The sequence below is a fragment of the Zea mays genome, chromosome 3 (genome assembly GCF_902167145.1).
Source record: "Zea mays cultivar B73 chromosome 3, Zm-B73-REFERENCE-NAM-5.0, whole genome shotgun sequence".
In the NCBI taxonomy this organism is placed as follows: Eukaryota; Viridiplantae; Streptophyta; class Magnoliopsida; order Poales; family Poaceae; genus Zea; species Zea mays.
The window spans coordinates 217330375-217401246 of record NC_050098.1 but is presented as its reverse complement, the minus strand read 5'-3'; the positions used below and the strand labels follow the sequence as shown (position 1 = coordinate 217401246).

At 44.4% G+C, this 70872-nt stretch overlaps 5 protein-coding genes and 1 long non-coding RNA gene across 8 annotated transcripts; 1 reads left to right on the top strand and 5 right to left on the bottom strand.

The window, feature by feature from the left end:
* Nucleotides 1-8736: 8736 nt before the first annotated feature.
* Nucleotides 8737-10027, bottom strand: LOC100277000 (uncharacterized). Its single transcript, NM_001150675.2, has one exon. The coding sequence runs from the start codon at nucleotides 9840-9842 to the stop codon at nucleotides 9081-9083; it is 762 nt and encodes a 253-aa protein (NP_001144147.2). The 5' UTR covers nucleotides 9843-10027; the 3' UTR covers nucleotides 8737-9080.
* A 5601-nt stretch (nucleotides 10028-15628) lies between these two features.
* Nucleotides 15629-20250, bottom strand: LOC100279123 (uncharacterized). 2 transcript variants are annotated; one of them, XM_035965804.1, is made up of 3 exons: nucleotides 19620-20250; nucleotides 16931-19541; nucleotides 15629-16822 (listed from the first exon to the last, which is right to left on the bottom strand). In XM_035965804.1, exons 2-3 carry the CDS (start codon nucleotides 17116-17118, stop codon nucleotides 16174-16176), a joined length of 837 nt encoding a protein of 278 aa, XP_035821697.1. In that variant the 5' UTR covers nucleotides 17119-19541; nucleotides 19620-20250; the 3' UTR covers nucleotides 15629-16173. The 2 variants fall into 2 exon arrangements, with proteins under 2 accessions (XP_035821697.1, NP_001145636.2); NM_001152164.2 differs by lacking the exon at nucleotides 19620-20250 and having other exon boundaries at nucleotides 15679-16822; nucleotides 16931-17191.
* A 24244-nt stretch (nucleotides 20251-44494) lies between these two features.
* On the bottom strand, nucleotides 44495-47485 carry LOC103651397 (uncharacterized). Of its 2 annotated transcripts, XR_002268220.3 has the most exons (3): nucleotides 47268-47485; nucleotides 44902-46321; nucleotides 44495-44749 (listed from the first exon to the last, which is right to left on the bottom strand). It is a non-coding gene; the product is annotated as an uncharacterized lncRNA (long non-coding RNA). The 2 variants fall into 2 exon arrangements; XR_002268219.3 differs by lacking the exon at nucleotides 47268-47485 and having other exon boundaries at nucleotides 44902-47261.
* Nucleotides 47486-48104: 619 nt separating this feature from the next.
* On the top strand, nucleotides 48105-49081 carry LOC100277261 (50S ribosomal protein L12, chloroplastic). The gene has a single exon (XM_008677031.4). It carries the CDS (start codon nucleotides 48258-48260, stop codon nucleotides 48807-48809), a length of 552 nt encoding a protein of 183 aa, XP_008675253.1. The 5' UTR covers nucleotides 48105-48257; the 3' UTR covers nucleotides 48810-49081.
* Nucleotides 49082-51064: 1983 nt separating this feature from the next.
* Nucleotides 51065-54907, bottom strand: LOC100280542 (nifU-like N-terminal domain-containing protein). The gene is made up of 3 exons (NM_001153461.2): nucleotides 54456-54907; nucleotides 52240-52294; nucleotides 51065-51523 (listed from the first exon to the last, which is right to left on the bottom strand). Exons 1-3 carry the CDS (start codon nucleotides 54781-54783, stop codon nucleotides 51364-51366), a joined length of 543 nt encoding a protein of 180 aa, NP_001146933.2. The 5' UTR covers nucleotides 54784-54907; the 3' UTR covers nucleotides 51065-51363.
* A 528-nt stretch (nucleotides 54908-55435) lies between these two features.
* Nucleotides 55436-57911, bottom strand: LOC100304279 (uncharacterized). The gene is made up of 9 exons (NM_001165722.1): nucleotides 57568-57911; nucleotides 57355-57477; nucleotides 57143-57244; nucleotides 56802-56840; nucleotides 56616-56714; nucleotides 56367-56414; nucleotides 56052-56147; nucleotides 55841-55963; nucleotides 55436-55740 (listed from the first exon to the last, which is right to left on the bottom strand). The coding sequence occupies exons 1-9, from the start codon at nucleotides 57829-57831 to the stop codon at nucleotides 55624-55626; spliced, it is 1011 nt and encodes a 336-aa protein (NP_001159194.1). The 5' UTR covers nucleotides 57832-57911; the 3' UTR covers nucleotides 55436-55623.
* Nucleotides 57912-70872: the final 12961 nt, after the last annotated feature.

The window sequence follows — 70872 nt, the reverse complement described above, 5'->3', positions numbered from 1 at the left end:
TTGATGGGTATCAAAGATTCTTTGCTCGAATAAATGTATCTTTTATACATTTCATAAGAGAATGAGTTTCTCTTTTATATGCTACTCCAACGTCATCTAAAATTGGTAAATATGTATCACATCCTTTTGGATTGCAAATGTCTGAAGTAGCATAGCTTATAAATTCTCCTGTCTAGAACTTAATTGATTAAATAGTGCACATGTTTCTTATGTTGCATGATTATGTTCAATTGATACTCCTTTTATGCCAATGGTACTTTAAGTTGCAAATAAGTACTCTCAACAGATATCAATTGAATTCATATATATATATATATGTGCACTAAAACTTGAGGAGAACTTAGTGTAATATGCTATTAGTGATCTATTTATCTATCAAATTGTATCAATTGGTGTTTTTCAATTGATATTTTTCATACATGATCACTAGTTGTATTATCCATACTTGTGCAATTTTCATGTTGCCTCTTGTTGTGATAAGAAAATGCTAGGTGACATCTAGACTCCAGGTATCAAGATTTATCTTTCAGTTAGTATGACAATCTTCATTTGATATCTTGGACCTATGTCACAACTATACCAACAAGAGCTTGCAAATTAATTGTAAACCCAACACAAGTTTGTAACTCCCCTTGAAAAGGTAAAAATGCAAAGGTACATCATTTCATGTCACTTCTCCATTACCTTTGTGCCATCTAAGGACCCTTTTCATAATAGTGTGTTCCCATCTTGCTTAATCATAATTTCTACCCTTTATATTCTTTGTATCCTTTTTGGAGATTTATGACAAAGGGGGAGAAATTGTGCATTAAAGCTTACCTTTAGTCTTATGTAACTAAGTGTTAAAAGACTTTTAAAAAGGGGAGAAATAATTAACAAAAAGGGAAGTCATAAGAAAAACATAAGATGAAGAAAGTTGATAAGTGCATACCATGTCATGAGCATCACGTTTATTTTATGACACACTGCATCCTATGAATAGTATGATATAAGTTGTCTCCATACTTTGCCCTAAATATGTGCTTTTGGCATTTGAGTACAAAAGTGTTATTTTCTGAAATGCACATATTTAGGGGGAGGAAACTATATCATAGGATTTAAAATCTTATTTATCAAATCTTATGTAAGCTTTAAATGTGTTGTCATCAATCACCAAAAAGGGGGAGATTGAAAGTGCATTCATCCCTTTTGTGAGTTTTGGTGATTTGGATAACAACACATTTAAAGGTCTAACGAGTTTGCTAAGTGTTGAACAGGAAATTCAGTATGATGAACATACTTGAATAGTGTATAATGATCAGTGAACAAAGGTTCAACACGAGGTTATATAACCAATGAGACAATGCAAATGGATATAATATGATCTCTATATTGGTTTGAATATATGGACAAGACCTGAGAAATCACTACATACATATGACCAGAATAGAGGATGAAGTGATTAAGAGGATAGGTCAAGCCAAAGAGAATAAGATATGAGGAATCGTGAATTGGCTTGACCATATTACTGTCAGTCCATATATGCTTCTATGAGAATCAAACTAGAGCTTGATTGATCTTGACAGTTATATCTAGAAGACATTCAAGCAAGGTTCACAATATTAAAGAAATGATTCTCTCAATGGATGCTCAAAATGATGTGACTCAAGAATGGCTTGATAGGGTGAAGATAGCAAGGAAAGGGCTTCGAGGAACTAAGCGAAGGTGAAGGCCAAGCGACGGCTTGTAGACCGAGGTACCATGGCTAAGGTGAAGAAGAGAGTACTTGCACTAAGTCGATGAACTAATCAGCTATGAAGAGTTATAACATGTTGATGCATCAGTAAGGTGACTTGAAGCCATGATTTGAACTCATATAAGGTGATATGGTACAAGTCACAGGGTTTGATTTGAGTTTGCTTCAAAAGGTGAGACAAAGATGTTTGTGATCCTTATGAAGCAATGCCATGGAGAAATCACACATGAGACACCAATGACTCAAGGAGTTTACTTCATTATATTTTATTTAACTTGAGTATAGGAATCGTCGTACTATAAAGGGGGATCCAAAAAGAAGGTTGGTGTTTGCCAAAAGCTCAAACCTCTCTATTCAAAAGCTATTTTTGAAAAGCAAAAATCTCTTTTACATTCTATGGTTGACCGTGGTTAGGGTTGAGAAACCTAGAGTGTTCTTGCTGAAAAGCAGCTGAACTTCTTCAACTGCAGCTGAGCTTTCCAGCTGAACTTGACTTCAGCTGAGTTGAGCTTCTTCAGCTGCAGCTGAGCTTTTCAGCTGAGCTGAACTTCAGCTGAGTTGAGCTTTCTCAACTTCAGCTGAACTCAACTTCAGCTGTGAACCTCTTTGACCATACACCAGCTGAACTTGCCTCCGGGCAGTTGAGCTGGGGTTTTCTCTCCTAAACTCTCTGGTCAAGACCAGTTGAACTGGTCCTGAGGGGCAGTTCAGCTGGTCTCTGACCCCTCTGACCTCTAATCTGCAGTCTGCCAGTCAGACTGGCAAACAGGTCGGCAGGAGCTGTCAGGGGCGGTTCAACCGCCCCCCCTGGGCGGTTCAACCGGTTTTGGTCAACTTTGACCAGTCTGCGGTCAGTCTGCGCGTCAGTCTGCCAGTCAGACTGGCAGACAGGCTGCCAGGGGAGGTTCAACCGCCCTCAAACAGAAAAATCTGCCCAACGGCTAGTTTTGAGCTCCACCTATATATACTACCTCCTACCTCTCTCCCCAAAGCAGGGAGCACGATTTGAACTCCATTTCTAACCCAAGAAACACCTCCCTCTCTCTCACACACATCTCTTGCCTCTCCCATTTCAAATCTTTGGAGAGAAATCTTTGAGTGAGCTTGAGAGCTGCGGTTTTGTGCTTCATCTCTAAATCTCTCTTGCTCTTCTTCTTCATTCGAGCTTTGGTACTACATCGAGTTCTTTGTGGATTCATAACTCTTGGAGCTTCTAGCTCCTAGACGACTAGGTGTCTCTTGTGAGTCTCCAAATCTTGTGGAAGACCACAAGAAAGTTTGTATTACTCGCTCGTTTGAGCAAAGATTATTGTGTGGGCTTGACCTTTGTGGTCGGCAAAGGGAGGATTAGGGTTGAAAGAGACCCGGCTCTTTGTGGGCGCCTCAACGAGGAAGTAGGGCACCTTTTGTGGTGTGACCGAACCTCGGGATAAATCTTGTGTCTCTTGTGTTCTTGCTCATTGTGTTTGTTTGTGTTGTTCGTTCTCTCACCATTCCGTGGAAGATTGTTTATATCTTTTTGGTGTGTGGATTTTGAGAAGTGCCCTTCTCTGATCTACTACTTTGAACCCTGTGGATCATTTAGAATATCTCATTTCCAAAGTTAACTGGGTGAATTTCGAGATCAATTCAGTTTTACCCAGTTTGCTTCTAGTTTTTGTTGAAAAAGTTTTAACTTGCCTATTCACCCCCCCTCTAGGCAACTTTCAGAGCAGCAGCGGTTTTCTCCGCCAGAACCTCCTGCAGGATATTGTTAGACAGATGAAGGTGAATATGTGCGAGCGCCTTACGATCCTTGCGCCTCTCCTCATCAGTCCATGTCCTGGCGTCCTTGTTGCCAAATCCATCTAGGGCATCATTCAGGTCGCGATCAGACTGCGAGAGAATCGCCCGCATCTTCACCTGCCACAGCGAGAAACGCGTGTCGAGATCCAGCAGCGGAAGATCATACTTCATTGTCGTCGACATCCGTGCGCCGGCAGGAAACCCTAGCACACCGATCACCAAACAACCTGGCTCTGATACCACTTGTTATAAATGAATACAACACAAATGGGATCAATCACAGAGAAGACACAGATTTAACGTGGAAAATCCCTCTAAAGCGAAGGGGAAAAAACCATAGGCGCCGGCCAGCAACTTCTCACTATTTTCGGGTGGTTACAAATCGCAGGAGATTTACAATTGAGATAATTATCTCCTGCGGCTTACAAAGATATTTATAGAGCAGGAAACCCTAAAATTGAGATAATTATCTCCGGCGACGGGCCTCCGCTTCACTCGCCAACTTGGTCATCTTCTTCAGAATTTGGATCACAAACTCACAAACTCAACACCCTCCAATCCCCATAGAAAATAAGTAAGGCCTAGTTTGGGTACACTATTTTTTCATAGGAATTAAAGGGGTTGAGAGAAAAATAATTAAACTAATTTCTCCTTCACTCTCCTCCATTCGTCATTAGAAATCATGGATGCAAACTAGCCATAAAGGGAAGAAGAGAAGGTGAATTGCACAGCAAGGAACTAGTAGATGTTGGCAAAGATGCAGGAGAGATGGTTCTGTCTTGCAAAAGTGGTGTCGACAAGAACCCGGTACATGCGTTTGGATAGAGAGGGGCCGACGGAGACAGAGTCCGATCCCTGCTACCCATGGAACTAGACCCACACGGCGGCCTCTATCCCTGACTCATCACTAGCATTTTATTTTGGTTGCCTGTGCAAGTTGTGAGAGTTTGGTTCGGTCCAATTCAATAATGAGCCTGGGAAAGGCAAATTCATTGGACAGGGAATCTGAATGTAGACAAACTAATAGTTCTCCCAGCCATGCAACAATGAGCCTGGGAAAGTAAAATCGGATGGTAATATTAACTTGGTGAGAAGATCAATATCATTTTCTTTATCCATGTGCAGCCTTGTTATGCAAATCAGTACTAAGACCAATTTACTGCTACAATCGAGCGCATTCTAGCTTGTCAGTTTCATTTATCTCTTCTTTGTGCCATCTCATATGAGTATTTTGTCCTTACAGAAAGTGTAGGCTCCTGCATGGTACTCTTAGACCAAGATGAGTTGAAAGGTTAGACGTGCATCTACAAAAATGCGTCAATATATGGAGCAGTCATTTTAGCATCAGTGCTTTATTCAGATCCACATTACTTGTGATGTTGTTGTTATTCAAACAATTCTTTTAATTGCGGCCTTTAGAACTTTGTGATCTTGGCTTTGTCAATCATGTTTCGTAAATCAGTTTGTTTCTTGGTTGGTTTGTCCTTCCTTGGAGCCAAACGAAGCCTAAATGATAAAAATGGCCGAAAGGCGGAGAGAGAGAAAAAACACACAGCAGACAGAAGGAACTGAATCACGATCATCCAGGACCACCTGTCGGTTGAACCGTGCGCCATCTATCTGTTTTGGAAGGGGATAGAACAGGAGCAAAGCATGATGGCTTCGAAGGCTCGAGGCACGCGCGCGATGGCTACGGATGGAGTACGAACTGTAAGCGGAAGCTTAGAGCACCTTTGGATTTTGGAACCGCGATCAGTTTCAGCTCTCTGCAGTACAAATGGATGAGATTTCCTGCGCCAATTTCAGTCTCTCACACGGTGAACGTCCCCAGTACTATTTGACATCGAAATCCAGCATTCGGTTCGGCGGCCGGCCGGGACCGAAAGCTGGCCCGACACCTTCCGCCGTCACGATCCGCCGAACCAAGTGGTGGCACGGCCGCGGCCGCGTTTGCCCGCGCGCGCACGGCATGGCACCGCCAGCGCGGAGCCCACTCCGCCTATCGTCTGTCGACGCCCCGCGCACTGGTGACCACTGGCGCTCGCTCCAACCACCTAAAACCACCCGTGTCCTGTGCTGTGCTGTGCTGTGCCACCGTGCGCGCCGCACAGCGCGCGCGTCGGCGTCGCGCGCGGTGCCAGGCGGTGGCGAGGAACACCGAGTGGGACGCGCGCGCCCCCTTTGTCCCCCTCCCCGAGCGACCGATGGAGATCACTCGGCACCCGTTGCTAGCAGGCGACGCGCACATGAGCCCACCGCACTAGACGCGCGCCGGCGTGCGCTGGCTACTGTCCCCACTGGAGGCGGCACTTGTGCGATCTAGCTAGAACGCAAACATGATAATGTGCATTGCAGACGCTAGTAGCTAGGTTATACTTTCTCTGTTGTAAACTATTGTGAGTGTAACTTTATCAAAGAGTCAAAGCATCTCAAGTTTAACTAAATTTAGGTGTCATTAGATTCTTTATTAATTATATTTTGTACTATAACCGTTTGATGGTTTTTTCATATTTTGATTAAATTTTAGATGCTTTAACTTTAAAAAAGGTTAGAATATCTTATAATTTGAAACTAAGGGAACCGCTTAGTTGATGACTATCTAGCAAGTTCTATTAATGTTGACATGTAAAATTGAAAGAGACGAGAAGCTTGACACCCAGCCTGGAGTAAGCCAGGCTGACACATTAACCTAGCAAGATCGGCAAGCTGCCCTTTAGATCCGACCACGCCAATTTTATAGTATAAACTGTAAAGTCGGTCAGACCGCTTTTCTAGATCTAACCTTCTATCAGAACGACTATAGTATAGATGTCTAAATGGTACTGATCGACCGTTTGGCCCGAGGCCGGTCACAATTTTGATTCGGTAGGAACCCGATCTAACCCTGTTTTGATCCGTGCTCGGGCCGGGCCAGCACGACGGTCGGGCTGTGTTTGGGCTGCCATGCCGACACGCCATGTTTGGCACGGCCTCGACCCGCGCGTGTAGCGCATAACCCCCGCCCCACTCGCCCACTCTCTAGAACCCTCTATGGCTCCTGGTCTACTCTCCACCTCTGTCCCTAAATCCGAAATCCTCTCCCCCCTATTGTCGGCTCGTCAATCCGGCGACAGCGAGTCGTCGGTGAGTCGTCGGCGCCGACAGGTAAGCTCCATTTGGACATCTATACTCGACGATGGTCGGTAAGCTTCGAGCCTTCGATGACGCTCTAACCCTAACCCTAAATCTCAAATTCTCCCTGATGCTTTGTACCCCTCCTCGGCTGCTACCTCCTACGATCTGTTGTTCCTTATCCTCGTCGTCATTGGCGACTCCGATGCTCCGGTTGCGTTTGGTAAGTCCCTGTATGTTTGTTCTTCAGATCTAACGATGTTTCTTCAGTTCTGAATTTTGGTGAATCTAAGTCGGTGTCGCCATCCTAACCCTAAATCCCTAATCCTCAATTCCTCCCTGATTCTTGGCTCCCCTCCTCGGCATGATCTGGTCTGGTGGTCCTCATTCTCATCGGTCAACGGGATGCAAGGCGACTCCGGTGCTCTAGCAGCGTTTGGTAAGTCCCTAGATCGTTTTTACTTAGCATGGTTTAGTTTCTTCGGTTCTAGACTTCTAGTGATGTTCGTCGTGTTTGGTTTTTGTTTGGAGGTATCGATCTAAATCTCAGTGCCGCGCAGCCGTTGAGGAACCAGTGTCGCCATGGATCTTGATCCGGACACTGAAGAGGAGTATCGACTTTAGGCACACAACTTGGAGCAGGATGCACTGGCCTTTATCTGCATTTGCTACATTGATGCTCCTGGTACTAGAACAGGGATAGGCTCCACTAGCCTCCCTACTGCAGATAGAAGCAGTACCGATACTGGTTGTAGCACTGATGCCAACGCCTCAAGGAAGATATCAAAAGTGTGGAATGACTTCGAAAAGGTGAGTAATATTGTCATTGATAAGAGGGTAAGGTATGGTGCCCTTTGCAAATACTACAAGCAGACCGATATGGCCTAGCCCGCTCGATTACCTCACGAGTCATGGCTGGGCCGACAGTCCGTCATGGCGGGTACACCTGACTCGACCGAGAGGCAACCCATGGCGGGCCTGTCACGTCCATATTGGGTCGTGCCAAGTGTGTGCCAGTCAAGCGGACGACCCATTTGGACATCTATAGGTTATAGTGGGTGGTTTCTTCGCTACGTTCATTTTCCGTCTGATTGGTTTAGTTTGGGGATGGAGAGCACACTATCGAGGAGACAGGCCTCACCCCACATCCCTGCGCATGCAAATAACCTCAAAATGGATTGTTTTGTACTGCTCATGCAGCTCGGGCCTCCCCCATTCAGGCAAAGTCAAAGAACAATTATGTAGTTTGTGTTCAAGGTCATTTAACCATTACACGTGTGCTAGGTTTTACTAATGTGCGATTTTTAGATATGTTCCGACGTTTACGAAAATAGAAGCTTGCCCCTTGCCACTTGCCAGTATGGTGAGTCCTAGATGTCAACGGTACCCAGCTAGTATCGCCTGATGATAATGAAAAGAACGCCGCAAACAATTCCTCGGAACGAAGAGAATGAAGAGGCCTTTATTCGTTTAACGAAACAGCAGCTCGCTGTTACGTGTGTGTGGCTGGCTGGCTGCCGTGGCGCTCCGACGGATCGCGCCGAGCGCACCGTATCCACAGTGGGACCGGCCGGTAGAAGGGGCGTGACAGGGAGAGGAAGCCGAACGCGAGAGCCCCTTGGATCATCTGCCGCTGTCCCTCTCGACATCCGACGACGATGACACGTTGGGCGACAACAGACAGGACCTGATTCGGTACCAGTACCACACGGCGTGCGTATCCCCTGCGCTGTAAACTACACGGTAGTGGAGCCAAAAGTTACCCTAAACAATCACTCTCAACCGTACAACAATATTAGACCTAGGACCTTGCTTATTTCGTGACCAAAATTTGTCATGTCAAAGATTCAGCGTATAAATAAAGTTTGGACAGATAACTTCGCCGTAGATTTGGTAAACCGAATACGAGAAGATGCTACCAAATCAAATCACAGCCAAAAATCATTTGCGTAATGAACCTTCGCATCGGCATATTTTAGAAGCGAACCAAGCCGACCCCTGACCTGACCCTCGTGGAGATCGCACACATCATCCGTATCTCAGCGTGACGTATTCAGTGATTGCTTCGTCGGGGGGGGGGGGGGGGGGGGGGGAATTAGCACTGCATGGCGTATGTATATTAAGGAAACCTCAGGTTATTTTTCTCAAGTGAAGTCAAGTATGTGAAGTTGTGAACAAATGAGTAGCAGACTAGCAGCAGTACACACGCTACGTTACCTCTTTTCCCCTTGCTGAGGTTCTGCTATTTTTTTAATTAAAACTAAAACCCTATTTTATCCAAGCCGATAACTTAGAGAGAAAATACGCAGATCTACTGCTTCCGCCGTACTGTAAAAAAACAGTGCACAGTACTATAGGCAGTATTATCCACAGAAAAACGAGCAAGATATCATCTTTTTTTACTTTTTGGCCCACTGACGGAGGTCGGAAGGCATGGACAGATCGCGTTTTAGAACGGGTGGTAGCTCCGGCGCAGCCCACTGACGTTGGCGAACAGCCCGACGAGCTCTTGCTTGTACGGTAGGTACGAACGCCTCCGGCTGCCGCCGCCGCCGCCGCCGCCTCTACCGTAATATCTCATCTGATGCGCCACGCTGCCTGCCTCGCCGTCGCCGCCTCCTTCATCCACTTCCTTGTTACTCCTACTAGGACGAGGCGGATCCGGAACGGCGGTGAGGAACACGAACTTCTCCTTGCCGTCGCTGTGGCTGCGGCCGACGAGGCGGTCGCTGATGCGGCGCCAGCGGAGGACGGAGCCCGTGGAGCCGCTCTTCCGGCACCGGCGCGGGGACGCGGGCGCCGGCGACTGCCCGCCGGGCGCCCACAGGCAGTAGCTCTCCGCCGGCACGCCCTGCAGGTCCTCGTCCCCGGCGCCGCCGCCGCCGCCGGAGGCGTCGTCCTCGTCCTCGTCCTGCCACGCCTGCGCACTCGACGATCGCCCGTCCGGCTCCCGCGCGCGGAACTCCCGCTCCTCCAGCAGGAGCCGGCCCAGCGGCACCCGCAAGGTGGCCGTCTCCGGCTCCTCCTCCTCCTCCTCCCGCAGCGGGGACGGGGGCCGGCCGAAGATCGGGTACACGGGCACGATGCACGCGCCGGCGGCGACCGGAGGAACGGGGAAGCTGAACTCGTCGCCGTCCTCGTCCTCGGCCTCCACGGCTGGAGACAGGGGCTCCGGAAGGTTCTCGGCGGGTCCCTCGCCGATGTCCTCCATGGCTCTCGCTCCCGCGGCTTCCAAGATTTTTTGCAGACTCGGCTGGATTGGCTGCGGTTTTCTAATTTCTTTTTCGGTTGTCAGGGGAGTGGTGGCGCCAACAGAGAAGGAGGCCGGTCCGGCCGTGTCACGCTCACGGTGTGGGATGAGCCGAACCAAGGCGTGAGGCGCGACGGATACGGCACGGGGAGCTTCCGTGACGCTGGCCGGTGGGCCGCGTCACGAAACCGGGACCACGACTCAGTGGGAAACAGCGAGGGTAGTTGGGGAGCGGTGGGCTGAGCCGCCCAGCCCGCGGAGGTGCTGTCTCGTTTGGGGCGCACCGGTGAGGTGAGCCGTTCCGAGGGTGTGGCGCGCCGTGCTGGGGCAGTGGGGCTGGTGAGCCGTTCCGAGGCCAGGCCAAGCCAAGCCAGAAGAATGAGGCGGGTAGCGGCGGTGGCGGTTCTAGAAGTCCGAGAACGCGAACGGGATGGGGTCAGCACGCGAGACGGACGGGTTCGCCTTTCGCGGAAGAGAACAGAAGCGAACCGCGATCAGCTTCGAGGGTCCGCCTGTTCTTCTGGTGGTTCATAGAACGCGGACGTGGCTTACCGCTTACCGAACCGCGGCGGAGGAACAGGGCTCGTTGGATTGGATCGCCAGCACTGCGCACCGCACACCGGACACGGGCAGGCTACGGATTTGGTGGGCTTTGGTCGCTAGGAAACTCAAGACACACGAATAATACCAATCATATCTTCAACACACTATATTTTTTATTTTTTTCTATACAACAAAGAAATAATTTATTATAATAAACAATTGGAGAGGGGATGTCTTACTATTATTTCTTATATCTCTTTTCGTGGTTGGATCCTTCGGAAAGAGAATAAAAATATATCTTCGACGGAAATATTTAGGGTCTCGATCTGCGATTTATGAGAATGGCCAGCTATATCAACAAACACGCTATGTTATTCTTGATACTCTAAATCCATAGTTAAGTAGATCTGTTCAATTTAGATACACTAGTAACGGGTGCGCGCCCCGCGCGCGTTGTAGAAAAATGTAATGTAAGTGATAATAATGTTATATCATTTGTAAAATGTAGATACACATTCTGAAATATAAGTGACAATTAAGAAAGTTGGTCATGTATATCACAGAAGGTTGAACAGTAGTTATTAAACAGAGTTAGGTAATTTATGACGGTGGTTATTTTTGCCTGTTTCAACATCTAAAACAAAGTTGTTATGTTTACACAAATTGTCTTCAAAAGGTTGAACATGCATACTAACATATAAAATAAACACTTTAGAACTTCAAAGGCTGCTGATGGTAGAAGGTAGCATTCAGTCTTGGGAGGGTTTCTTAGGAGTTTCTTTTTGGATGCGCACGGGTCCTTGCTTGATCCTGTTCATGAATTATAAAAAAGTGAGTTGTTTTATTTACTTTACTAATGGACTGATTAGCTAGACAACTCGTTTTAGGAATTTGGTATTTAAGCACGGGGGTTATTTAGATGGTTAGATGCTATGGAAAAGTTGTACATAAAAAGAATATGACATATGCACATTAACAGAAACTTGAATCCTTAGTAAGGAACAAAGAGACGTGCAAAAAAAAAAATAATAACATCATCAGAAGAACAAAATGTCTGCTTAAATAATAATAAGCACAACAACAGTGCGATCTCTTAACTACATGTAAGAATGTTTCTTGTTAAGCATTGAACATAGCACAGAATGGATATGAATACATCACACGATTTATATAAGAAAGTAAAAAGATCGTGTGTGTGGTGGGGGATATCAGGTTGAGTGCTGATGAATGGGGAGTGGAAGATCTTATTTTTGTTCATGCTTTCATGATTTGTGTACCTTTCGGGTACGTAGGATAACAGATATTTTTTTTCTTGTAGCTATTCTGAGTATATTGCTCCCAGGCGAAAGAGAATATGCAACATCCCCCACTTTTAAAACGGTTTGCTGTCAGGTTGGTTTGTGCATCACATTTGAAATCCGTTTCTATGATTTGATACAGAACTATTGGTGTGTATATGTAACTATTTATTGAATTGTTTGGTTTGGTTCTGAGCTATACTCAGATGCTTATAAGAACTTTTATATTACATACAACTTTTGTTTTAAAAAAGAAAGGAGTAGAATCTGTTGAGCAGTGCAGTTTGTGTATGTGATTTCAACTACTTATCTATCTTATGTTTTAGAAAGTGTTATGTAAAAGAAATGCTCGAACAATATGTTAGTGAAGCAGTCATAATATTTAAACGCATTTAATATGTTACGTATCTTATTAAGTAGATTCTCTGCGTCTAATTTAGTTATATATCAATGGGGGATAAGCCAAGACCTAAAGTTGTGCGATACATTGTTTGTTGATGTGATGATATTTATTCATTACTGCGTTCTAGGTGGCAAAGCAGCTGATGGATTTGGGAGATTAGATGTATTGAACAAACGTACCTGATGTGCTCGGAGTTAAAATCCCTGGGAATTAGAGATGTTTTCGCTCCACACGGAGGGCTGACCTGTAGAATCAATTAGAAATTGGGCTAATAAACGACCGGTAAACTATGTAAATAAATATGCGAAGGGAAAAATATAGTGTGTTAACAGACGACCAGCAAATCGTGTACAATTAAGAAGATGTAGATCGGATTCCCTATATTCGTTCTTTCAAGTGAGATTTTTTTTTGGGAAAAAAAAGAATGTGCATCCATAGAATTATGTACGTAGGGACAACATGCGAAGTTTCAACTGTATAATTATAAGGTAAAACATGAACTTAGTTGATAGTTCTTCTATGTATAATAGATACATTTAAGGTTGAGATACCTTTTTACCAATAATTGATCATGTAGATACGGATATCAAAGTCCACATACTCACACATCCCAACCCCGAAAAGCTAATCACACCAGAGACGGAGTGGGAGAATATACCTTTTCTTTATAGTGAAAGTGGCAAGCAGCCAAGTTGTAGTACTTTTTGGCTAACCGAGTGTTTTGAATTCCTGAACGCATATCGCACAGTTAAAACACCTTAGGCGCGAAGGACAAACTTACTTGAGCAAACAGGCTTTCAGCAGTAGTAGAGAGGGACTTAAAAACATTGGTTATGGGTGTAAACCAAAGGGAATTAAAAAAATGCATGGTTGCACGCGACGCTCGACTGGAACAGTGGCTTTGCGATGCTGCAGCCTGCAGGCCGTGTGCCAGGTGGCAGGGTGGGGCGCTGCCTGCGAGATGTTGCCGCCGTGCCAGGAGAGGAAGGGCGGCGCTGCTGCCTCCTGGCGTTGGCCCGACGTTGAGGTGGGATGTGGCTCCTGGCGGTGTCCAGCTCAGCGAGAAGAGGGATTTGAGGGAACAGGGGGATAAAGCTAGTGGTGCCTGGCGGCTTGCACATCGACGGAAACTGAGAGCAAGAGGTTTCTGGCCGCGTTCTATGGAACTCACAGAGAGAGAAGAGACTATTGGACAACCGGCGAACAGAAAGAATGGTACCTGCTTGGCCGTGGGCAAACGGGTGGGGTTCAGCGTGTCCGCCGTCGCGGACCGTGGAAGCCGTCGCCCCGGGAGAGAGAGAGAGAGAGGACGGGAGGAAGATGCGTATATCCTCTTCTACCCCTTTCCGGGGCCATCTGGAAACATCATGTCCTGTATGGCCACCTCTGCTCTCCGCTATGAGGCTGCGTGTGTTTATTGGATGCCGATCGAACGGCTGTGAAAATAAACGGAGACGTGGATAGCGCGAGCGGCCACCTTTGCTCCCGGCTCTATATTATAAGAATGTTATAGGTTGATTTTATGGACAGCTGCTATAGATGGATTGAGCTGAATGAACTTGTAGCATGTGTTATTCCGATCTGTTAGGCTATACCACTCTATTAAAAATTAATGTGAGCACATAGTGCTACCACGACTTCATCCTCTATGCTGACACTCTAGGCCCGTCCCCACACGTCCTGACTAGTTCTTCCGCTCCACGCGCTGTGTCGTGCCCTGTTAGCCCCATCCACGTCAGCACCTAACTCCCTCGCGCAGCTACCACACCGCGCAAAAAATACTGCAGAGAGCCCACTCGAACCCACGCCCTCTACTCTAGTAATTTAGGGCTAATCACCAGATCACACATATTTATTTAAAATAAATAATAATTATATTTGAATAAATATATAAACAATAATTATATTTAAATAAGTACCTCAATACTTATTTATATAATATATATACTTATTAATATAATATATAACAACTATAGTAAGATAGTAAGATACGGACAACTAGTTAGTTAGTTTATAAGTAAAGAACAACACGCACTCTCGCGCCTCGCTCAGCATGCCCGGTATTGGGTCACCGTCCGCGCACCAGTCCTGGGCTGCATCCCTGATGAGATGTCACGGCCAGCCCACTGGGTCATGTGTAGTTAGTTGCGCGTTGGACTTGGAATGCAGGGACAATCGGTCGCGCTCTTTGGACACCTTGGCCCCCCACAGATCGGCCATCGTTTGCAGGGGGTGTTGGCCCGTGCCATCAGACTGGTGGTAGCCTCTAGTAGGTGCCAGATTCTCTAGACTGGGGGGAGAATGCCACGCCCACGCTAGCAGCCTGGAGCAGTACTGTAGAATGGCGTACGAGGAGTCTAGGGTGCGGCCACACCAAATGGCAAGGGAGGGACCAACCTCCGGCAAGAGCAGACGCTGTCTCTTGACCCCCTCCCCCTATCTGATCTGCCTATGATGTATTGCGCAGCAACAAACAAAACGAGCTCGCCGAGACGAAACTAGTATTCCCTTCGTTTCGTTTTAGTTATCGTTGAATAATATAAAATTAAACTATCTAGCGACAACTAAAAAAACGAAGAGAGTACGTAGCAGCTACAGTCGAGATGTCCTCTCTGGGTCATGGACTGTGGTCCGTGATTTCTTTCTGAACGGCGCAGGTTCGGGGCGCGCAGCCTCCAGTCCATCACAGCGCTCATTTCGTTCTGACGAATCCAAAGCTTGCGTTCCGCTATTCGATAGCCAGCTCATCCCAACCGTTCAGCACCAAGCACTACCCGGTACGGGCCAACTCACACCGAATTTGGCCCATAGCCCATGGCCCAAGACATGTCTAGCTATATAGCATCTGTAACATAGTATAGTCTTCGACGAAAAAAAAAATGTGCGCAAGGTCTCATGAGTCATGACGAGGGAGCATAAGCCCATAATTTCATCCCGCGCGCCCTCCCTCACGTTTTTTTTTTCTCGTGAATTTTCGTGTTCTGCCATGTGACGCTCTCATTAGAAATGTTGCGTATGAGCGTAACTTTCAACCGAGAAATATTTTCCCTCTTTTTTATTAAACTTTAAAGTAATATATTTAGAGCTAGGTCATAACTCACCATTTAACGTGCCATAATCTGCTATGGGCATGGGCACGATACTGATTACTGAGGCAACTGATCCTATCACCGTCCATGGCCAATGATGGTGACCTTCCAATAGAACGGACGCTCGCCTTCCCTTAGCAATAGCATGCACAGAAGTAAAACAGCTCGTGTGGTGCGCGTCTGCCATTGACCGAGCAGAGTGAGGATGACGAAGGCGCGCAGATACATGAACGACGAAACTTGTTTGTGTCCTGTTCTGCACCTGCACGACGAGGAAGAGTGCATGACGTAAGCATTCGTGGTCGACGAGGTACCGGTCAAACCCGTTCCCCAACGGGGAAGAAGTAACAAGAGTGGTGGGTGCCTACCATGCTCCAGTTTCAGCACATAAATACACAAGGACGAAGGCAATAATTTCGTATGAAGAGCATTTCCGGGAAGTGATCCGATTCGATTCGAGCCACGGATGCACATTATTTCCGGGAAATAAAAAGAAAGGCGAGTATATACAGAGAGTCAGAGATCGCCCAAAAAAATTACAGCAGCATGGAAGAACTCGGCCGCTCGAATATGTACAGCTTGTAAAAATACAGGGCCGGGGTTCCAGAACCAAGAGGAGGAAAAACAAATGGAAGCTACGACTACGACACGGCCACTTGGAAGGGCAACTGCAGAAGGCCCTCCGGGTTTGCCGCTGTGCACTGGAAGTCTGATGAATCGTTCTGGCTGGGCTGGGGCTGCGCGACACGACGACCTGCCGCCAAGGCGGCGAATCAAGCAGCAATCCCCACGCCCGGGTCCAATCATAGCTTAGCGCTTCTTCCCCCAAGCAGATTCTCCTCGGAGCTCCGATGCACGGACCATGCACTCTCATTTCACCGTGCAAAGTCAGAGGACAACTTCCGGCATTGCCACGGAGCTGTCCGGCAGAAGGACGAACGGTCGCGCGGCTTCCCCTGTCACGACTCGCACCGCAGGTCCACGTCCTTTCTCCCGCCGCCGCCGCCGTCGCCGTCGGGGCTGCGTCCGGGCCAGACGGGCGGGGGAGGGGTGACGGAGACGGAGACGGAGACGGACAGGCGGCCGAACCCCCAGTGCCCCACCCGGTACATCTCCTCCATCCACACCTTCTCCGCGTCGAGCCTGCCTGAGCCTGACGACGACGAGTTGCTCGCCCTCGCCCGCGCGGCCGCCTCCAAGGCCCACGCGCCCCTCGACGCGGCGCCGGCGTCGGAGCTGCGGCACTTGGCCTTGTCGGCGGGGCCGTGCATGTCGCGCACCCGCTTCCTGTGCCGCAGCTCGCCGCGCAGCCGCCGCAGGCAGCGGCGCGCCAGGGCGAGCGGGGCCTTGACGAGCGCCAGCCCCAGCAGGCTGACCACCGCGCACGGGCAGCAGCCGAGCGCGATGGCGTCCGCCAGCGTCACCGCCACGCAGGACCGGCACGTCTGCGCCGTGCAGTCCGCCTGGTCCACCACCGGGACGGGCGCGGCGGGCCCATCGTGGCGGTGGAACCGCCCGCGCCGGCTCGCCTCCATCGCGCCGCCGCCGCCGCCGCGACGAACCCCGGCGCGCCCGCCGGTCAAGTCCTCATTCCGATGCCGATGCGGCCTGTCCATCGCGGGGAGGAGGAGGAGGAGGAGGAGCGAACCGTGAGCTGAATGGCAACTGAAGAAAGAGGCCAGACGGCCATGGCGTCACCGCATCACACACACAAACCACGAATTCGCCGCTGGTTTTCGAGGGGGCGAGCGAGCAGCGGGAGGCCGGAGGAGGGCTGGCGAGTAAAGGGGGGCGGGGCAGTAATAATGTGGAGTGGTGGACTGCGCTGCGCCTGCGCTGCCGCTGAGGCCTGACGGGAATGTGTCGTTTTCCGGCACAGTGGCGGGCCGGGAACGCCGCCACATGTTGCAAACGGAGGCGCGGACACGGACACATGCGGGGCAATGTGCAAAACCCCATGGAAATGGAAGGTTTTGGCGGATGGCGAGCGAGGCACCGAGTAGTGGGTTGGCTTGGCTGGCTGGAGTAGACGACCAGACCAGACCGCCAAGACCAAGACGGAACCGCTGCCGCCATTATAGGCCGCTCGCTACTGCCACGCAAGCGCCACGTCCAAGAACAGAACGCTCGATCTCAAAAGCAAGCCACAGCAGGCTCAGCAGCTGCAAAAGGTCGGGGCCAGTGAGACCGTCCGTCCACACGTGAAAAAAAAACACATAAATAGATTCTGAAAAGAAACCACAGCAGTAATCTCGCGACTCGACTGGCACCAAATCAACGGTTTACCGTTACGGAACTCCAGGACTGCAAGGCGCAGCTCCCTGCTCTCTCCTCCGCTGCTTGGCGTCCTGCTGCGGGAGTTGTCATCTATAGATGTCCAAACAGTGCGGGCCGCCCGTTTGGCCTGTGGCACGACACGAATTTAGCCCGGTCCAAACACGGCCCGGCACGGTCGGTTACGGGCCCGGGCCGGCACGGCCCGTTTAGCGGGCCGGGTATGGGCACATACGGCGGCCCGCGTGCTTTGGCCCGGCCCGGCACGATAAATGGGTCGGCACGACGGCGGCCCGCATATTTATGTAAATACTAAATATGTAAATACATTTAATTCTCTCATAGTATGTAAATACTAAATACGCGGCCAAACATATATAAAATGCATACATAAATATAAAATGCATACATAAATATTTTGTTGTCTTAATATATATAAATAATATGTTATTATATATGATTAATTATGTTAAATATATGTATTTATATACCGTTCTACTGTTGGTTCGGGCCAGTGTCCGGCCCGGTCCGTTGAGGCCCACCGGGCCAACGGGCCGGCCCGGCACGATTTTTCCCTGTGCGTGCCGGGTTTGGGCATGTCTCTAGGCACGTGGGCCAGCCCGACCCGGCCCGAAGCATCAACGGGCCGTGCCTGGCCCGGCCCTATTCGTACCGGGCCGAAACGGGTTCGGGCCGGGTCCGTGCCGGGTGGCCCGTTTGGACATCTATATTGTCATCCTGGTCCAGGGGGGCACACTGTGCGAACACGTTGGACGGGTACAGACGGGAACTGTAGGGCGCATCAGCACCCGACCATGCATGCTGGCCAGGCAGCGGCAGCGGCAGCAGCCATGGATCTCTTCGTCGTCCGCCGGCCGATACCCTGCTGCCGCCTGACCCAGGGGTGGGCCCGGCGTGGAGCAGTAAATTGCCGGGGTTTGGGTACGTATATCGTTTAAAAGATTGCTTGCATAGATGCGGCTCATGCATGCCCTCATTCAAAGGCCTCTGGGGCCCGAATGCCCTGCACTGTGCACAGCATGCCCTCGGTGCTGGCTGGCTGGATTTCTCGCCTCTCTTACTGTAGTCTCTCCAGCGATAGGTACAGTACGTTGCAGGCTTGCAGCAGATGGATGATGTGCCAAGGACAGTTGCAAATAATGCACCTATGTGTATGCTTCGGTTTTAGTTTTTCATATTCTTGAAATATTTATGTGCTTTTTACTATTGGACGATGAGTCATCGGTCGGTCGATCTTGGGCGCACGCAGGTTGAAATAGCTGGGGGGCCACGGATGTCATGTCGGGGGTAGGGGGAATCTGGTAGTATCTGGACCGCCGTGGAACCCTAAATCCCAATAGTGGGGTTTTATTTTTATTTATTTATTTGTTATCGCTCCGGCCCGATTTGCAGAGTTTTTCGATCCTACCTTTGATCCCTCGTCGTATTCAAAACTAAGGTCAAAGTTTCGAACAATAGAGAAAAGGTGAGGTTCAAAACTTCAGATAAAATAGTACGTAGGAGTGCATCAGAAGCGGGAAACCTTTATCACGATTTGCACTGATTTTCTACCACAACGCAGCTGCAGGTCTCGAACAAATAGGGGGACAGGCGTTCCTGTTTTTTTTTTTAAAGTACGTCCGCCATCAGTTCGTAACTAATGCGGCGCACGTCGAGACAGCGAATTAAATAACGGGTGTACTAGTACTGCTCAAGCGCCAACCTGAACCTGCCGTGCCGTCTCCGTCCCCAAATCATTGCAGCAGGTTTAGATGACCACAACAACCTCGGGGGGAAGACACGATGATGGCGACTGCGGGCTATAGATGGCGACCAAAGCCGCACGCTCCCTCGATGTGCAAGTGCGCGCGTCCGGCGGTTAAGCAAAGCAGGCCCCATTATTCGTATTTGTAATAACGAAGCTAGCGTACGTAGAGGTCCACTGCCCTGCCCCCGCAACGGAGCACTAGTACTACGTGATGAGCTGTTCGATGGCTGAAGAAAAAGGGAGAGGTTGCAGCTGCACACATCTTGTCGGTTCGTTGCGCTCGACCTGAACGAACAGAGAGTGAATCAGCAATGCGGCTAAAGACCTTCTTGCTTGAGGAATCCTCGGCGGCAGGGACGGCACCTGCCAGCGTTGCGGCGCGGGTCTCGCTGCAGACTGCAGGCAGCGGCTAGATCTCCTAGTAGGGACGCCACGCTTGCCGAGGCCGTCTCCTTCCACTGGTGTACACAGAAATCGGTGGCGCGTCTAGCGTGCGTAGCGTAGTGTTTGGAGAGGGCCGCCTTCCTTTCTGAAAAAAGTGAAACTGCAGCTGCAGCTGCGAGCTCCTACTTACAGTCAGTCCTGTGAGTGCTGTATGTACTACTGCCAGGCCAGCACACAATACTCGTGCTGTATTTCTGCTCTCTATCGTTCACTACTAGTACTACCTGTGACTGAGTAGTACGTGACATTTTTTGTCGTCTAGCAACGCGCCAACTGCGGCCTAGCCGAACCTGATTTCACGTCGTCCATCATCAATGCAAAAAAAAAAGCAACAGTTTTGCAGTTTCATCATCAGCGACCGCCGAGCGGAGGATGCCTGCTGGCTGCTGGCTGCTGTGCTGCCGGGCCAGCTTTGGCGTTTTGCGGAGCGAGCGAAAGTAAGCGCGGGCGCGGGAAAAAGGTCTACGGCCCCCATGCGAAGCAAGTTTCTTTTCTCTGCTCAAAAGCACAAGCATGCATATCTGAAAGGTGGGGGTGACGAGACGAGAGAGCTTACTCGGAGTCACAGGCGAAGGTCTTGTGCCCGAGACACGGAGCGCGGCGTCGTCGTCCGAGGCCGGGCTTCGGCAACGCGAGCGGCACGGCCGGCCGGTCCGCCGGTATGCGTCTGCGCGCTCTGCTGTGCTGGCAGGCGAGGCGAGCGAGCACGGCTCTGTTTGCTCGGGACTTTTTTTATACGCGGCGGACCTGTGCAAGGTTTGCATCGGAAGATGCGGGGGAGCAGACCTGTCACGCCACATCTGTGTCTAGAGTATACACGGTCGGTGGATTATTTTAAGTTTATGATGTTGGGATATAGCGATGTTATAATGTGTATAGCTAACTAGGGATAATGTTTCCTTGTCCTGATTTGCCGTGGAGGCAACCGCATATACGAGGCTTTTGCTGGTGGTGATGCCTTCAAAACGGTTGGTCCGTGGACTGGTTTCACGGGCTGTGCCGGTTTGTGTAACCGAGCCGAACCATATACAGATGCAGAGCTATAAATTAGGCATAAACCATGGGTGTATGTTTAGATCTGACTGAATTATATAATCTAATTTATTTTAAACTAACACTTAATTCAAAATAAGTTAGATTATATAATCTGAACAGATTATAATCATAAACAAAACGAATCCGAAGTCTGAGATGACGACGATGTTAGATCTTGACTTTCCTTTGTGGATACTTCAAACTCCATATCACCCCGCAATTTGTTCTGAACGCATAAAATTTGTTGAAAATACTTCTGGAGCATCTCCAAAAGAGATCCTAAACAAAGTTGTTTTTAAAATATAGGGCTCATAACCATAAAACGTCCTCCAACAATTGTCATATTTCATAAAGGCAAAAAAAATCCAAATTACTCCCCTCACCTATGGACAATGCTCACATAACCCTCTAAAGTAATTTTTTAATTTCATTTTACCACTTCTTTGAGTTGGTTCACTTTACCCCTTAACAAACTGTCTTTTTCATTTCTATATGTACAAACTGGGTTCTCAGTTCAAGTTTTGTTGGTTTGTAGATACTAGCATAATTTAATATAGATAAGGTATGTTTTTTAGAATTATTTTAATAGGTTACATATTATATAAGATAATAACTTTAATGATACCAAACTAAATATGGAATAATGATACAAAAATTCTTAACATATCTTTCTAACATAATTTATAATGTTCTCAATTACCTTAGAAAATATAAATTGAAATTTTAACTTGTGCATGGAGAAACGAAAAACGACAAATCTTGTTAAGGGGTAAAATGAACCAATTCAAAGCAATAAAGGGGTAAAATGAACCAAAATTACTTTAGGAGGTTATGTGAACATTTGTCCGTATGTGAAGGGAGTAATTGATACTTTTTTCTTTTATAAAAAATCATCAACCATTATAGTCTATGTATCTCGGATCCTAAATATAGTAACCCATATATTGAAGTTATATCCTTGTTTTCTCTTAGTATACAATTATTTACTATTTCCTAATATCATAATTTATTTTTCTAATAGCATTATTTAAACCCTAACTATTCGAGTAAATTTTTCATTTGAGAGTCTAAATACTTTAAATATGATACTTTTTAAATTTTTAGTGCTATATTATAGAGATCTTTGTTGGAGATGCTCTGACCTAGATAATGATCTAGAAATTTTGCGGAGCCAGAAGTTGCGGAGAACTGAATCCTACTTGTGTTATCAGGAACAGTGGGAACCTGTTTGACTTCTGACTCCTCCCTTGTCAGGACAGAAGTAAATAAGTTGTTTGACATTTTTTAATACATAAAAGTTTATACGCTTTAATTTTCATTTGACTTCTCAGGACAGATAAAAGTTTCTGAATCCTACTTATGTTATATCTTGACTTTCCTTTGTGAATACTTTAGGCTTCATATCACCCGCAATTTGTTCCGAACGCATAAATTTGTTGCAAATACTTTTGGAGCATCTCCAAGAGAGACCCTAAACAAAGTTGTTTTTTAATATAAGGCTCATAACCATAAAACGTCCTCCAACAATGGTCATATTTCATAAAGGCAAAAAAATCTAAATTACTCCCTTCACCTATGGACAATGTCAGCATAACCCTCTAAAGTAATTTTTTTAATTTCATTTAACCCCTCCACTCCTTTGAGTTGGTTCACTTTACCCCTTAACAAACTATCTTTTTCATTTCTATATGTACAAACTGGGTTCTCAGTGCAAGTTTTGTTGGTTAGTACATAATAGCATAATTTAATATAGGTAAGATATGTTTTAGAATTATTTTTGATAGGTTATGTGTTGGATAAGATAATAACTTTAATGATACCAAACTAAATATGGAATAATGATAAAAAATACTTAACATATCTTTCTAACATATGTTATAATGTTCTCAATCGTCTCAAAAATATGAACTGGATTTTAACTTGTACATGGAGAATGTAACACCCCTGGTGTTACTATAACTAAAACTTGAGCATGGCATCATAAGCATTGGCATTGCATATGTTTGATACACCTAGAGTGCATTCACTAGGCAAAAATTTCAAGCAAGTTGTATTGTTTTAATGTTTTTGCAAATGGAACCCTGGTTAAGGAACTTAACCCTAAATAGAGGTTAAAGGGGTAAAACTTAATCTAAGATGAGAAAACCTAAAGACTGTAGGGTAAAAGTCATAAAATGACCCCAAAAATAAAGTTGAATCACATTTATACCCCTGGGATACCAGAAACCCTAATTGGAATCCTGGAAACCCTAAAACTAAACCCTAGGGGCTTATGTGCAAAAGTGGTGAACCTTTGGACTAAAGTGTAAAAACTACTATGTTTAAACATATAAAGTCATTTGGTTCACAAATATGTGAATTTGCAAGTTAAACCCTAAGTTTTGGGCTTATTTGCAAAAATCACCTTTTAAGCACTATAGAGCCTAAGTCTGAAATTCAGTTGAGTTGGTTCAACTTTGGAGCCCTGTATCTTTTAAAATATAAGGATTTTACCCAAAGTGACCACAACAAGTTTGTAGACCAATTAATGGAGAACAACTTTGCTTAAGGTTGTAAGCTCACTTGTTGAGAAAAATCCAGAGATATTTAAGCCTGAAGTCAGGCTGTCAGACTGGTTTGGTCTGAATTTTCAGACTAACAGTGAATTACCACCAACTTCAAGCCCAATTTCAAATCAGATGCAGTGGCTTTTTGTGGCAACATCTTATGGCAATATTGTAGATGGCATATTGCTCTACAACTTTGCTGCAGAGCTTGGTATGAGTTATCATCAAAAATCAAGAGAAAACTTGGCTTCAAATGTGGCTGTCAGGTGCATTGGACTGAATTTTCCCCATGGTACAGTACACGGATGAGGATGCCAGCTCGGACAGCTCAACGCCGGTGGTCCGCGTGACCGGAGTTGGGTTGGTCGATGGGATTCGTGTCGCGGGGGAATGGATTTTGCTGACCTTGGAAAGATCTCCTTGCCGATGGGTATGAACTACTGTAGCCCGCTGTCTTCACCTTTTACGCCGGCGACGTGGCTTCGTGGCCATCGCCGGAGTTGCCGTTCTGCGCCGCGATGGTGCCACGTTTCCACTGCGTTAAACACGTCGTTACTTGCCGCCCTAGCTCGACGATGACCGCCGTAGCTTCTCAACCGGTAAATGCCACTGTCTGCCGCGCCGATGACTCACCATGTCATTCCGGCCGCCGCGCGTCCTCCTCAAATTCGTGGCCACCGCTTTGCCCTTCTACAAATTGAGGGCCAGGCCGGTTGCGCCATGTAATCCGCAAGCTATCGCACCCACTCTCATCTCTTTTCGTTCACCGTAGCGCTGCAATTTAGGTTTTCCCCCAAATTGAAACTCCACGCCGCCGTTATAGCCCTCCCGTGGCCAGCTCGTTCTGGTAAGTCCCTATTCAATCCATGCGTTGTTTTCGTGCCTCTGCGTGCTTGTGAAGCTCACGGTGGCGTCCGTTTGCTCAGTTCGGCCATGGTTGTGTGGGAACGTGAGCTCGACGCCCCGGTTTCCGCCCTGGGCGTGGGCAGAACACTTTCTTGGAGCGCCATTCGAAATTGAGGATCGTTCTTAGGTCACCTTAGGTCCGTAAAGCCTTTCCGATAGTTAGCTTGAACAATCATCGCCGATCATGGCCGGTACGAATCACGGCAGGGATGAACGGGGACCGCGCCGTGGCTAGGGGTACTCGTGGAGAAGAAATAGAAACCGGAGGGCCTTTCTGCGAAGTGTCAGCGACTCCTGAAAATAGTGCTTATGCTCATTTCAGATTAGCCAGAACACCGAGGACCTTTCTGCAAAGTCACCAGAGCGCGCGGGCGCGCATGGGCGCGCGACCCAGTTTCCTGTAGTGTTGGGCTGTCACGGGCCAGAAACAGCCCATCACTGTTTTCAACTTTTCCTTTTTCTTTTTCAACAGAACTTTGAAAAACTGTAGAAAATGGTAGGAAAATCCTAAAAATAAGAGACCAATTTTCCTAGGCTCCTTATTTTCCCTAGTATTTAATAAAAATAGTTTCATGATTTTTTTGTTTAAACAGGGAATTTTAGAACATTTAAAACAGCTTAAAGTATTAGTTCTGGATTTTTAGAAAACATATGGTAAGTCCAAAAATTCCCAAACTTTTTATGGGAACTTAAAACAATATTTAGAATCCTTGGGTAGAGTTTAAATTGATTTGGACCTTGTTTGAGCACCAAACCCAAAACCACCCCCTACCTTATGAACTCCTTTACCGACTCCGGAAACCCTAGGTTCTCGGAGTTCCGTGAAGGAAAGTTGTACTCAAGACATAGATAATAAGTTATATTATCTTTGCATCCTCATGAGCATCCCATAGCATTCATTCTTATATATATACCTATATGGTTATATTTAGAGAACGAAGAAGAGAGTGAAGTGACTGAAGAGAAGACACCACCACCTTTGGAACCTCAGGCAAAGACTTGGCTCTACTTCAGCATCTGCGAGTCCGAGCCTGACTCACCTGTAAACGAAGGCAAGCCCCGGTGCATGCAACCCCTTTCCTTGTGTTTTTAAATACTTTTCGCACACTTTAAGTCTAGTGAAATGTGCATTAAGTTCATAGGAATTGCTTGAAACCCTTTGATGCATTGCTTTCCTTGATATCCATACCTTTATAGATACTTCTGTGAAGTATCAAAATTATGATTTACAAAAATGCTTAGCCTTGCTTAGATCTTGTGGATAGAGGTTGTCCATAGCCTAGCCCGGGAAAGGATGGCTTCTACCTGCAAGAATATTTTCATTTAGAGCAATAGTGGGATCTTACTGCAAAGTTCCCCGTGATGCTCTTTCATCCTAAGGAACAGACACAATCCTAAGGATAGAAATACTTAAATTGAGACTTGGGTTGGGAACAGGTGATGTTCTACCCAGGTTGGTTAAGGATTAATGCGTATGTAGGCGTGCTGACTGAGGACCCTTTAACTGGTCACATGCCTCGTCATGGGTAAGCCTTGCCTCGGGCAGACTAAGGCCAGAATAAGATAACACGAAATGGGCGTGGAGCGGTGGCGAGAGTAGCGTGTACCCTCCGTGGCAAGAGGCTGGACGGTGGTGTATCTGTGCTCTCGGTTTGCGTGAACCTGATCTGGTCTTAAGAACCCCGGTGGCGGGTTGACATATGCAAGGGTTAAGTGCTACATATGTCGTGTGATTGGAGATCCTCAGCTGAGTATAATCGATTCGGATCGCCGTACCTTCGCGGTTATGAAGACTTGGTCACTTTTCTACAACGTAAGTCAGGATGTGAACACGATGGATAAAAATGATGTTGTCTTGATGTGATGTGAAATTAGACTTGATGCAAATAGAGTCTATTAATACTTAATATGGCGTTAAAAGATTGAAAGTAAGGACTCACTTTAGTAAGCTACTTCTGCAAAAGTATAAATTGATTTTTGCTAAAGCCTCTCCTTGACTCCTATTTATCCAGCATACCCTTGAGAGTCTTTTCCTTAGTCGGGTAAGACTTGCTGAGTATCCCATACTCAGGGTTTATCCCTTTGTTGTTTTTAGGTGAGGAAGCGACAAACTTTTGTTGCTTTTGCTCCAAGGTGGTACCAAATGAGGAAAAACAAGACTAAAGTGCGGGAGGACTCGGTCCTCCACTTAAGTTCTTTTGCTTATAGCTTATCGGGAGGAGTTTGTGCCTCCCTTGGTTTGTATAATATTACTACTCTGCACTCACTTTTAGTCTGGTCTGTAATAAAATAACTCAAGCTTGCTTTGAAATAAATGTAAGTTTATGTAATTTGCTTCCGCATTTCTTTATCTCCGATGTTCTGTAATGTCTGCAAGACGGGTGAGACGTTCCTGGTAAGGTAAGGAAAGATACCGAACTTGTCAAGTGACTTAGGAACATCTACAGGGTTGTCTGAAGTCCGTTGGACAAGGACAACTGTAGGTGGGCCTAATTACTTGGGAGGTTCCGTCACAGCTGGTATCGGAGCGTAGCCCTTCTTTGCAGATATTATGAGGCATCTTCAAAAAGGATTTTCAAAAGTCTTACCTAAAAACTCTTTTCCCTTCTTACCTAAGTATTCTGAAGAGTCTATCTTAAAGACCAGATAGGAAGAGTGCAATGTATAGAAGGTTGATTCGACTAAGGTTGATTCTGTACTTATACATGCATCATGCTAAGCACTATATTAACAAAATTTCCCCCTTAGAGAAATGTTGTCGCGCATCAGAAAGACCGCGCGCAAATCTACTAGACCTGTTGGCGTACCCTGCCATTAACTTACCTCAAGACATGAAGAAAGTAGCAGTGGTAGCAACGATCCTATCGGGATCTGGAAGCACAAGTCAAACTGCTTCAATCAGAACTCCGTTACAGGAATGATCTATGGGTCGTGGATGCAGCCATTCGCTACTTGCAAGACCAACTCGCGAAACGAGATTTAGCACTCGATTGGATGGTTAACTCTCGTTTACTCGCCTGGGCTAAGGAAAGCCAAAGCTCGAGCCCATGTGGAGGAGCTTAGCTTAGCCATGGATAACTTGCAGGACTATTATAATACACTACATGAAGAAGTGCATGTGTTGTATTCACAACTGCACCCGAACGTCCCTGCGAATTCTGTCGGGATGGAAGCTGGACCTTCTCATATAGCGGGAGAAGCACTTGATGGTGAACTGGACCTTTTCAGGCCCCTCCCTCTATGTAGTTGGTTGACGAATGGTCTTCTACGCCCGACAGTAAAGCTACCAAAAGTGAAAAGAAATGGCTTACCAGGTGCCCTTAACATTGGCCAGATATGACTTTCCTACTAATATGGTTGTCCTGAAAAGCCAAGACATAGATGTCATCTTGGGCATGAACTGGTTAGCCCGCATAAAGTAATTCTCAATCCTGATCTGAGAACCATCAGGTTGAGTTATGGCCAATAGAGAGTTGGTAACTTGATTGCCTAAACCCAAGAATTAGGCTTTAGGGAACCATGACCCGGCCCAAAGTCGAATTTTCTGTTATCACTTCATGACCACACCCGTACAAATAAATGCCTAGATAATTTCCTTGTCGGACCTAAAGTGTACCTAGACTTCAAACAAGGATCTCAAGTCATGTCTCCCTTTAGAACCATTCTCTTGTTCAGTTAATACAGGTTGCAGTCTCTAGTATATTTGGCCTCTCCTTACGGATCGTCGTGTTGCTCTATTAACCCAACCTAGGAAAGATATGTCCGACCATTTCTTTGAATTTGATGCCTTTGGTTTCTTCATATCTATCGAAGGCATACCAACTTAAGCCTTGACCTTGTGATCTCTGCGATGGGCATAGAAATATGCTTGAGCTAAATTAGCAGTCTCCCATCATACTTCTTTCATCAAGTTTAGATTATGGCCATGCCTTGGGCCATGATCTATTTGGCTCTCTACTTGTAACCATCTTTACTAGTGGAGTATTTCGTTGTGTATAATCACCCTTGCTCAATCTATTGGTGACATGGTTAAGAACTTATGGTACCGCGGCAAAGCTGAGAGCCTCCTATGAATGTGCACCCAGGATTTTGCTGCTTGGCGCATGTCGGTACCAAGGTCTCTGGTCATGATCCATTGTGAAACTACACTGATGTGTTGTCTTCCATTGACCTTTCCTTGAAACACTTTCTATGTTGTCGTGAAGAGATCAAGCAACATTTGTCATCTCCGTGGATCAAAAGGGCATACCACTTTCCTATGTGGTTTTATTTCTTTTGATTTTGGTAGTGACTCTTCATACAAGTTCCCTTTACATCCTTTGTGTAAAGGTGAAACCTTGGAGCTTTTTAGTGTAAGAAAACAACTGATTAGCTCCTAAAATGGAGATTTGTTTTCTCTGCTGCTGAAATACAGGAGTTTGTTCATTCACTCTCTTATTTAATCTATGTATTCCCTAACCAAGTGGATAATTCATCTCGCGTGAGAAAAATGAATAAACAACCTGACCAAATAGATTTTTAACCAAGTACAGGATTTCTTGTTAGCAAATGTGAACTCTCAACCCCTTGGCTTACCAATGGTACTGAGAGGATTTGCTTAATGTCAAAAGTAGTTCAACAAGTTGGTTGTGACTAACTTGTAACTGCCCGTTGAACGAATGCTGAGTTTAGAGATCGTTTTATCGAGTTGTCTAAACTCACTTTGGTTCAACCCACTCTAAAGAAAGTGCTTACAAAAATCAAATTAAGTCGACCAGTAACCCCCCTAGTCATCGCTCTAGTCGTGCCTCGATTGTCTCACGCGTGTTTTTCCTGTGTGAGTGATCATGCCGATCCATGACTAGTGCTGGATAAAATGGACTCGTTGCAAAGTCCGCATTTTTAGATCCTTCCGCTGGTGACTTTTCTTGAATCTATATCACCTTTCGTGGACTTGGATTCCTTGGTTAACACGAGTTGACCGCGATGTTATTCGACATTCACACCATCTCGTGTGCTATGAACTTACTGTAACCACTTGTTGGTAAACCTCTTTTGTGTTTTACCCAAGATGGTGCATCTGATTCTATTTGGGTAAAGTTGCATAATTGCCACCCAACAGACTCAGATAGTACAGTATCATCAGAAGAAGCAAGTTGCACACATGGAACCTTATGTGTTCTTCTGGTGGGCAAGGATGCAAATTGAAATTGCACACTATGTGGCTTGATGTGACACTTGTAAACGTGTCAAGGCCATACACATGAAGACTGCTGGTCCATTACAATCTTTACCTATCCTAACTTGGAAATGGGAAGATATTAGTATGGACTTTATCGTGGGATTACCCAGGACTACAAAAGGGTATGACTCTATCTGGGTTATTATTGATCGGCTTACGAAAATTTCTCATTTTCTGCCAGTCAAGACAGATCACCCAGTTACTGTCTATACCCAATTGTACATTGCTCGTATTCTTAGTCTGCATGATGTTTCGAAGACCATAGTGACGGATCATGGATCGCAATTCGTATCCAAATTTTGGGAAGAACTTCATAAATCCCTGGGTACTAAGTTGCTCCACAGTTCGGCCTATCATCTTCAAACCAGTGGACAGACTGAGAGGGTAAACCAAATACTGGAAGATATGCTGCGGGCATGTGTTCTGAATTTCTCACAGAAATGGGATGAATGTTTGCCCTTAGCGGAATTCTCGTATAACAATAGTTATCAAGAAAGTATCAAGATGGCACCTTTTGAAGCTTTATATGGGCGACGGTGTCGAACTCCGCTAAACTGGTCTGAACCTGGAGAAAGATACTTCTTTAGACCTGATATGGTGAAAGAGGTCGAAGAAAAGGTTCAGAGAATTATTCATAATATGAAGAAAGCTCAGACTCGACAAAAGAGTTATGCAGACCGACGACGACAACCCTTATGCTTTCTGGTAGACGATTATGTCTACTTAAAAGTTTCGCCAATGAAGGGTGTATCGCGTTTCGGGGTTAAAGGGAAGCTTGCACCCAGGTACATTGGTCCATTCCTGGTGATTGAGCAATGTGGACCAGTGGCGTACCGACTTCAACTACCTGAAACATTGTCTGCTGTGCATAATGTGTTCCACGTGTCACAATTGAAGAAGTGTCTTCGGGTTCCTGATCGAACCGTTGAAATAACTGATGTTGTCCTGGAACCAGATTTAACATACTCGGAACATCCTATTCGAGTTCTGGATCAAAAGGACAGGGTTACCCGGAGAAAGACTCTCAAGTTCTACAAGATACAGTGGAACCAGCATTCTGAAGATGAGGCTACTTGGGAAACTCAAGACTTTTTGAATAAGAATTTCCCAGGCTTTTTAGCCTCTTGTAAATTGTAAAGCCTGTATAACTGTGTAATAGAGAAGTGACCCCCACATCACCCCTGCCTTGTACCAGAATTTAGGAAATAAAAACGTGATGTGTTTCCTTTACCATTACCTACCCTAGGACTTTTAATCTCGGGACGAGATTCTTTTATGGGGGGAAGGATGTAACACCCCTGGTGTTACTATAACTAAAACTTGAGCATGGCATCATAAGCATTGGCATTGCATATGTTTGATACACCTAGAGTGCATTCACTAGGCAAAAATTTCAAGCAAGTTGTATTGTTTTAATGTTTTTGCAAATGGAACCCTGGTTAAGGAACTTAACCCTAAATAGAGGTTAAAGGGGTAAAACTTAATCTAAGATGAGAAAACCAAAAGACTATAGGGTAAAAGTCATAAAATGACCCCAAAAATAAAGTTGAATCACATTTATACCCCTGGGATACCAGAAACCCTAATTGGAATCCTGGAAACCCTAAAACTAAACCCTAGGGGCTTATGTGCAAAAGTGGTGAACCTTTGGACTAAAGTGTAAAAACTACTATGTTTAAACATATAAAGTCATTTGGTTCACAAATATGTGAATTTGCAAGTTAAACCCTAAGTTTTGGGCTTATTTGCAAAAATCACCTTTTAAGCACTATAGAGCCTAAGTCTGAAATTCAGTTGAGTTGGTTCAACTTTGGAGCCCTGTATCTTTTAAAATATAAGGATTTTACCCAAAGTGACCACAACAAGTTTGTAGACCAATTAATGGAGAACAACTTTGCTTAAGGTTGTAAGCTCACTTGTTGAGAAAAATCCAGAGATATTTAAGCCTGAAGTCAGGCTGTCAGACTGGTTTGGTCTGAATTTTCAGACTAACAGTGAATTACCACCAACTTCAAGCCCAATTTCAAATCAGATGCAGTGGCTTTTTGTGGCAACATCTTATGGCAATATTGTAGATGGCATATTGCTCTACAACTTTGCTGCAGAGCTTGGTATGAGTTATCATCAAAAATCAAGAGAAAACTTGGCTTCAAATGTGGCTGTCAGGTGCATTGGACTGAATTTTCCCCATGGTACAGTACACGGATGAGGATGCCAGCTCGGACAGCTCAACGCCGGTGGTCCGCGTGACCGGAGTTGGGTTGGTCGATGGGATTCGTGTCGCGGGGGAATGGATTTTGCTGACCTTGGAAAGATCTCCTTGCCGATGGGTATGAACTACTGTAGCCCGCTGTCTTCACCTTTTACGCCGGCGACGTAGCTTCGTGGCCATCGCCGGAGTTGCCGTTCTGCGCCGCGATGGTGCCACGTTTCCACTGCGTTAAACACGTCGTTACTTGCCGCCCTAGCTCGACGATGACCGCAGTAGCTTCTCAACCGGTAAATGCCACTGTCTGCCGCGCCGATGACTCACCCTGTCATTCCGGCCGCCGCGCGTCCTCCTCAAATTCGTGGCCCCCGCTTTGCCCTTCTACAAATTGAGGGCCAGGCCGGTTGCGCCATGTAATCCGCAAGCTATCGCACCCACTCTCATCTCTTTTCGTTCATCGTAGCGCTGCAATTTAGGTTTTTCCCCAAATTGAAACTCCACGCCGCCGTTATAGCCCTCCCGTGGCCAGCTCGTTCTGGTAAGTCCCTATTCAATCCATGCGTTGTTTTCGTGCCTCTGCGTGCTTGTGAAGCTCACGGTGGCGTCCGTTTGCTCAGTTCGGCCATGGCTGTGTGGGAACGTGAGCTCGACGCCCCGGTTTCCGCCCTGAGCGTGGGCAGAACACTTTCTTGGAGCGCCATTCGAAATTGAGGATCGTTCTTAGGTCACCTTAGGTCCGTAAAGCCTTTCCGATAGTTAGCTTGAACAATCATCGCCGATCATGGCCGGTACGAATCACGGCAGGGATGAACGGGGACCGCGCCGTGGCTAGGGGTACTCGTGGAGAAGAAATAGAAACCGGAGGGCCTTTCTGCGAAGTGTCAGCGACTCCTGAAAATAGTGCTTATGCTCATTTCAGATTAGCCAGAACACCGAGGACCTTTCTGCAAAGTCACCAGAGCGCGCGGGCGCGCATGGGCGCGTGACCCAGTTTCCTGTAGTGTTGGGCTGTCACGGGCCAGAAACAGCCCATCACTGTTTTCAACTTTTCCTTTTTCTTTTTCAGCAGAACTTTGAAAAACTGTAGAAAATGGTAGGAAAATCCTAAAAATAAGAGACCAATTTTCCTAGGCTCCTTATTTTCCCTAGTATTTAATAAAAATAGTTTCATGATTTTTTTGTTTAAACAGGGAATTTTAGAACATTTAAAACAGCTTAAAGTATTAGTTCTGGATTTTTAGAAAACATATGGTAAGTCCAAAAATTCCCAAACTTTTTATGGGAACTTAAAACAATATTTAGAAGCCTTGGGTAGAGTTTAAATTGATTTGGACCTTGTTTGATCACCAAACCCAAAACCACCCCCCTACCTTATGAACTCCTTTACCGACTCCGGAAACCCTAGGTTCTCGGAGTTCCGTGAAGGAAAGTTGTACTCAAGACATAGATAATAAGTTATATTATCTTTGCATCCTCATGAGCATCCCATAGCATTCATTCTTATATATATACCTATATGGTTATATTTAGAGAACGAAGAAGAGAGTGAAGTGACTGAAGAGAAGACACCACCACCTTTGGAACCTCAGGCAAAGACTTGGCTCTACTTCAGCATCTGCGAGTCCGAGCCTGACTCACCTGTAAACGAAGGCAAGCCCCGGTGCATGCAACCCCTTTCCTTGTGTTTTTAAATACTTTTCGCACACTTTAAGTCTAGTGAAATGTGCATTAAGTTCATAGGAATTGCTTGAAACCCTTTGATGCATTGCTTTCCTTGATATCCATACCTTTATAGATACTTCTGTGAAGTATCAAAATTATGATTTACAAAAATGCTTAGCCTTGCTTAGATCTTGTGGATAGAGGTTGTCCATAGCCTAGCCCGGGAAAGGATGGCTTCTACCTCCAAGAATATTTTCATTTAGAGCAATAGTGGGATCTTACTGCAAAGTTCCCCGTGATGCTCTTTCATCCTAAGGAACAGACACAATCCTAAGGATGGAAATACTTAAATTGAGACTTGGGTTGGGAACAGGTGATGTTCTACCCAGGTTGGTTAAGGATTAATGCGTATGTAGGCGTGCTGACCGAGGACCCTTTAACTGGTCACATGCCTCGTCATGGGTAAGCCTTGCCTCGGGCAGACTAAGGCCAGAATAAGATAACACGAAATGGGCGTGGAGCGGTGGCGAGAGTAGCGTGTACCCTCCGTGGCAAGAGGCTGGACGGTGGTGTATCTGTGCTCTCGGTTTGCGTGAACCTGATCTGGTCTTAAGAACCCCGGTGGCGGGTTGACATATGCAAGGGTTAAGTGCTACATATGTCGTGTGATTGGAGATCCTCAGCTGAGTATAATCGATTCGGATCGCCGTACCTTCGCGGTTATGAAGACTTGGTCACTTTTCTACAACGTAAGTCAGGATGTGAACACGATGGATAAAAATGATGTTGTCTTGATGTGATGTGAAATTAGACTTGATGCAAATAGAGTCTATTAATACTTAATATGGCGTTAAAAGATTGAAAGTAAGGACTCACTTTAGTAAGCTACTTCTGCAAAAGTATAAATTGATTTTTGCTAAAGCCTCTCCTTGACTCCTATTTATCCAGCATACCCTTGAGAGTCTTTTCCTTAGTCGGGTAAGACTTGCTGAGTATCCCATACTCAGGGTTTATCCCTTTGTTGTTTTTAGGTGAGGAAGCGACAAACTTTTGTTGCTTTTGCTCCAAGGTGGTACCAAATGAGGAAAAACAAGACTAAAGTGCGGGAGGACTCGGTCCTCCACTTAAGTTCTTTTGCTTATAGCTTATCGGGAGGAGTTTGTGCCTCCCTTGGTTTGTATAATATTACTACTCTGCACTCACTTTTAGTCTGGTCTGTAATAAAATAACTCAAGCTTGCTTTGAAATAAATGTAAGTTTATGTAATTTGCTTCCGCATTTCTTTATCTCCGATGTTCTGTAATGTCTGCAAGACGGGTGAGACGTTCCTGGTAAGGTAAGGAAAGATACCGAACTTGTCAAGTGACTTAGGAACATCTACAGGGTTGTCTGAAGTCCGTTGGACAATGACAACTGTAGGTGGGCCTAATTACTTGGGAGGTTCCGTCACAGAGAAACGAAAAACGACAAATCTTGTTAAGGGGTAAACTGAACCAATCCAAAGCAGTAAAGGGGTAAAATGAACCAAAAATACTTTAGCAGGTTATATGAACATTTGTCCATATAGGTGAGGGGAGTAATTTAGACTTTTTTATTTTATAAAAAAAATCATCAACCATGATAGGGCTATGTATCTCATATCGTAAATATAGTACCCCATATATTGGAGTTATATCCTTGTTCTCTCTTAATATACAATTATTTACTATTTCCTAATAACATAATTTATTTTTCAAATTGCATTATTTAAACCCTACTATTCGAGTAAATTTTTCATTTGAGGGCCTAAGTATTTGTTGGCAGATGCTAAGGTGTTGCGAATGGGACTTCTATGTAATGGTTAAGACTACCGAGTAGCACCTCTAGAAACAGGATTTGATCTTCGTCAAGGGTAAATTTCTGAGTTGCTTAAAAAATTTCTCCTTGCTGTGGCCCGCACATTCCCGATTTACGAGGGACCGTACCTGCTGAGTTTCTTCTTAATACAATACCAATCTAACGTGATCCATCTTCTACTCCGTCTCTAAGTAATTTAAGCCATTACGTATATGTCTTGTACAGTAATTGTATTTTTTTAGCAAAACGACGAATCATTTTTGTATTTTTTTCCTCCGCAAAGTACGCACTCTCTTTTATTGCCATGTCTACTGTCTAGTCAGTTCGAGTCGGTATACAAACAAAACTCGTGGACCTAGCGTTGTTTTCGCGCTTTCTCCCCTTTGAATACTCGTGGTTGATGATGCATGGTTGCGCCGTACAGCATCCTGTCAAAGGATCACATCACGTCCATGTTGGCACCTCCATCTCCAATTCCAGCTTGGAATTGCGTCACGTCACGTCACGCTTTCAACGAGAGTAGTCTATTACAGCAGCCGCGCGCGGGCCAGGATTGTGTGATTTATTGTGTCGTGCGTGTTCGAGCGCGCGCGTGTGGTGCCTGCTCAGTGCGCTCTACCGCTCTAGCATTCGATGGACGCCGGCTGGTAGGAGCAGGGTGATGCACTGCTGATGAGGAAGGACGAGACACGATGCAGTTTTTTTTTTCTCATTGCAGAAACACGACAAGGGAGTGTGTTTTTTTTTCCCTCGGCCCCTCCGTGCCTCTGCATTCTCCCAACGGCCAACGAGCCCCTCCTCACACCTAATCACAGCAATCAACCGGCTGGCGGCCGATTATTCCCCTGGTCATCTAGGCCCATGAGCCTACGAACATTATGTAATGGCTCTCGTATTATCTGTACTACCTAGTTAGTAGTAGTATTTTGCTTTCTGGCAGTGAAACGAAGTGACGGAGGGGTTAGCCAGCACAGCAGTCAGCATCAAATCCAGATCTGGATCTAGACGTGAGGGGCTTATTTAGGACAACTTCATATTAAACAAAACAAATCGGGATATCAGATTAGCCGTGAAGCAGCTACACCAGTGGACATCAAATTTCACCGTGAATCTATCCCAAAAAAAGAGTCTGTCTTTAGCAACAAGACAACTACATATCCATACAAGAATACTTTAGTTCGAATATACTTTTTTGCCCTTCAAATAGGCCCTACTTACTAGTGTCTATGTCCATTTCGTCCTAAAGAAACACTTTACAAGAGTATCTGGCTCTTTAAGTACTTGGCAGCGGTTAGTGTGACCTAGACTATAAGCTCTTCCAATATAACTAGTACAATGGTGCACGCAAACACCAAGGGGATAGAGGTGTTCTAACATCACTCAAGCTGTCAAGCAGTACTAGACCTAAACATAGAGCGAGAGCTTTAAGCAGCGGTCTAACTGACTTAATCACTTCACAAAGCACCTACGCTAATAAACGAGTGATCTTTAAATACTTGGGTATATAGAGCTACTAGAAATGGATCATCAACTCTTGTGTGTGATGTTCCTCAACTCTCATACCACTCAAATGCTTAATCTTTGTTCCAACTCGACGAAAGTTGGATTCAATAGAGCACCCCTTCAATTGTTCCATCAATTTGATGAATTTGGGGCTAGATCTGAGGTTTTGGTGGATCGAATCCACGTTGGAGCTGATGGAGATGGAAGCGTTCAAGAGAAAAGGACGAATCTAGATCTGTTCTTGATAGATTTAGATCCAGTAAAACTACACCTGATAGACCCTAAATGCTGGATTCATATATCAAGCATCTAAATTACCAGATCCTACCTCCATTGAAATCTCTCACCGCTCTGTCCAACATCTAAATTACCAGGTTCTTCTTACCCATTTCGAAACAGTTGGCATTTTCGGACTTCCTATAGTAGATATGGGGATACCTAAATACTAAGATGTGGAATTACATGTGATGCAGCGAAAGACATCTTTATAAGGGGTATTTAGCAATTTTAGCTTTGTTGAAGCAAAACAATTTTGCTTTTATGGAAATTGATTTTGAGACATGACAATTTCTCGAATACATAAGGTTGTTGTAGGTTGGGAGCTTTATCCAAGTCATGTATAATCCATGAATACAATTTGTATCGTCAACATATTTAAAACTAAAAGATGTTGTCAATTTATTCGCCTGATTTTAATTCGTATTAGCTTCTATTGCTTCTACAGTATTTGTCTCTATAGATTGCAGCTGCAACAGTCTAAATAGTTGGCTTTAAACCGAAGCTTTTTTCCATCCAAGCTGGTTATATCTATTAAAATGGTTAGCGGTCTGTTATGAACTTATAACGTTGAGAAGTATAGAGACAGTGGGTCAGCCTGTTTGAAGACACTTGTACTTTGTTTGAGTCCTCTTGCATGAGTGCAGTTTAAATAAGGCATATAATATGGTCTGCGATCATATTGGTTGTACTTGTGGTTACTTCAGTGAAAATCTGAAGCGCTATTGGGTCACAGACGGGCATGCAGACCAAATGTTAACATCTATAGTAGTATCTCGATAATCAAATGCTGTCAGTGTCGTCTCTCCCATAGTTCCTCCATCTTTCTCTAATCAACAACCGCAGCAAACTAACCAACCGAATAAACATATATGTAGGCACTGAATAATTCAGAAAGTGATCCAGATAATGATGATTATTATGGTGGTGGTGTGTTATAACTAAACGAGCTGAGGAGGAGACAACATGTACGTGTGCACCGACTCCATCTGGACCGTGTTGTCTGTTGCCTGTACAGTTTGGGTCGTCGGAAGGGCCGGGATGCGTTCTTTTAAACAAGAACTAAAAACGTACATGCCCTGAGAATCAGAGCGACATCGCAGCAAACTAATCATGCACTCTCAAGAACACGTCGCTGTCATGAACACACTGAACTGCCTGTTCCCAGGCGAGAAAGCCATTTGAGTCTTAAAAAAATATACTGGAAAGTTGTTTTCTTTTGTTTGCTTAGGATCTGTTCGAACCTATTAGCATTCAAAATTAGCAGGTGAAATTAATACTAGCGATTCCAAACGGGCATATTAATCATTAGTTAAAATGCTAACGATTAGTTTTATTTGCAGGTTTAGAGTTACTAATGGATGATCATATTCACCTCCCTATTCAACCAACTGTTGATAAAAACGTCTTCAAAATTAATAACTAGCTAGCTAATTTTTAGTGCTAATGGATCTGAATAGACCCTTATAAATCCCTCTCTTAACGATGATCTGGTCGTTCAGAATCTGGCTGTATATTCAGCTACCGGGTTTGTAAGAGATTATTAAGATATTGGGTTTGTGAAGAGACTAGGGAGAGATTATTAAGGGTATTTACCATGCAGAATATAAACTGTAGTTTTTTTGCTTTTATATGCGTATTACTCGTTCCATCACTCATATATTTTTATTAATATGGCAAACGATTTAACGAGGAAATATAGAAACCGCTTGTGCACAAGAAACTGAATCTTCACATCTGTGATGAAGCAGAAGAAACCGTCGCTATCCGCGTCGGAGTACGACGTGGTTTTCTCCCACTCAGCGCTGCCGCAGCGGATGGGCCGAATCTGAGCCGCAGAGGAAGCCCTTAGTAGAGGACCACGGCCACAGGCCCGTGTAAGGTGTAATGGACCTCCTCAGCGATCAGGCTGACTCCAACGGGCCAGGCATTCCGCCATGCAAAAGCAATTTGCCTGTTCATACCGCACTGTAGCCTTCCAACGAGGCAGCCATATGCGGCAGCAAAAATGGTAGCCAAAAGAGAGGAAAGGTAGAATGGCTGCCGCGACACACGCCAACTAATTTGATGTCTATGTCCCTGACTAATTGGCCCCATATGCATCTGTTATGTACGGCTCACTTTTACCTTCTTTCCTACTTGTGATGTCCAGCTATTTTGCATGGTCTGTTGCAAAGTTAATAATTTTAGCTGGCCAACTAAAACTGCATGGACATGCAAACATCCAAATAGCTGGCCAATATGGCTGCTACTTGTTGGAGGCAGTCTCAGCACTGATGAAATGCCTCTTCAGCCCGCACGCTCACTGCGACTCTGACGAGTCGCGCTGCTTCACCACTCACCAGAAACTTGGAAGCAGTTCAGGCGACCTGCTCAGCCCCCGCAACCGTCGTTCATGCGTTCAGGTTAAGCAACGACCACGACGCAGCGTATACTGCACCCCCAGCGCGCGCGTCCGGGCGTTTAACGGTGCGCTTGTCCTGGAAGGCCGTTGAGAATGGGATTGGACGACCTGTGGTGTTCGCTGTAGCTGGTACTACAGTAATACCAGGAAGCACATTGCAGGTTGCAGCCACAGCTCATAGTAGCAGCTGCAATGACAGCCGAACAGGAGCTCGCCATGTAGGGCCCTTTTATTTCCCTTCATTTTAAGAAATTAGATCTAACTAATTGAGTAGACTATTTTTTAGATTTTGACATTTCATAACTTTTCAAAATTTATATATAAGCCTATTTTAAATTTATGATGTGAGAGAAGAAAATTGATTCTATAGATGTTATTTTTCTAATGTATAATTTATAGCATACTTTTCTACTTGCTTCTTTATCACATAAATGTAATTTATAACTATGCATAAGTGTAATTTATAACTATCTCTATCATATGATTTAAAATAATATACAAATAAATTACATATACAAATATATTAACTTAATTAGTTTATGTCTAAATTATGATTGTTAGAATGGAATTCAATTCCAACCAAAAAAACATTACAATTCAGTGTTAGATGATAAATATACAGTTCTATTATTGCTTCCCATATTCAAAATTGTAAGTCCGACTTTTCTAGATACACAACTTTTGTTATATAACTAGATATACATTATGTCTATAAATATAATAAAAATAATGTATCTAAAAAACAAGAACGACTTTGTATTTGGAATAGAGGGAGTAGATTATTACTATAGGTGCTTTAAGTACTTGGGATAAGTTGTAAATTCAGACTAGAAATATAAGACCGACGTCCTTTTAAGTAGAATTTTTAGGTGGTGTTTGGCTCGCCGAAATGTAATGTAAATGGATTACATGGAGTCATGGAGTAACCTTATCGTTACAGAAAAAAACAACTATCTGTCAGCCTTTTAATCGTGTTTATCATCTCTATTCCTTTGAGTTGCCCTCCAAACAGCTTAAATCTTGGGTATCTGCAATAGTAATTTGAATATGATCAGCTTGTACTTGTCTGTTTAGTTGGATTGTTTTGTGATACTAATTTACCGTCTCATATAATATTCGTATATAACTTCGTATCGATTCATATTCAAAATATTTCAAGAGTCACAAAGGCTAGAAAACTCCAAATTGCAGACATGTGCATAAGGTCTCCATGTTATCGTGTCTTGAGGCATTTGGAACTCTTTTCATCATTGTGACCAATAAGTATTACTCTGGCAGTATTCTTTGCTGATTAAGACTGTAGTAAGATGTAATTTTAGAGTTAAATCAGGAACTGTAAATTAGCTTAGTGATAGTGATTACTTACTCATCTATTTGTTTCAGATAACTCCGCACTTGATTTATTCCACATAACTCGGTTATTAGAAAGAATATATAACCCTATAGTGTAGACACAGAACAAGGTCTCCATGTCCTTGTGTCTTGAGCCTTCTGAAACTTTTTTCAGTATTATGGTCAAGCATTCTCCTACCAATATTATTCATTGATTAAGATTTGAATTAAGCTGTAAATTTAAACTTGAAATAGACACTACAGACAACCTTCTTAGAGTTCAGTCCCAACTCCCAAATACCAGACTGTAAGGCATAACAGTTTACAGTACCCCTTGATATTCAGTATGATTTTCCTAAGATTCAGTATAATTAGCTACACCCTCCATTCTAAATTACAAAATAATTTAACCTTTTAAAATTCATGATTGTTTCTATGTATTTAAATATATACTATGTCTATATGCATAGAAAACCATTATATCAAAAAATCCTTATAATTTAGAATAGAGGAAGTTGTCAACATCCTAGTAAGCCAGGGTGAGGGAACAATGGCCTGTGCGCTACTGTTAGCCAAACGACAATAAAATTGAATTAGCTACTCCTAAATCATGGTTTCTAGTTTATTACATGATGTACCATGTATTAACAAGTTTTGACCTAATGTCCTTTCTATGAAAGAACCTAAAATCATTTATGGACTGTTTCTAAATATGTAATCTTTAATCATGTAGAGGGGACACATGGGTCCTAGGCTCCTAGCCCCGAGAGGGGGGGAAGTGAATTGGAATTTTAAAAGCTTACTTCTAGGATTATTTTTTGGTCTACACTAGAAGAATCATAAACTACTCTAGTATAGAGGCAAGTTGCTTTGACCCACCCTCGTAGAATAATGTAATATCTGTATTTTTCTGACAATTCATTTCTGCTATCGATGTTTATCTGGCGTTCGTGTTCTGCAACTTATGATAGCACAACTCCAAGAGATCACTAAATTTTTTACCTCAAAATCTGTTATTGGGGATTGTTGAAAACAAAATTATGCTAAAAAATGTAAAACCACAACAATCTGCTAATAAATGTCCCCTAAAATTTTTAAAACACCAATTTAGGCCTATTGGGCTGACGCAGCTCTGATATGATCTGCATTGGCCGCCATGTTTGCTCGTCGACCAGATTCGCATGCCCACACAAGAAGAGTGATGTCAAGTAAGGACACCCAAATGAAGTTCAGTAAACAACAATTGCACAAATACTCATCGCTATCCTGTATAATCAGCATGGACAGTGGACTAGTACAATAGTTTGAGTTGTCACATGAATTTTAGGATGCAAAAAAAGTGTTCTAAACATGGATTGGGTTTAAGGTGTCATCGATGTAGCCACAAATGCTTGATAGCTAGCTACTTTACAGGAAAACTATGCTATATCCTCAGCAAGAATCGTCACTAGAACGTATAAAGGGCAGGGCACAATCTATGTAATGAAGGAAAAGCGATTAGACAAAGCACCAAAATGAAAAGAAACCATGGACAAGGAAGCGGTTGATAGCTGAACAGGATCGATCTAGCATTGAACTAATTAAAGCGTACATCAGTAACTATCACTGTAAATGGATCTACTCTTAGTACGTGATCTGGTGATCAGAAGAAATGTCTCCGCCTTTTCTTTTCTCCCAACTGGTGACCAAATCGAGCAGCTAGTTACAGATGCAAAACAACTGATGATTTAGCCCTGCGTGGCAACTGAACTCACAAACGACTGTTAATGCCACGAAGCTGACGCGGTGAGCAGGCATAGAGGGGCATGCCGAGTAGCAGGGACGCCTGCGCCGCGGGGCTACTGGCGAGCGAGGCCTCGTGGAACCTGTACTGTGCCAGCCGTCGAACTTGACGTCGTCGGTGGGCGCGGGCCCGCCCACGACCAACAGGTTGCGGATCTCCCGCGATAGCAGCAGCTGCTCCACCGCGTGCCGCTCGGGGCTGTCCTCGCTGTAGCTCGCGCCGTAGCTCGTGTCCAGCGAGTCGAACAACGCCTAGTAGTAGCGGATGGCCACCACGAAGATGCTTCCTCGAACGCTGCCTCCTCTTCGACCGATACTGCCGTAGCGCCGCCTCCTCTCCAACCGACACCGCCGCAGCGCCACTTCCACCAACGCTGCCTATCCTCTCCGGGTTGGATATCGACGTACCTCAGACTCAGAGTTAGAGTTAACTCGACTCGACTCGTCTTATCTACTAACTCGTTTAGGTCGTGAGACAGACCATAAAAAATAATATATATATATATATATATATACTAAGTGAGTGTTCGTGCGTTGCAACAGAAATATATTGCGTGATTGGTTTGTGGGCTAGAGGGCGCCCGGCTCGCCTTGGCCTGGTCCGGTAGAGAAGGCTGCACGCTCGCGTCTCTGTCCATGCAGGCTTACGGGTGGTTTCCTACCTAGGTTGCGTCTGCGCGTGCAGGCTACGCCGATGACGTACAGGTAACCAATCATGGTTTCAAGCGTGGTCAACGCACGTGCCGCCGGGTCTGGCCGTGCCCATTTGGGCAACCAATCACACCAATAATATCGTGATAGCTTATGTACAAATGTATGTCATATTATGGACACCTACTTTGCTCTCTCATATAGTAGTAAAAACTTCACCTTTGGATCATTTACCTCACTCTCTACAACTACAAGTCTACAAGGTAATGCTCATGTAAAAAATTCTCTTTGAAGGGCTTAACGAAGAGTTTTACAGGGATAGGCCTGCAAATCCTAAAGCCATATCCGCTTAAAAAAATCTAGGAATCCGTAAACGTGTACAGGTCAAAACAAAAGAAAGAACAAAAAAACAAAAAAAAACTGCACACGACGTCAATCACTCTCACTGCCTCTTTCCACCCTGCTGTAGACTGCCCTTTCTACCGTTATATACCCAGCACAGGATGCCGCGACCGATCGGTTTCCCGAGCTGCAGAGGAATTCTTGTGTGGATGCTCGTCTCTTGCCTAGTTGTTTGTTTCTTGTAGAGGAATTTTTTCCTGAACTTGTCCCCGCCGTCTTGAAGGTTTCTTGTTTGGGAGCAGGGCGGAGGCGCTCCTTTCCTTCTTGGCCGACGACGGCATGGACTGGGCAGCGGCGCGCACGAGCGATTTTTGCGGCAAACCCCCTGCGAGAACATCAGCACAGCTATAAGCCTTTAGAGAGAGGAGAAGTGCTGCTAAGAGCTAGAGCAAGGTCTTGAGCGTATCGTTACTCTACCGAGGTGCTGCCAAGAAGTTTGTAAGCAGCCACGGTGTTGTTGTAACCCAACTCAATACTGAAAGGCTCTATCTGTCATACTGACAGATCTGAGCAAACGGAGGAAGGAGTTGAAATAGACTCCAAGCCCAGGTGTGGCTAACTCCAACGAGGACTTGGCAAGCATTTCAGGCTTGGCCGAACCTCGGGATAAATCCTTGCGTCTGTGTGCTCTGTATTGTATCCTGACTCTCTGTCTTACTCGATATTATATCTGCACTTCAATACTTATCCGTGGTATAAGTTTTATTTGAAGTGCAGGACATTTTGAGACAGGATCTCCGATTCCGCTGCAACCTACTCGAAGAGTCTTCTCACTCCACTGCGTATTAAGTCTTCGAGTAGAGTAAGAATTTAAGTTTTAAAGTAATAAGTTTTATTCGCCTATTCACCCCCCTCTAGGCGACATCCAGATCCTGTTCCCGGGTCAAAGGGAACTCTCAGAACTAAGATAACTAGAAGAGGAGGCACCCATTCGGGCGCCCTATCAGGAGACAGTAAAGAGACAATAGTATTTGCAATATAACCATATACATAAGAAGTTATTGCAAAGATATATACATGTATAATAAATTGACATCAAAATCAGCTGGATCACAAATCAAGCATCAATGTTTTGTTTAGCCATATGTTACACAAATTGCTTGGGATTCATGTGTACCAAAATTTCATGGTTGTCAGTTTTAAATACCAGTGGTCCGAAAATAGCACACACACACATCATTCATTGCAAATTCGAGCATCATATTAGTAAGTGTTGCCTCTACATAAAAGTAAGAAGTTCATTTCTTCGGCAGCAACATTAGCAGGAGATAGCCTGCATCTTCGCTGGACACAATAGCAACATGTTAAGAAAGAAAGCTTCGCTGGACATGTTAAGAAACAAAGTTTTATCAACAGATGTTTCATAAAGCTTATAGGAAATGTTTCATGAGAAGCAGCCTCAAACTTACTGGTCAAATGGTTTAAACAATAAATACCTGAATGTAGAATCTGATCGTGTAAATCCCTTCTTCGTTGTGCTCAGGAGTGATTATAACCTCTGATATACAGGGAGTAGCACCAAGAATTTATTGTGGAAAAATAATATCATAAGGTTTCTAGTTCAAAGGTACTTTTAGTATGCTATTACTGATTATAGGGAGAAGCACCAAAAATTTATCAGCACTATGGATCTAGTTATTCAGCACTGATTATAGGGAGAAGCACCAAAGAGCGATAAGAATCCCTCCATCCTAAATAACATCACTATATCCTATATGGATCTAGTTATTCATAAAGTAAATAATTTCACTCTAACTAAGAAGAAGAAACAAACGATCTGCACAACTGAGCTTATTGGGAAAACTTTACCACATATTATATAATCATCTAGTATCCATCAACAGTAACAGCAATCAGGGAGAATGCGTCTAGGAATTTCTTAGTCAGATCATACCATTTATAATTGAAATAAATAAAAATCAGTCAGATTCTAAGAACAACACAAGGATTCAAAGGCAACATTAAAGAAACAAGGTAAAAGCCAAATTAAAAGAAGCGATCGATCATCTGATTTCATTGCCATCATCATTAAAGGTATCCAGATTCGATCCAAGCTTCATGAACTTCATCTTGAACATGAAAGAAGAGCCGCATAGCTTCACGATACTCTAGACCAATGCTCACATAGAGACCAGACCACTACCACCATCACCACTTGTAAGAAACAAGAACTGCACAGCATAGAAGCACTTTGTTTGTTGCAAACACCAGGAAGTGTCGAAGATGACATAGCAGAAGCACTCTGATCCTACCATTTACAAGGGACATACTGTTGAGCCTATTGATTATATGAATACCAAACTTCAAAGTTGCAGTCGTAGTAAAGACCTGCAACAAACAAGATTACATGTTGGGTCGTATCATCTTGTCTTCTGATTTTATAGCGCTGCAGAGTGGAGTCTATTTACTTGCTATATTTTTTGTCACACCATAGCTGGCTTTGGGAGCAGAAAACTTTTCAGTGAATGACCCAACGAACATATTTTATTTGTCTTTGAGAACATCTTTAATCTTTTATTTTCATCTGGACAGAATTCTTAGTTCATTTGGCTGACATATTAGAGAATCTATAACTACTGAATGGTCTGTTTTTCGATAAAATCTATTGCAAACAATCGCTACTATCAACTGAAATTATATTATAAGCATGCATATGTATTTATGATCGATAATTATCCTGTCTTATACTAAAATATTTTGCTTACTTCAGAAGAGGCAAGTATATTATGCAGCACTGATTTGACTTGTCTACCTGATGAACTGTCCGGCTATCAACTTCAAGGCGTCTCCTTCGGGGATATAGGACTGAATAGCATCGATTTAATCCAGTGCAATGATACAATGGTACTACCTGGACTGCAGAATAACTGGTATGATGATCTAGATTTTAGCAATGAAACTATGGAGTTCCCGTTGCTAGACGGAGGTCTGTTTGCATAAATGCCTCAGCGGGCCCTATATTTTGATCATGTCCTTATGTGAGTTCTTTGGTATGTTCCCGTATAGTGCCTCCTGTAGGGCTATACTAATCTAACTTTATCATGTGGTGGAAGGGTTTAATTTGTAGTCTCTCCACTTTTGATAATTGTCTGTATTATAGACCGTGGCACCGTGCCATGGTACAATGACTGCAATATATACTCTTCACAATGATCAAAACTACATATGAAGACTGTCAATTTTTTGCCTCGAACAACTGACTTTTGCAGTAAATTCTTACTCTGATGCAGCATTGCACATATGTGAGACTTATAAATTTCACTGAAAATTTTTAGTATGAGGACTCCTACAGGGGCTGCAGAATGTGAAGCTATTTGTTGATCTAACCTGAAAAAAATTATATATGTGAAGGTGGTAGTGATACGGCTGTATGCAGAGTTGTAGTGCAGTTCAGATGCAGAGATAGACCGTCATGCACGGCCGGGTGTGGCCGAGAGCCTCGGCCATGGCGGAGGCGCTCTGGTCTGGCAACCGCGACGCGTCGGGCAGGAAGCGGTACGCCAAGGCGACTGACCGGCTCATCGACTGGCGGCAGCGCATGGTCGGGAGTGGGGTCCGGGCCGAGCCCATCCAGTCGCTTTGGTGCCGAACACGACCCGGTGGGACGCCCGCTTAGCGGCAGAGTCGGGTGGAGGCGGTGACAGGTGCGCGATCAGGAGGAGGCGGTGGTAGGGGCGCGCTGGGGAGGAGGGCGAGGTCAGCATGGGCGTGGTGGTAGGGAGGCAGCAGATCCAGCGTGCAGACTGCAGAGACGACGTGTGTGAGGGAGAGGTGGGAAGGGAGAGTGAGGGTGAGGACGAACCGACGAATTCTCAAAGGTACTCGTGGAGCGCGACGAGCGAGCCGAAGGTGATGGCGGTGTCGGAGCAGACGGCGTCGAAGAAGGGCCACAGCGTGGCGGCGGGGACCGCGGCGGCGGGGAGGGAGAGGGGGAGAAGGTGAGGCGGCGGAGTGTGCGGAGGGAGGTGGATGGGAGAGGATAGAGACAGTGCACGGTGAGAGAGATGACGTGTGAGGGCATGGACGCACGTTACCTCTCAGAGCTAAAATGAGTATTTTTTCGGGTCCGAGCCGTCGGGCACGCGTCGGCAAGCACGCGGCCGAGTGCCCGCGAAACGCGGGGAGAGCTCCAAACGGCTTCAGGTTTTAATAACTTAGATTCATAAAGATTTAGAATTTTTATTCCATATCGAGTGCTTAAACTTGATAACATTATACAATATTTTTTTATCATATAATATTGATGAATTGATCGACCCCCCTTATATCGTAATCCTGGATCCACCTCTGCCCCGATGAGAAATAAACAGGTGTACAAAAATACACAAATGTGATTCAGTAAAAATTGTATAAAATGACGTATTCCAAATCTAAGAAGTGACAACTCACACAAAAAAGTATTATGAGAAAAAAAATTGGCATCACGTGTACTTTCCAATTTGAAGATCTCATTTTACGTCCAACTTGCCGCGTCAAATGGTACTATTTGAATTCTTTGATTAATTTCCAAGCCAGAGAATGTGGTTTATAAAAATATTAAATTGCCCATGTGAAAATTCGATAAAATAAATCATCATGGTGTGTGCTTCCTTTTACAAATCCAGAGATGCAATTGCAATTTGCAAGGAAAGTGTAGGTGTTTGCCACTCGCACCGTTCGTATATCACTCTCCCCATCTTATCGCAACGGCACCCATCGCACGCACTCCTCATCTTATCCCCCGCCTCCTCCGGTCCTCCCGCCGCTGTTGCTCACTTCTGAGTCCCGACGCACGAGCTCCCAAGAGCTAGCCATGGCGTCCACCACCCTCTCCTCCGCCTTCACCCTCCTCTCCCGCCCCTCCACCTCCCCGTGCCCCGCCGCCTCGCTCCCGAGGTCCTCCCACGCCGCGCCCCACATCCGCCGGGGCCGCCGCGCCGTCGCCGTCGCGTGCACCGCCACCGAGTCCCCCAAGATCCTGGAGCTCGGGGACGCCATCGCCGGGCTCACGCTCGAGGAGGCCCGCAGCCTCGTCGACCACCTCCAGGAGCGGCTCGGCGTCACCGCCGCGGCCTTCGCGCCGGCCGCCGTCGTCGCGGCGCCCGGGGCGGGCGGCGGGGCCGCGGCCGAGGAGGAGGCCCCCGTCGAGAAGACGGAGTTCGACGTGATGATCGAAGAGGTGCCCAGCAGCGCGCGTATCGCCACTATCAAGGTGGTGCGCGCGCTCACCAGCCTCGCGCTCAAGGAGGCCAAGGACCTTATCGAGGGTCTCCCCAAGAAGGTCAAAGAGGCCGTCAGCAAGGACGAGGCCGAGGACGCCAAGAAGCAGCTCGAGGAGGTCGGCGCCAAGGTGTCTATCGCGTGACACTAGGTATACGAGTACTCCTTTTTTTTCTTTAGTTTCTTTTGTTTGCATCCCCAATCTCTTGTATCCCCACTGTTGTTCGTAAGGAATTGCTGTTTCATGATATGAGATTTGTGTATGTGTCGATTCACTAGCTTGTATGTGCGTGATATATCTCTGCCTTGAATTGGCAGTGAATGTGATCTGCTCGAAACTGGTAATGTGTATTTGCCTTCTTGGCACTATCATTAATTCATGATGGTGGACAAATGGACATTTTGCTTTCCTTGTAAGTGCATGTTCTGTTCCTTGCCATTTTGCTAGCAGTCTTTGTAGTGGTTTCCATTGTGCATTTTTATACTGTTAGCTAGTTTGTGAACCCTACTTTTTCAAGGGATTTTTATTTTCCCAAGAAATATTAGTTCATTTTTCTTTGTAAAAATAGAAATCACTCGAGAAAATAGTGGGAGGGGGGTTGAGTGGAAATCATACTGAGTGTTCAAGTTGCAGTTCTATTACACCATTTCGCACATCACTTTATCGATTCTCATCAGATTCTAGTTTCACTTAAGAGAACATTTTTAGTGAAGAATACATGAGCAGCTGAATTGGGGGTTGAACGTTAGTGGTACCCCGTTATTCATGAAACCGGTTGTCATACGAACTGTCTGTAAGTTGCTGATGTTCTGAATATCTCCAGGCCTTAGTTCTAGGTTAGGGGGTGTTTGGTTTCTAGGGACTAATGTTTAGTCCCTAGATTTTATTCCATTTTAGTTCCAAAATTACCAAATATAGAAACTAAAACTTTATTTTAGTTTCTATATTTAGCAATTTATACACAAAAAAGGAATAAAATAAAGGGACTAAACATTAGTCCCTAGAAACTAAACACCCCCTTAGTCTGTTTGAATTTGGGATGTGTTGGCGCAGATCCGGACGTCAAACACTGGAAGATGAACCGTCTGGCGATGCTCTCTACGCGGTACGGACGATCCGTGGCTCTGGGCCGGACGGTCTGCGACATAAGCGCAGGAGTAGCGCCTTTCCTGCACGCTTCCGGACGGTCCACGCCTGGGTCCGGACTGTCTGTGATGCCGTCGGGTCGTCTTCCTCCTCGCAGGAACCTAGATCTCGTCCCCTAGGGGAGATCTTAGGGTGCTCCGGGTCAGTAGGTCACCTAGAGCGTCTCCAGACTACGTAAAGTCGTCTAGAGCACTCGATTTCACTCTGAGAGAATCGGATCTTGAATTAAGAAGAACTTGAGTGTAGTGGATCTTGCCCCCGATGGGGTAAGGTCCTTGGGTTGTCTTAGAGTCGGCAGACCACCAAGACGGATCTAGACGACGTAGAGTCGAATAGAGATAAAGGTAGATATTGGAAAAGCTATAACTAGGACTATGCTACATTTATTCCTAGGGCCGAACCGTCCGTCACTTTTGGTGTTTAACACATGCCCCCTGTCTTTTGGTCTTTTGGTGGAGCTTGGCGAACCAAAAGCATCAACGTACTTTGAAAATAATAGATCTCATGAGTTATTTTGTTCCCGAAGTAAGGACTCAGTTGGACGCAAGTCATCGGCTTGTAATTAGATAATATAAATATTTGATACAACTTTGATGCATAGAAACCGTTTCGGATTGTATCTTCTTTGGCCATGTCTGCCTGACCAACATGTCAATAAGCAAAAACTTGTGATGGCCTCCAACCCGAATAGGCAAACGGATTAGGCCAGTCATACAGATTCATCATTGTACCAAGCCACACTTGAGTAGGACAACGTATCGAGGATGGATAGATTGGGAAACACCATGCCTTTATGGAGGAATATGATCGGACGATCTTGGTTGCGCTACCTTTTAGGCCGATTTAGTTGGTCTTTGCTTTGTTTTTTATTGGTCGGTTTTGTGGAATGACATTCTTTGTATATTTAGCAAGCAACTGATTAAAAATAGAGTGAACTCTACCGAGTCGGTCAAACGTCTTGAAAGTGTTTTGCTTTCTAATACATGTTTTAGAACTTTATAGTCTAAAGGTCTGAGATTATTGTTACTCCTAATCGTATCCACACGGTCCAACCTTCATAGCCAAACTATCCACACCTGTCTACGCCTATCCGGCATTAGTACCTAGACCGTCCGACGTATATAGGACATAAAGTTGTCCAGCATTAGTACCTAGACCGTCCGACGTATACAGGACATAAAATGGTAGTAATAGATTTCACTTTGCATTACTTTGGCTAGCTATTCGTCAATCGTCAACCTATACTGCCGGAATGCCAATACCAACAGTAACATTCTTGCAAAAAGAAAGTACCATGATATCACAAATTCCAGAAACAGCTCCTGTAAATCCACATAGTACTTTCTTCTAATTCTACGATGACAGCAAATTTATTTGAAATCAGTCGTCACCATCCTTAAAACAGTTGAGCCACATGCCGCACTACCACACTTCGTGAACATTACACACAATCCCTCGCCTCACAAACAGAATCATTTATCTTTGGCAATATGCGGCGGATAGTCATGGACTGAGAAACGTATCAGCACAATATACTTCACGGCAGAACCTTTCATGCTTCAGCAGCCTTCTCTGAAGGGCTGTCTTCACCCTTCTGCCCCATCTTCGACTTCTTGGCTTCGTAGTCTTTTACAGCAGCTTTAATCGCATCCTCGGCAAGCATGCTGCAATGGAGCTTTACTGGTGGAAGGGACAAGTGCTTCGCGATCTCCCTGGAAAAGAGTAACACAACAAGTTACAGTGGTCTTTGCTAAGGGATTCTGATAGTGCCCAGAAAAATCTCAACAACCAAACCCTAAAAATACAGCGAGGGTGAGAAGGTAAATGAAGGAATTCGTCTTTTTCTAAAAAAAGGGAGTATAAGACCATAAGTCACATCCTCTAAAGGAATAAGCACATGTAGCATTTCTGATTACTGAAACTCAAACAATGTCAGATGTGCCATAATATTACTGAATAGGAACTTTAGAAACTAACATATCAGATAATCTTCTGTCACTCCCAAGAACAAGGGAGAAAATTAAAATGATTATTACCCCCCTGATAGCTGAAAAAAGATCATTTCATTGTAACTCAAAGAACCCATCAAAACGGAATGAGACATCATTAAGAAATACTAATCATGCTTAACCAGATATTTTGTTATATAACAAAAAATAAAATCGAAGTATCGAATGGCCACCGAAGAGAGATATAAGCATATAACAACCAGTAAGTCTTCACGGATACAAACCGGTTCTCACACTGGTATTCACATTACAAAGAACAGCAAAGGAACTGAAAAACAGGGAGTGTGTGCAATTAGTGAAGATGTAAACAGACAACAATTCATATTTACAAAATATGATATTAGCATGTTCAGATGATTAACGAAATGGATAATGTTAAGCAAGCCGAAAAATATTAGAGAAGACAGTAGATAACTTACGTGTTCTTGATTGTCAAAACTTCATCCATTGGTTTTCCCTTCACCCATTCAGTAGCTGCAAGGATAATATAATCAACATTGCGCATTAAGCAGCATTTTGTTTAATTAGGGATGACTGATGAGGCTCTTCACGGAATCAAGATTCAGGAATGCTTCTGGCTTGTAAGATACAAGAACCAGCAGGTCCACTCTTCTATGCAAGACAAGATGATACTTAACACTCATTTAATATAATAGTAATAAAATAACCTATAACACAAAAAATAAGGTAAAAACCTCATGTCCCACATTCCAGATTATCTTCCCATCACTTAGGACTAAATAAATCGAAGTTTCAACTGGCAACTTGGTTCCCATGGTTGTTGGCTTACAAGTCACACAGTACAACAGAATGTCCACATTTTGTGATTCACAGCAATATCATTCATAAGAACAACTCACTCTCAAAATCATCATTTGGAGCTACATAAAAATTCCTTTATATATCTTTTCACTCTCCAAGAGCTTTTAAATATAATGTGCACACGCTAGAGAGTCATTTTCACTATCTATCTCTGGCTAGCAAGAAATTCAAAATAGAGGATGGCTATATTTGGATAACCACTTAAATAAGCTGTTGGAGGGTATTTGTCTATCAAAATCTCTATTCCTAACAATTAGAAAGGATATATAGTCTCTTAGAATTACTCTAATAATGCAGGAGGTTAGGTATTATATGCATAATATCATCAAACCAATGACTTAAAAGTTGCCTGATCATTCTGTTGACTATTTCATTATTTGCAGGATTATCTTCCTAGACATTTCCATAGTACCCTTCCATTACTAAGTTAGTAAGAACATCAAAACCAGGGCACATTGTCTATCATATCTGAACCAATTTGGTTCAGCAACTAATAAAAACTATATAAACTACAAGCATCTGAATCTACTGATTGAAATAAGAACTTCTCTAACTACACGACTATCATTTTTGTTAGGGTCAATTGGAAACATGCCACTTAAAATTTTGAAAAATTGGAAACTAGTTTATTTTCATGTCACTCCATGGCATCAAAATAAAATTGCCGTCTAATTTTGTAAAAGTTGAGTGGCATGTATACAATTAACCCTTTTTATTAATATTAAGATGTAACTTCTAGATCCTACATGGCCATTCTCCTTGATAATTACAAAAAAAAAAACAGCATAAAAAGGCAGACCCAATCCCGTTGACTCCCACATGAGTGGGGTTTGGGAAAAGGATAAACTGATGCAAGCTTTTTCCTACAAATGCGGGGAAGCAGCTTTGAACCGTGACCTGATGACTCAGTGAGACAACTCTCAACATCAACACTGCACCGGGCCTCCCCTTTTGGACAACTACAATCCAGAAAATCATGCAAGAACCAGAATCATAACAAAACACTCAGCATACACATTTATTAGCTCTAAACTAGCAGATCTGATATAAAAAATATTTCAGCATTAACCATATGATGAGTATGCAAGTCATATGGAACTTCTTTGTCATAAAACTTATCTGTAGCTAAAATGGTCGCATCACACATGTCTAAAATTGAACACAACTAGTCAATTATTTTCTAGTTACATTGCTTTTACTATAGATCTAGATATATGTAAGCGCATAGTAAAACCTACATAGTTAGAAAAGTCAAAATTTCTTATAATTGGAAGGGTGGGAGTAGGTCCAAAGCACCAAAAATAAAATGATTGCATCGCATATGTCTAAAATTCAACACAACTAGCCAGTTTAGGTCTAAAGCACCAAAATTAGGCAAATTGAAACGAAACAGCAATACAGATGAAATTTAGCAGTACAGTCGATATATCTGTACCATCACAAATCAAATTGATTACTTACAAACTGTACCTCACATAGTCCCCGAAAAAATGGCACATATAAGAAACACAATACTAAGCTAGCTGCAATTCATCTTTCTCTACAAATGACCTCCACAATCGAAATAAAGGCATCAGGATGACTAGATAACCAATTAGTGATGTGACTCAATTCAGAGGTTACAATTCATCTTTATCTGCAAAAGGTCTCCACAATTGGAATAAAGGCATCGGGATAACTAGATAACCAATTAGTGATGTAACTCAATTCATAGAAAAAAGGAGGACTGAGACTACACTATACGCTACACCCGAACCACCTAGGAGGAGGCGAGAGGAACTCCAGACGTGGTGCTAGGGCTGAGGAGGCTCACCGACGGACGAGGACGCTATGGCGGAGCCGCAGCCAAAAGTCTTGAAGCAGGCGTCGACGATCTTGCCGGAGTTCTCGTCGACGCGGATCTGCAGCTTCATGACGTCGCCGCAGGCTGGCGCGCCGACCAACCCAGTGCCGACGTTGGGGTCGTCCTTGTCGAAGGAACCTACGTTCCGCGGGTTGTTGTAGTGGTCCACCACCCGCTCGTGGTACGCCCTCACCCCCGCCGCCGCCGCGGCAGGACCCGCCTCGCCGGAGGCGCCTGTGCCCAGGCCGAGCCGACGGAGCCCCGGGGCGAGGAGCCGCCTGCCTCCCGCTCGCAGCATCGCCGACAAACCTGGAGTCGCCTCTGGATTCTTCTGCTATTTTCAGCTTCCGGATTGGAGCGGTTTTCTTTTCTCTGCGTTGTTCACAGAATTGTGGGCGTGGTTCTATTTGTTGTGCGGCGGTGAGGAGACGGGATCCTGTGCGGTAGGGCTGGCTGAGATGTGCACGTGGCGCGGTATTTGTGGACCGAACCATTGTGCGGTGTGCTGCTGCGGCCTGTAGGGGATCCCGCCGCTGTGCAGATTGGGGACGCGACTCTAGGTGCTCGGAGGCCGGAGCAGAGAAAGGGAAAGGGCAAAGCGTCAGAATAACCGGGCTTCCTTTGTCAAATTTGGGCCTCGTCAGCAGTTGCGTCACGGCCCACCGCAAATCCTTTCTTTCGACGGGTGGGCCATAGGCAAGGAAATGGAATTAAAAATCAAAACAATAAAATAAGGAAGAAAACTATGAAATTTTCTCCTCTGTGCCATAGAATACGTGTGTAAATCAGCAAGCGAAACTCAAGTAAAGCCAGCTTTCTGCCTAGAATGAGGAAGAAAACCATGAAAAGTTTCTCCGCGCTACTCGTAAGAAGCACGAATGTTGAAGCGCATATATAATTATTAAGGATCTCCCTCCTGCCCGGCCAGTGAAGGCAAAGGTGAATCAAATACATCAAGATTTACTTTTCATTGATCTGAATTTTCATGCAAAATACATTTATCGTGTATATATGAAAATTGATTGGAGTGAAAATGATTATCGTCCGTCTCCTCAATGTAGAGTAAGCATAATGATCCAAGTTGGGTGGGGTGGGGGGATCAGTAAAATAATTGGCCAGTTCAGCAAAGAGCTGAAACTCAAGGTTTGCGTGGGAACTTGGAGAAATCTGGGCGTCGTCTCTCCATGTACGCGTTCTTCCCTTCCTTTGCCTCCTCCGTGCCGTAGAATATTAGCGTGGCATTCCCGCCAAGCTCCTAGAGCAGAAGCGCCATCAGTAATGCAACATGCAGATAGAAGCTCACCAGCAGCAGTTCCAACTTCCAAGGGAAGGGTTAGCATTTTGGCAGGCTTTACCTGAAGGCCTGCATGGCCATCATCTGCCGCGTTGAGTGCAGATTTCAGCACGCGAATAGCCATGGGGCTGTTTCTTAAGATCTGACGGCACCATTTGACAGTTTCCTGCTCCAGTTCAGCAAGCTAGTGTACAGAAGCGTGTACTTGTCAGTGGATCGGCATGACTGAAACAGTTTGGTTTTTAGTAATTGACCCTGGATTCAGCGCTTACCGGTACTACGGTGTTCACGAGTCCCATTTTGTCAGCTTCGTCAGCTGTGTAGAACCGTGACAGAAACCACATTTCACGGGCTCTCTTGGGTCCAACCTGTCCATGAGAAATATATAATTGGAGCAACAACAGCATGCTGTTTATGTATCACGAGCATGTCGATAATATGAAATGGAATAGCGTACAAGTCAACTTTTAAGAATGTGTTATTAAGAATAAAAACTTTTGAGTATTGAAGGTGTTTCTTTTCAAAGTGTGTGAGGAATAATGCGACATTTTCTACTACCTCACTAGATTGATAGTATGATAACTCACCAACCGGGACATTATCGAAGATCCATAACCAGCATCAAAGCTTCCAACCTGTGATAGGAGTTACAGATTGGGATGTTAAAATACACTGCAAGTATATAGTTTTAGCGAAAAGACAATAAGGGATTGATTAATGAACACAGAAAAGGTAACCCTGCTATGAACTGATTATGTAAAATACGATGTTTCACTTTATTGGTATTATCTGCATCCTCGGTAATCACAAGATACAGAATAGAGCAAAAATATCACCTTGGGCCCTGTCTGCCCAAATATCGCGTTCTCTGCTGCAATTGTTATATCACACACCATGTGCAAAACATGTCCACCACCAACAGCATAACCAGCAACCTGATAGTAAACATCACAAAATCAATCCATATGATGGCGAAGGAGATAGCAAAAAGGCGAAGTATAGTTATGAACTTATGATCATACCATAGCAATGACAGGCTTTGGAAGACGGCGAATCTGCACCTGAAGGAAAAAATGGTCCGTCCGATGTTCTCAGTACAAAGATAACCACTAATGCCTTAAAGGTTAATCATTTTTAGTTTTTTTACACAGACTAGAAGTGCCAACGGCAAGGAAAATCTGCTCCTGCAAATTTACTAAGTGGTATATCAGAAAATATTAAAAAAATATCAGTAGACAGGAATTCTAGTCAAAATTATACGTCACCATCATGTTCTGAACAATGTAAGTCAGTTCAAACCTCACTAAAGAAACCATCTGAAAGTGGAGAGAATAAACAGATCGGAGATAGAAACACATCTGACCTGGAGATCTAAGACATTGAGGCGGCCAAAGCTATCGAAGTCCACATATCCATCAGAATCTCTTAACGCCTGGTCACCGCCGCTGCAGAACGCCTTGGTTCCCTGGTCAACCAAAAACATCGAAAGCTTACACACCAAAGCTAACCCGACTCCCATAGACACCCAAATTCTTAGTGTTATTTTTGTTGTTTCTTCTCTAAAAGCATCCGTACCTTCCCTGTAAGAATGATGACTCCAATCGAACTATCATCTCTGGCATCGTTGAACGCGCGCATTAGTTCCTTCACGGTCAGCGGACGGAAGGCGTTCCTTCTGTCAGGCCGGTTAATGGTGATCTGCGGCAGCAATACGCGTTGATAAAAACACGAGACGCAAGAACAATGATCCAAAGCTTCACGAGGATCGACCGAAGAAAGAAGCCTCACCTTGGCGATGCCCTCTCCGACGGCCTTCTCGTAGATGATGTCGACGAACTCCTTCCCTGACTCGTCTGTGGCGGTGCGCCACTCCGGTGGCTCCGACGGCACGTCGCCGTGCACGCGCCTGTAGCTGTCCCCCGCCGGCGAGGACGACGACGAGGACGCTGCCGCGGGAGAAGGCGCGAGGGGAGGCCCGGTGGCGTGTGGGACCGGGAAGGACGGAACGAGGTGGGCAGCGACGCGAGCCAGCCTCCTCTCCGCAGCGTCCATGGCGAGAGCCGAGAGCTAAGCTAGCACGGGACGGGCACGGGTGGGGGTGGGGCGGTGGCCAGTGGGCGTGGGCGCGTGGCGCGTGGGTTGTGGCTGTTGGCTGGGTATTTCGGTTCGGTATTGTGGGGCTCTATCTCCCTCCCTCTCTGTTTGGTCTTTGGAATTTGGATGAGGTTTTGATAGGAAGAGGGCCCCGCTAGGCGATACTGATAAGCCTTGCGTGTTTATGGGCCGGCTCGGAGGCTTGCAAGTGCGGACCGTAGATCTTTAAATTGGGCCAGACAGAGATTACAATGTGGCCCGTAGACCATTTTAAATCACCACAGCTCAGAGCCTCATGTAATGCAGGAATGCAGGATATGCTGTTCTTGCATCACAACGAACTAGGATGGCGACGGGTAAAGTACCAAAGCTATATACACCTACATACACACCCACCAAAGAAAAAATTGTCCTATATCCGCATTCACTATCCATCATGGTACAAAATTATGCCATACCCACCACAGGTAGCGGTTACTCATATCCATTAACGTTATAAGTAGACATGATCATTTGAATCGCAAAAGTAAGTACTAAATATAAAATGTTGAAACCCTATACCTCATCAGTATTAAAAGATGCTAAAATAATATAATATGTCAGTATGACAAGTTTATCGAACCCAACATAATTTTATCAATGGTCAACAACATTCAACATTAAATAATATTATAAATATCACTATTTTCTTTTATATATATATATATATATATATATATATATATATATATATATATATATATATATATATATATATATATATATATATACTAGCTATATACCCGTGCGTTGCAACGAGGGACACTTGTATACACATAGGTCATTGTTTAGTGATGTTATCAAGAATCAACTCAACAATCATAACAAATGTCGAAATCTGTCATTTCGAAAGACCAAAATTTGGTTTAATGTAACTATTAATTGAAATAGGTAAACTCTAAGTTGAATACATGATATAATGATATACCATGACCTTTATAGAATAATTTTGTATGGTAGGATCAAAATTATAAAAAGGAGATCCTAAGGCTATCCAAAGGAGATGGTGAGTTGTGACTATCAAAATTATTTTAGCTCACAAATATGGCCCTCTTATCTTTTATGTTGTGGGGAAATATGTTTTGGCATGAATTCTACATTACTTACATAAATACAGGTAGCCATCAAAACAAACCAATCATGTTGAGAGTCGGCACACGCAATGGGCACATCGACACCACGAAGGCACAAACGATAAAAAAAGAAACAAATTAGAGAAAGACACAGACCTGAGAACACGGTGGTGCTGGTGGGTGTGGCCAGTTGGGTGGTGCTGGGCAGCCGCGGCGCGGCGCTAGCTGATGGTGGTCTTCTCGGCGGCGGTCTCGTCGCGGCGCTGCACCTTGACACAGCGCATGCGCTTCTGGTTGCCCCACTGTAACACCAGGTCGCGCTCGGCAGCGGTGCCGCCGCCGCCTCGCGAGGAGCCCCGTGTGTGGTAGTGGTTCCTCGCCTCCTTCATTTTGTGACGAGCTGAAATTACATGTAGAGGAACTGAGGAAAGGATAAAATGCTGGCAAAGTTTAGCTCATAACATATCAGGTCATCCAAAAAAATTCTCAAGATTGGAGGAGACATCATCTGCTTTAATTCTCAGCATAGATTGATGCAAAGCCACGCTAAGGAGGAGAAACTGAAAGGTAGAATATCGATTGCAAGGGGATGAGCCATCGCTGAATTTCAGTTTGATTTTACCTCCAAAAAGTTTTTTGGAAACAGATAGTGAGGCAACCATGTAATTTGTATTGGAGAGCAGCTGGCAATATTTAGAAAAATAAATACATAATGTGTTGGACATAGCTAGTTAAATGGTTAAGATGACATTTCACTATTAAAACCAACCAATGCCACTTTTGCATAGATCAAACAACCACGTCAGTTTGTTTAAGCAAACTGTTAACTATGAATCTACCTGTGAGGTTCCCAACTATATAGTTTTGTGGATCGGGGACATGCTCGGTTGGGCGAACCATCGTGCTAACGTTGATGCCGGAGGAATTCACCAGAGCTTAGCTGGCAGAAGAGATAAAGTACAATCCCAGTCAAGCACACGAGTCAACTCATCAGAGAACATTTTGCTGCCAGTGAGGCCATCTTGAGGAGCGACGGGCACACTGAGGCTACTGGCACCTCAGGTACAACGCTGCTAGTAAAACTTATTTCACCCTCCTATAGGAAAGGGAAGAGACAACATTCTTTCGTATAAGCACACATAGAGCCAACATCCTTTCACATAAAGGTCTGAACCGATGGCTATGAACTATTCTAAAAATTGACTTGCTAATTGGCATATGGATATATATTTCATTATGATGTGAAAATAATTTGCAAGTATGTGTGATATGTTGTTTTACTAAACGACTTGACCAATCTATATTTTCGGTACAAAACGACTAAAAATTAGTTATCATAGTTATAATTGATATTAAACGCAAAGAAAATCATACATAGCATCGAGGTAGCAAACTCACGTAAGAAGTATCATGGTTGGCTGGAACACGACCAGGTTTTAATTTCCCCCCTATTTTTTTTATAAAAGACTATATTATACTTGAGTATAAATATAAAACGAAAAATATGTGTGTCATGTTGGCTAGATATATGTGAGTTTAAAGCAAACAATCATGGTTCAAATGACATTCACATTTACATACTTGCACGGCTGTGCATATGCAAGCTTTCCATGGAGCGGAGGTATTTGCATGCATGGTTGCATGCACCAGTTTAGTTGCATACTTGCATACGTGATGCCTTTACGAGTTTAGGGGTTGCATGTAGACTGGGGCCGGTTGTATGCGTGGGAAGTCGCGCAAACGCCGCGTAGAGGATTGCATGCAGACTGGGGCTGATTGCATGTGTGGCCATGCACGGGGACGCCGCGCAGAGGCATGCGCGCAGAGGACGGAGCGGGGGCACGACTGTGGTCTACATTAGCCTCTTCATAGTTAGTAGAGATATATAATTTAAATTTATTTGATTTCTCAATTAGTGAGAATGACAATTATTTAAGAGCAAAGAAAGTAGATCCACAAGCTTTGAAAATATTTTTAAGTTTTTCAAAGTTATTTCTTGGTACACCATAGATTCGTATGCTTTATGTCACCACATTCTTCCAACATGGAATGAACAAAGACACTTAGGTGCCGTTTGGTTCACATATTTGTAACGCAATGGGTAACTGATAACGTTAAATCATGTTTGTTTTAGTCCAACCGTAATCAGATACCATACTAAAAATTGATACCAGCCTATTCAAATTTGTTACCACTAGTAATCGATCGTAAACCGTTACCCTTACCAATTGCGTTACATTTTTTGAACCAAACAGCACCTTACTTCTACAAGTCATCATCATGTATCCCTCTTTTATTCCTCTGTGATGAGGGCATGCCATCTTCAAAAATAACCATTGATTATAGGTTGTACTTATTTCTATGTTTCTATGATAATAAAACTAATAATTAGTTACTACCTAACATCGATATTTCAATAGTGATGATGGAGAAGTATAGATATACCATAAATAAGAACAATTTTAAAGTGCAATTTCATCAAAGTTGAACATTTTGTTCACCAACAGACCAATGCTATTTTATTGACAAGGCCATAACTATTTCACCGGAAGTGTGTTTGAGGCCCGTGAGTACTTGATGGAAAACTTATTTGATAAGATTTCAAAGATCAACACATATTTTCGCTATTTTATGTCAGGTGTTGTGATGTCATCGGGGTCTTGAAATTCATCTTTGAGACCCTAGACCATGTTAGAGCATTCCCAAGGAGATAGAGAACACACCAAAGTAGCCTTGGTTGCTATACTCCATAGCCACCTCCTTAGGAGGCCACCAAGAATGTGTAGATCAAATTGGCGAATCAACCCACATCAAGTTCCAAGCCATCTTGGGCTCTAGGAACAACGTGCACTAAAATGAATGCTCATGTCATATATAGATTCTGTTTTCGATAATCCACCTACGGATAAAAAGTTATAAGCTAACCAATATTATTGGTCCCACATCAAAATTTTATTGAAGTCGATGGAAATCATTGAAACAAGCTAGGGTATAAAATATATCAAGGTTCTACACCATCGTACTTTGGCCCATTTGAACCTTTCTAATGTGTTGGGAGTCTTTAGGGATACAAATATGAGTTCCTTGGATACTCCTAAACCTGTATATTTAGTATCCATCACCCATGTTAGGGTTTGACTATTTCTTGGATCAATCTATCTTTAAATAATTGTTGTTATAGGTTTTGTAAAACCCAAAATTTGAGAGATTATTCCTATATTCATAATTGCCACTTTATTTGAGTTGTGTTTTATTTTGTCCTTTCTTATGTTCTTCAAGTCACAATAGCAAATAGGAATTATCCTTCTTGGCAAAGTCAACTAGATTGTGACATGGTTGATTACTAGAGGAGACATGGTGGTAAGTGAAAGGGAAAAGTGCCCTTGGGCAATTTCTATAAGTATTTTGGTGATTAGATGCCCAACACATGTTAATTGAGTCATCATGTGCTAAATGTGTGAAAAGTGCAAATCAAGGTACAAGGTATGTTTCTAGACTTAGTACATTATTTTTTAGTACTAACATGTTTATCTAAGTGCTACAAACAGTGCTGAGAAGAGAAGAAACGAATTGGAAAAGAGTTGGTTGTGTATAGTCAACTCCAGCTCGGCCTAGCATACCGGACTGTCTGGTGATGCACCGGACAGTGTCCGGTGCCCCAGGCTGGTCAACAGTAAACCGGCTGCTCTCGAAAAACGAAGGAGTTGTATGGCTATAATTCACCGGACTGTCCGGTGAGTCATCCGGGTCGAACTCCTCGCTCTCAGGAAAAGGAAAAGGCAATGTGGCTATAATTCATTGGACTGTCCGGTGAGCCAACGGCGCCAGCGGCAACGGTCGTTCGCACGATCAACATGCGACACGTGGCTTGCTCCATTGGTCGGCTGGGTGCACCGGACTATCCGGTGTGCACCGGACAATGTCCGGTGCGCCAACCGGCCCCGAGGAGCAACGGTCGGCTGCGACTGATATGGAAGGAGATCGCACACCGGACATAAACAGTGGCTGTCTGGTGGTGCACCAGACTGTCCGGTGCACCACTCGACAGAAGGCAAGGATTGCCTTCCAAATTGATCTCTAACGGCTCCTAGCTGCCTTGGGGCTATAAAAGGGACCCCTAGGCGCATGGAGCAGAATAACAAGCTCTTAAGAAACATTCTAAGACTCCCAGACTTCGTCTCCACGCATTTGATTCGCTGTGTTAGTGATTTGAGCTCCGTTTGAGTTGCGAACTCCCTGTGCTGTGTTTTGAGCTCAAGTCTTGGCTTGTGTGCGTGGTTGTGCTGCGGATTTATGTCTTGTGTGTGTGTTGCTCTCCCAACCTTACTCTTGTGCTTTCTTTGTGATCTTTATTGTAAGGGCGAAAGGCTCCAACCTGTGGAGATTCCTCGCAACCGGGAAGAGTACTCAAAGATAAAAACACCGTGGTATTCAAGTTGATCATTGGATCGCTTGAAAGGGGTTGAGTGCAACCCTCGTCCATTGGGACGCCACAACGTGGAAGTCGGCAAGTGTTACTTGGCCGAACCACGGGATAAAAATCGTGTGTCTCTTGTGTTGCTTTCTCTATGATTGTTGTGTTCACAAGAACTCGCTTCAAAGCTACTTAGTCGCACTAACACTTTAATAACCAAGTTTGTGGCTATTTAGTGTTTGATTTTGCAGGATCACCTATTCACCCCCCCCCCCCCCTCTAGGTGTTCTCAATTAGTACCGGAGCCGTACTCTTCATTTAAGGGACTAACCGCCCGAAGAGATGGATCCTAAGGATAAGGGGATGGTGATTAAAGATAAGGAGAAGGAGTCCCTCCTCAACGAGCCAAGAGACAACAAACCCACTGACTCAGGCTTGAGTCATAAGAAGAGGGACAGGAAGAAGAAGAGGCGCATCAAGAAGATCATCTACTACGACAGTGATGCCTCATCTTCTTCACCAAGGGACGACGACGACTCCTCGTCAAAGAAAAAGACGGTCAATCAAAATTATTCTTTTGATTATTCCTGTATTCCATACAATTCAAATGCACATTTACTTTTTATTCCTCTTGGAAAACCTCCACACTTTGATGGAGAGGATTACTCATTTTGGAGCCATAAAATGCGTAGTCATCTATTTTCTCTCCATCCTAGCATTTGGGAAATTGTGAAAATTGGGATGCATTTTGATAGTATCGATAATCCTGTGATTATTAATGAGCAAATCCATAAAAATGCCCAAGCTACTACTGTTTTGTTAGCATCTCTTTGTAGGGACGAATATAATAAAGTGAGTGGCTTGGACAATGCCAAACAAATCTAGGATACCCTCAAGATATCACATGAGGGAAATGATGCCACCATGATCACTAAGATGGAACTGGTGGAGGGCGAGCTGGGGAGGTTCGTGATGATCAGGGGAGAGGAGCCAACACAAACCTACAACAGGCTCAAGACCGTGGTCAACAAGATCCGAAGCTACGAAAGCACAAGATGGATGGATCATGATGTCGTCAGACTCATGCTAAGGTCATTTACTGTAATTGACCCCCATCTTGTCAACCTTATTCGTGAAAATCTCAGGTACACCAAGATGACGCCCAAGGAGATACTCGGACAATTCGTAAGCGAGCGTATGATGGTGAAAGAGGCGTGATACGCGAACGATGCGTTAAATGGTCCACCGCCCATCTACGAGCCGCAGCCCGTTGCTCTTAAAGCAACAAGCAGCAAGGAGGCACTACCAAGCAAGGTAGCACAAGTGGAGGCTACCGGGCTCAATGAAGAAGAAATGGCGCTTATTATCAAGCGTTTCAAGACCGCACTCAAAGGACGCAAAGAGTACCCCAACAAGAATAAAACAAGGGGAAAGTGCTCCTGTTTCAAATGCGGTAAGACTAGTCATTTTATTGCTCAATGCCCCGATAATGAAAATGACCAGGGATAAGAAAAGCACGGGAAGAGGGAAAAGAAGAAGAACTACAGGAAGGCGAAGGGTGAGGCGCACCTTGGAAAGGAATGGGACTCTGACTGCTTTTCATCTGACTCCGACGACGAAGGTTTGGCTGCCTCGGCCTTCGACAAGCCTTCACTTTTCCCTAACGAACGCCATATATGTCTTATGGCCAAGGAAAAAAAGGTACATGTTCGAGACACCCCAAAGTACACTTCTTCCAGCGATGAGGAATCTTCTGATGATGAAGTAGATTACTCTGATTTATTTAAGGGGTTAGATCGAGCTAAAGTAGAGAAAATTAATGAATTAATCAATGCTCTCAATGAAAAAGATAGACTGCTATAAAGCAAGAGGATATTTTATATGAGGAACATGACAAATTTGTTAGTGTGCAAAAATCTCTTGCTTTAGAAATTAAGAGAAATGAAATGCTATCTTCTGAGTTATCTGCTTGCCATGAATCTGTCTCTAGTTTAAAGAATTTAAATGATGAATTAAAAGCTCAGCTAGAGGAAGTTAATAAAACTAGTTCGTGTGTATAGAATGTTATTATTTGTAATAGATGTAAGGATTTTAATGTTGATGCCTGTGATGAACATCTTGCTTCTATTACTAAATTGAACAATGATGTGGCAAGTCTTAATGCTCAACTTAAGACTTGCAAAATTGAATTTGAGAAATTAAAATTTGCTAGGGATGCCTACACTGTTGGTAGACACCCCTCGATTAAGGATGGACTTGGTTTTCGAAAAGAAACCAAGAACTTAACAAGCCAAAGGGCTCCCGTTCTCAACAAGGAGAAAGGGAAGGCCCCTATGACTAGTAGTTCCCAAAAGAATCATGCCTATATTTATGATAGGAAATATTCTAGGGATGCTCTTAATGATTCACATGCTATGGTTGCATCTAGTTCCACTTTTGTTAATGGTAGAAGTAGGCCTAGGAGAAATCTTGTTGTGCATCATGCGCCTAGGAAAATGTGCAATGGACCTTCTATCATTTACCATGCTTGCAATACTTCATTTGTACTTTCACGTAAGAACACAAAAGTAGTTGCTAGGAAGTTGGGATCCAAATGCAAGGGAGACAAGACTTGTATCTGGGTTCCAAAAGTTATTGTGACTAACCTTGTAGGACCCAACAAGAGTTGGGTACCTAAAACCCAAGCTTAAATTACCTTGTAGGTTTATGCATCCGGGGGCTCAAGCTAGATTATCGACATCAGATGCACAAACCATATGACGGGGGAGAAGAAGATGTTCACCTCCTACGTCAAGAACAAGGATTCCCAGGATACAATCATATTTAGAGATGGGAATCAAGGCAAGGTCAAAGGTTTGGGAAAGATAGCCATCACAAGCAAGCACTCCATATCAAATGTATTTTTAGTAGAGTCGCTCGGGTACAACCTTCTGTCTGTAAGTCAATTATGTAACATGGGTTACAATTGTCTGTTTACAAATGTTGATGTATCTGTCTTTAGAAGGAGTGATGGTTCATTAGCGTTTAACGGTGTATTAGACGGCAAGCTCTATTTAGTTGACTTTTCGAAAGAGAATGTCGGTCTAGATGCATGCTTAATCGCTAAGACTAATACGGGCTGGCTGTGGCATCGTCGCCTAGCACATGTTGGGATGAAGAACCTTCATAAACTTCTAAAGGGAGATCTTGTGTTAGGACTAACCGATGTCTGTTTTGAGAAAGACAGACCTTGTGCAGCATGTCAGGCAGGAAAACAGGTGGGAAGCACTCATCACAGCAAGAACATAATGACAACATCAAGACCACTGGAGCTACTTCACATGGATCTCTTCGGACCCATTGCCTACCTTAGCATCGGGGGAAGTAAGTGTGGTCTTGTAATTGTTGATGATTTTCCCCGCTTCACTTGGGTATTCTTTTTACAGGATAAGTCAGAAACCCAAGGGACCCTAAAGCGCTTCTTAAGGAGAGCTCAAAACGAGTTTGAGCTAAAGGTGAAGAAGATAAGGAGCGACAATGGGTCCGAGTTCAAGAATCTACAAGTTGAAGAGTTTCTTGAGGAGGAAGGCATCAAGCACGAGTTCTCCGCTTCCTATACACCATAGCAAAATGGTGTAGTAGATAGAAAGAACAGGACGCTAATCGACATGGCGACAACAATGCTTGGAGAGTTCAAGACGCCCGAGCGGTTTTGGTCGGAAGCTGTGAACACAGCCTACCACACCATAAACCGACTCTATCTGCATCGTCTCCTCAAGAAGACCTCCTACAAACTCCTTACCGGTAACAAACCCAATGTCTCTTACTTTCGTGTATTTGGGAGCAAATGCTACATTCTAGTGAAGAAAGGTAGACATTCTAAATTTGCTCCCAAGGCAGTAGAAGGGTTTTTACTAGGGTATGACTCAAATACAAAGGCGTATAGGGTCTTCAACAAATCATCGGGATTAGTTGAAGTCTCCAGCGACGTTGTATTTGATGAGACTAATGGCTCTCCAAGAGAGCAAGTTGATCTTGATGATGTAGATGAAGAAGAAATTCTGACGGCCGCAATGCGTACGATGGCGATAGGCGATGTGCGACCACAGGAACTACAGGAATAGGATCAACCATCTTCCTCGACAATGGTGCATCCCCCAACTTAAGACGGTGAACAGGTACCTCAAGAAGAGGGGCAGGATCAAGGGGGAGCACAAGAAGAACAGGTTATGGAGGAAGAAGCACCATGGGCCCCTCCAACTCAAGTCCGAGCGACGATCCAAAGACATCACCCCGTCGATCAAATTCTGGGTGACATCAGCAAGGGAGTAACCACTCGCTCACGATTAGCTAATTTTTGTGAGCATTACTCGTTTGTCTCTTCTATTGAGCCTTTTAGGGTAGAAGAGGCCTTGCAGGATCCGGACTGGGTGTTGGCCATACAGGAAGAGCTCAACAACTTCAAGGGAAATGAAGTTTGGAGCCTAGTGCCACGTCCAAAGCAAAACGTTGTGGGAACCAAATGGGTGTTCCGCAACAAGCAAGACGAGCATGGGGTGGTGACAAGAAATAAGGCTCGACTTATGGCAAAAGGTTATGCCCAAGTCGTAGGTTTGGATTTCGAGGAGACTTTTGCTCCTGTTGCTAGGCTAGAGTAAATTAGGATTTTATTAGCCTATGCTGCTCACCACTCTTTTAGGCTGCTACAAATGGACGTGAAGAGCGCTTTCTTCAATGGGCCAATTAAGGAGGAGGTATACGTGGAACAACCCCCTAGATTTGAGGATGATACGTATCCCGATCATGTTTATAAGCTCTCTAAGGCGCTCTATGGACTTAAGCAAGCCCCAAGAGCATGGTATGAATGCCTTAGAGATTTCTTAATTGCTAATGCTTTCAAGGTTGGGAAAGCTGATCCTACTCTTTTTACCAAGACTTGTGATGGTGATCTCTTTGTGTGCCAAATTTATGTCAATGACATAATATTTGGTTCTACTAATCAAAAGTCTTGTGAGGAGTTTAGCAGGGTGATGATGCAAAAGTTCGAGATGTCGATGATGGGTGAGTTGACCTACTTCCTTGGATTCCAAGTGAAGCAACTCAAGGACGACGCTTTCATCTCCCAAACGAAGTATACTCTGGATCTCCTCAAAAGGTTTGGGATGAAGGACGCCAAGCCCGCGAAGACACCTATGGGAACTGACGGGAACATTGACCTCAACAAAGGAGGTAAGTCCGTTGATCAAAAGGCATACCAGTCAATGATAGGTTCATTACTTTATCTTTGTGCTAGTAGACCGGCCATTATGCTTAGTGTATGCATGTGTGCTAGATTTCAATCTGACCCCAAGGAATGTCACCTTGTGGTCGTTAAGCGAATTCTTAGGTATTTAGTTTCTACGCCTTACTTCGGGATCTGGTATCCAAAGGGGTCTACCTTTGACTTGATTGGATACTCAAACTCTGATTATGTCGGGTGCAAGGTTGATAGGAAGAGTACATCAGGGACGTGCCAATTTCTAGGAAGGTCCCTGGTGTCTTGGAGTTCGAAGAAGCAAACATCCGTTGCCCTGTCCACCGCTGAGGCCAAGTACGTTGTCGCAGGACAGTGTTGCGCGCAACTGCTTTGGATGAGGCAAACCCTCCAGGACTTTGGCTATAATCTAAGCAAAGTCCCACTCCTATGTGACAATGAGAGTGCAATCCGCTTAGCGGATAATCCTGTTGAACATAGCCGCACTAAGCACATAGACATCCAGCATCACTTCCTGAGAGACCACCAGCAAAAGGGAGATATCGAGGTGTACCATATTAGCACCAAGAACCAGCTAGTCGGTATCTTCACTAAGCCTTTAGATGAGAAAAGGTTTTGCAGGTAGCGTAGTGAGCTAAATGTCTTAGATTCGCATAACTTGGATTGATCTATAGCATACATTTGTTCTATGCCTTTGATCATGTTACTTTGTGCATTTAAATCAGTTATTGTTTATTTATGGTGCTCAAGTTGTACAAGTTATCCCCGGACCTCACAAGTCCATATGCAAATGATGCACATGTTAAGGGGGGAGATAAACTACAACTTGGCCTCTCGCGACTAACTTGTTTGGTTGAGTATACTCGATGTAGTCGCGAAGGAACATTGAAAGGGAAAATGAACTTGGACGACACAAAGACTTCCACTGCACTTCGGTATTTGTGTATTTAATTCCAAGTTCATACTTGTGCTCTCATTGCCTTTTTGCTCTTAATTGACATTTTTGGTGAGGCAATGGGGTTAAAGGGCAAAAAATAATCCCGTTTTGGTGCTTAATGTCAAAGGGGGAGAAATTAAGGCCAAAGCAAATGGATTAGCCAACCACTTGTGAATTTCGAAAACACTAGAGTTAGAATTTGTGTTCTATCAAATTTTGGTCTATTATGGGGGAGAATTTTGATTATGGGAAAAGGGGGAGTTTTTGGCACTTGGTCAATTTTACTCTTGGAATATCTCTACTTGCCCAAATAAGTGTGTTTGACTTAGAGATAGGAAAAAGAATTTGATTTGCAAAAACAAACCAAGTGGTGGCAAAGAGTGATCCAAATATGCCAAATCATAAGCAAAAACAATTTGGTCTTCATTTGCATTGATGTTGCACTTCCTTTTGTTGCTTTTTGATGTGTTGGCATAAATCACCAAAAAGGGGGAGATTGAAAGGGAAATGTGCCCTTGGGCAATTTCTATAAGTATTTTGGTGATTAGATGTCCTTGAGAGGCTGGATTAATAGAGCAAACGCCATCTCGAGTTAAAACCTTGTTTGCATTCCTTTCAATCCCTCGTTGGATCATCTTGCCCAGGAGAGCAAGTTCCCAACATCCGTCTCCACACATTTGATTCGCTGTGTTAGTGATTTGAGCTCCGTTTGAGTTGCGAACTCTCTGTGTTGTGTTTTGAGCTCAAGTCTTGACTTGTGTGTGTGGTTGTGCTGCGGATTTAAGTCATGTGTGTGTTGCTCTCCCAACCTTACTCTTGTGCTTTCTTTGTGATCTTTATTGTAAGGGCGAGAGGCTCCAACTTGTGGAGATTCCTCACAAATGGGAAGAGTACTCAAAGATAAAAACATCATGGTATTCAAGTTGATCATTGGATCGCTTGAAAGGGGTTGAGTGCAACCCTCGTCCATTAGGACGCCACAACGTGGAAGTAGGCAAGTGTTACTTGGCCAAACCACAGGATAAAAATCGTGTGTCTCTTGTGTTGCTTTCTCTGTGACTGTTGTTGTCGGGGACCATAATTAGGGGTACCCTCAAGGCTCCTAATTCTCAGCTGGTAACCCCCATCAGCATAAAGCTGCAAAGGCCTGATGGGTGCGATCAAGTCAGGGATCAGTCCATTCGAGGGACTCGATCACGCCTCGCCAGAGCCTAGCCTCGGACAAGGGCAGCCGACCCCGGAGGATCTCCGCCTCGCCCGAGGCCCCCCTCCAGCGGCGAACACGTTCCCGGCTCGCCCGAGG

Excerpts from the sequence above, each read along its gene's own strand:
- LOC100277000 (NM_001150675.2), bottom strand. The coding sequence starts at position 9,842 with ATGGAGGACATCGGCGAGGGACCCGCCGAGAACCTTCCGGAGCCCCTG.
- LOC100279123 (XM_035965804.1), bottom strand. The coding sequence starts at position 17,118 with ATGTGGCGGCGTTCCCGGCCCGCCACTGTGCCGGAAAACGACACATTC. Across the intron at positions 16,823-16,930 it reads AAACCAGCGGCGAATTCGTG|GCCGCATCGGCATCGGAATG; the intron begins GTTTGTGTGTGT and ends CGCGATGGACAG.
- LOC100277261 (XM_008677031.4), top strand. The coding sequence starts at position 48,258 with ATGGCGTCCACCACCCTCTCCTCCGCCTTCACCCTCCTCTCCCGCCCC.
- LOC100280542 (NM_001153461.2), bottom strand. The coding sequence starts at position 54,783 with ATGCTGCGAGCGGGAGGCAGGCGGCTCCTCGCCCCGGGGCTCCGTCGG. Across the intron at positions 52,295-54,455 it reads CATAGCGTCCTCGTCCGTCG|CTACTGAATGGGTGAAGGGA; the intron begins GTGAGCCTCCTC and ends TTATCCTTGCAG. Across the intron at positions 51,524-52,239 it reads GTTTTGACAATCAAGAACAC|GGAGATCGCGAAGCACTTGT; the intron begins GTAAGTTATCTA and ends ACTCTTTTCCAG.
- LOC100304279 (NM_001165722.1), bottom strand. The coding sequence starts at position 57,831 with ATGGACGCTGCGGAGAGGAGGCTGGCTCGCGTCGCTGCCCACCTCGTT. Across the intron at positions 57,478-57,567 it reads TCGGAGAGGGCATCGCCAAG|ATCACCATTAACCGGCCTGA; the intron begins GTGAGGCTTCTT and ends TTGCTGCCGCAG. Across the intron at positions 55,741-55,840 it reads ATGGCCATGCAGGCCTTCAG|GAGCTTGGCGGGAATGCCAC; the intron begins GTAAAGCCTGCC and ends CTTCTGCTCTAG.